The sequence below is a fragment of the Triticum aestivum genome, chromosome 2B, assembly GCF_018294505.1.
Source record: "Triticum aestivum cultivar Chinese Spring chromosome 2B, IWGSC CS RefSeq v2.1, whole genome shotgun sequence".
NCBI classification, from domain to species: domain Eukaryota; kingdom Viridiplantae; phylum Streptophyta; class Magnoliopsida; order Poales; family Poaceae; genus Triticum; species Triticum aestivum.
Genome location: NC_057798.1, coordinates 780,134,334 through 780,206,422, shown reverse-complemented (window position 1 = coordinate 780,206,422; position 72,089 = coordinate 780,134,334).

Genomic DNA, 72,089 nt, shown 5'->3' with positions numbered 1-72,089 from the left:
CTTGCATTCTCATCCATGTACATCGGTGTTCTCTTGTGTTGATGACGCCCAAGTATTTGGTTGCAAAGAGAACTTATTATATGATGGATTCACATTTATTAAACATTGTCTAGCCAATGCCCGCGCATTTCTTTATACTCAACTCCAATTGTGGTGCATGGCCAATGGTTCCGGATCATCATCTGAACACTAGCTAGGTGCGTCATCGAAATCATGCTCATTGTCATCATCATCATGTCCAATCAAAGCATCATCTGGGTCTGTATTATCATCCTGATCATAAGGGCCATCGGCAGTACTTGTTGGTTTCTTGCATTACCATGACTACAAGATGGAACATGTGACATGTCAAAATCACGAGCACATGTACTACAATCCAGAGATGCACAAAATGGGGTTTGTTGCAATGATGAACACATTGCACTTCCGTGCCTTTTCCCTTCCCTTTTAATTCAAGGTATGTTGCTTCCACCGCTGACTTGGCTCAATGTACCTCGATTTGGTGTGAACTTAACACGTAACTCTATCGCTTGCCATGTTTCTCAGGACCTGGTCTTCTCAAGAATCATGTTCCATCCTCTTTCCTCGTATACTGGAATTAATTGAAAATCATGTTCCATGTTGCACGAGACCTGGATATCCATGTTGTTTCGATCACTGCTATTTTCATGTCTAAGTCCTTGACATATCTTCTTGATACCTTGAAAAGTTGTTTCCTCATATGCTGGAAATGTGACTTTGGGAAGAACACTATACTCCATACCCATGGATCCATGTTGCACTTCCCATCCACATACGTTAGAACAATTAACATGTTCTCGGATTCACCTGCAGACATGAACATGTAGGAAGTGAGTTATTTACCCAAAACCATCACACTTGGGGCTAGGGTAACAACTTGGTATCAGATTTTAGCCAGGCCACAAAAACCCACCTAAAATGTGCCTAATCCATAACAGAGAGCACTGATTGTCGGATTTACTCGCGAAAACAGCGATACTGACAAGTTGGGCCCACCTGTCGGGCTGAAGTGGCATGCCTATGTGGACAAATGCGCCGAGGTGGACATGGGTCCCACATGTCAATGACCCAACGTCTCCTTTTTTTCATTTTTCATTTTTATTTCTACCTCCACTTTCGCATGGGCATTTCATCAAACAGGTCCTAGATGTGCCGCTGCCTCCTGGGCAGAACCAGCGATGTCATGGAGGAGCTCCGTACAGGCCGGAGTCGGCGGCCGCGGCGGCGCCACCACGCACGCCACGCCGTTCAAGGTTAGCCGCGCCCATCGGGGTGGCCGACGGTGTCCTAGACTAGGAGGTACTCACTATGTCGTCTCTCGACTAGGTGGATCGGGCCCCCATGGCGGTACACTCGTGGGCCAGTTCGGACAGCCCATGACGAATACAAAAAGGATTCCACAAGACTTGGCGCAAAGACAAGGACTCTTCTAAACCCTAGGCCTACGGTGCATATATAAGCCGAGGCCAGGCTAGTCAATAGACAATCTAATATTCATTAGATAAATCTTGTGGTAGACACATGTACTCTGTACTACACCCCATATGAATACAATCAAAAGCAGGACGTAGGATTTTACCTCCATCAAGAGGGCCCGAACCTGGGTAAGATCCCGTGTCCATGCTACCATCACTCCAAGATGCCTAACTTAGGACCCCTACTACGAGATATGCCGTATTTAATACCAACGTTGGTGCTTTCATTGAGAGCCTGCTGGATGATCATCACGGATTGATGGGATGATCAGGTGATATTTTTCTAATCAAAACTGTTTTGTACAGGTTAGTTTTTGCAAGGATTATTCACGGGTTTGCAAACTTGGTCCGCAGATTAGGTTAAGATCAAGGTCTAAAAAATGTGTTCTACCCCGGTCCCTTGATCGGCTGACGGCGGCGTTTAATAGATTGTCAAACTGGTTCCTGACGTCGCTAAGCACAAATCCATCAATGGGCAGCGATCATATAGAGAGATCCCTTCCCTTATTCTTTTTCTTTGTCCTTATTTAATGGGCGGTGCTAGGCGCCGGTGCACCGGCCGAAAGTTTCGGCAGGTCCTACCCCATCCCTTGGATGCGAGCCCGCATGGCCACTAGATGCAGCAAAAATAAAAAAAACCGATTCGTCCTGGGCTTCTTCTACCTCGGGTTAGATCTCCAGCTCCTGCTCGGTGTCCTCGTCGCCGCGCCTCCAGTCTCCTCTGGTGGCCGTCCTCGTCGCCAGTCCCCACCCTCGCCGTTCATCCTCGTCCGCTAGTCCCCATCCTCCCCAGCTGGCCATCCTAGTCGCCAGTCCCCACCCTCGTCGGTTGTCTTCGTCGACGTTGAAGCTTTTCCCAGATTGGCCTGCCGTTGCAGCTCTTGACGTAGCCATTGCAACTCTCCACGACGACGGGTGTAGCTCCGCCGCCGCCCCTCACCGTTGATGCTCGCTGCAGCCGCCGACGACGGCCACCCAGTCAATCAACACAATTGAAAACCCGTCGCAAACTGTTGGGGAACGTAGCAGAAATTCAAAATTTTCCTACGTGTCACCAAGATCTATCTATGGAGAAACTAGCAACGAGGGAAGGAGAGTGCATCTACATACCCTTATAGATCGCTAAGCGGAAGCGTTCAAGAGAACGGGGTTGAAGGAGTCGTACTCGTCGTGATTCAAATCACCGGAGATCCTAGTGCCGAACGGACGGCACCTCCGCGTTCAACACACGTACAGCCCGGTGACGTCTCCCACGCCTTGATCCAGCAAGGAGAGAGGGAGAGGTTGAGGAAGACTCCATCCAGCAGTAGCACAACGGCGTGGTGGTGGTGGAGGAGCGTGGCAATCCCGCAGGGCTTCGCCAAGCACCATGGGAGAGGAGGAGGAGGGAGAGGCAGGGCTGCACCAAGAGGAGAAGTTCTCATGTCTATGGCAGCCCCAAACCTCAACTATATATAGGGGGAAGGGGGGCTGCGCCCCCTTTAGGGTTTCCCACCCCCAAGGGGTGCGGCCAGCCCTAGATCCCATCTAAGGGGGGCGGCCAAGGGGGGAGGAGTGCCTCCCAAGTCAAGTGGAGGCCTCCCCCTTTAGGGTTTCCCCTTCCCATGCGCATGGGCCTTGGGGGGGCTGGTGCCCCTGGCCCATTAAGGCTAGGGCGCCCCCCTACAGCCCATGCTACTGTATTGGACGTGGTGGAACAATTTCCGGACCTCCGGACCCCTCCGGAATCCTCCGGAACCTTCTGGAAGCTTCCCGGTACAATACCGAAAAAACCCGAACTTTTTCCGGAACCCGAACAACAACTTTCCATATATAAATCTTTACCTCCGGACCATTCCGGAACTCCTCGTGACGTCCGGGATCTCATCCGGGACTCCGAACAACATTCGGTAACCACATACAAACTTCCTTTATAACCCTAGCGTCATCGAACCTTAAGTGTGTAGACCCTACGGGTTCGGGAGACATGTAGACATGACCGAGACGTTCTCCGGTCAATAACCAACAGCGGGATCTGGATACCCATGTTGGCTCCCACATGTTCCACGATGATCTCATCGGATGAACCACGATGTCAAGGACTCAATCAATCCCGTATACAATTCCCTTTGTCTAGCGGTATTGTACTTGCCCGAGATTCGATCGTCGGTATACCGATACCTTGTTCAATCTCGTTACCGGCAAGTCTCTTTACTCGTTCCGTAACACATCATCCCGCGATCAACTCTTTGATCACATTGTGCACATTATGATGATGTCCTACCGAGTGGGCCCAGAGATACCTCTCCGTTTACACGGAGTGACAAATCCCAGTCTCGATTCGTGCCAACCCAACAGACACTTTCGGAGATACCTGTAATGCACCTTTATAGCCACCCAGTTACGTTGTGACGTTTGGTACACCCAAAGCATTCCTACGGTATCCGGGAGTTGCACAATCTCATGGTCTAAGGAAAAGATACTTGACATTAGAAAAGCTTTAGCATACGAACTACACGATCTCTATGCTAGGCTTAGGATTGGGTCTTGTCCATCACATCATTCTCCTAATGATGTGATCCCGTTATCAATGACATCCAATGTCCATGGTCAGGAAACTGTAACCATCTATTGATCAACGAGCTAGTCAACTAGAGGCTTACCAGGGACATAGTGTTGTCTATGTATCCACACATGTATCTGAGTTTCCTATCAATACAATTATAGCATGAATAAAAGACTATTATCATGAACAAAGAAATATAATAATAACACTTTTATTATTGCCTCTAGGGCATATTTCCAACAGTCTCCCACTTGCACTAGAGTCAATAATCTAGTTCACATCGCCATGTGATTAACACTGACAGGTCACATCGCCATGTGACCAACATCCAAAGAGTTTACTAGTATCACTAAACTAGTTCACATCATCATGTGATAAGACTCAATGAGTTCTGGGGTTTGATCATGTTTTGCTTGTAAGAGAGGTTTTAGTCAACGGGTCTGAACCTTTTAGATCCGTGTTTGCTTTACAAATCTCTATGTCATCTCCTAGATGTAGCTACCACGTTCTATTTGGAGCTAATCCAAATAACTGTTCTACTTGGAGCTATTCTAAATTGTTGCTCCATTATACGTATCCGGTATCTCTACTCAGAGCTATCCGGATAGGTGTTAAGCTTGCATCGACGTAACCCTTTATGACGAACTCTTTTACCACCTCCATAATCGAGAAAATTCCTTAGTCCACTAGTTACTAAGGATAACTTTGACCGCTGTCCTGTGATCCATTCATGATCACCTTGTACTCTCTTTCCAGACATGTGGCAAGGCACACATCAGGTGCGGTACTTAGCATAGCATACTTTAGAGCCTACGTCTAAAGCATAGGGGACGACCTTCGTCCTTTCTCTCTTTTCTGCCGAGGTCGAGCTTTAAGTCTTAACTTCGTACCTTACAACTCAGGCAAGAACTTCTTCTTTGACTGATCCATCTTGAACACCTTCAAGATCATGTCAAGGTATGTGCTCATTTGAAAGTATTATTAAGCATTTTGATCTATCCTTATAGATCTTGATGCTCAATGTTCAAGTAGCTTAATCCAGGTTTTCTATTGAAAACACCTTTCAAATAACCCTATATGCTTTCTAGAAAATCATTTCTGATCATCAACATGTCGACAACATATACTCATCAGAAATTCTATAGTGCTCCCACTCACTTCTTTGGAAATACAAGTTTCTCATAAACTTTGTATAAACCCAAAATCTTTGATCATCTTATCAAAGTGCACATTCCAACTCCGAGATGCTTACTCCAGTCCACGGAAGGATCGCTGGAGTTAGCATACCTTTTAGCATCCTTAGGATCGACAAAACCTTTCTGATTGTATCGCATACAACCTTTCCTTACGAAAACTGGTAAGGAAACTCGTTTTGACATCCACCTGCCAGATTTCATAAATGCAGCTAATGCTAACATGATTCCGACGGACTTAAGCATCGCTACTGATGAGAAAATCTCATCGTAGTCAACTCCTTGAACTTGTGAAAAACTCTTTGCCACAAGTCGAGCTTCATAGACGGTGACATTACCGTCCACGTCCGTCTTCTTCTTAAAGATCCATTTATCTCAATGGCTTGCCGATCATCGGGCAAGTCCACCAAAGTCCATGCTTTGTTCTGATACATGGATCATATCTCGGATTTCATGGTTTCTAACCATTTGTCGGAATTTGGGCCCACCATTGCTTCTCCATAACTCGTAGGTTCATTGTTGTCTAGCAACATGACCTTCAAGACAGGATTACTGTACCACTCTGAAGCAGTACACATCCTTGCCACCCTACGAGGTACGGTAATGACTTGATCCGAAGTTTCATGATCACTATCATAAGCTTCTACTTCAATTGGTGTAGGTGCCACAGGAACAACTTCCTGTGCCCTGCTACACACTAGTTGTAGTAATGGTTCAATAACCATATCAAGTCTCCACCATCCTCCCACTCAACTTTTCGAGACAAACTTTTCCTCGAGAAAGGACCCGGTTCAAGAAACAATCCATATTGCTTTCGGATCTGAATTAGGAGGTATACCCAGCTGTTTTGGGTGTCCTATGAAGATGCATTTTATCTGCTTTGGGTTCGAGCTTATCAATCCTGAAACTTTTTCACATAAGCGTCGCAGCCCCAAACCTTTAAGAAACGACAACTTAGGTTTCTCTAAACCATAATTCATACGGTGTCATCTCAACGGAATTACGTGGTGCCCTATTTAAAGTGAATGTGGTTGTCTCTAATGCCTAACCCATGAACAATAGTGGTAATTCGATAAGAGACATCATGGTACGCATCATATCCAATAGGGTGCAGTTATGATGTTCGGACACACCATCACGCTATGGTGTTCCAGGCTGTATTAGTTGTGAAACAATTTCCATAATGTCTTAATTATGTGCCAAACTCGTAATTCAGATATTCATCTCTATGATCATATCATAGATCTTTTATCCTCTTGTCACGATGATCTTTCAACTTCACCCTGAAATTACTTGAACCTTTCAATAATTCAGACTCGTGATTCATCAAGTAAATATACGCAACATCTACTCAAATCATCTGTGAAGTAAGAACATAACGATATCCACTACACGCCTTAGCACTCATTGGACTGCACACATCAAAATGTATTACTTCCAACAAGTTGCTTTCTAGTTCCATTTTACTGAAAACGAGACTTTCAGTCATCTTGCCCATGTGGTATGATTTGCATGTCTCAAGTGATTCAAAAATCAAGTGAGTCCAAACGATCCATCTGCATGGAGTTTCTTCATGTGTATACACCAATAGACATGGTTCGCATGTCTCACACTTTTCAAAAACGAGTGAGTCCAAAGATCCATCAACATGGAGCTTCTTCATGCGTTTTTATACCAATATGACTTACATGGCAGTGCCACAAGTAGGTGGTACTATCATTACTATCTTATATCTTTTGGCATGAAAATGTGTATCACTACGATCGAGATTCAATAAACCATTCCTTTAGGTGAAAGACCATTGAAGGTATTATTCAAATAAATAGAGTAACCATTATTCTCCTTAAATGAATAACCGTATTGCGATAGACATAATCCAATCATGTCTATGCTCAACGCAAAACACCAAATGACAATTATTCAGGTTTAATACTAATCTTGATGGTAGAGGGAGCGTGCGATGTTTGATCACATCAAACTTGGAAACACTTCCAACACATATCGTCAGCTCTCCTTTAGCTAGTCTCCGTTTATTCCGTAGCCTTTTATTTCAAGTTACTAACACTTAGCAACCAAACCGGTATCTAATACCCTGGTGCTACTAGGAGTACTAGTAAAATACACAATAACTTAATGTATATCCAATATACTTCTATCGACCTTGCCAGCCTTCTTATCTACCAAGTATCTAGGGTAATTCTGCTCCAGTGGCTGTTCCCCTTATTGCAGAAGCACTTAGTCTCGGGTTTGGGTTCAACCTTGGGTTTCTTCACTGGAGCAGCAACTGATTTGCCATTTCATGAAGTGTCCCTTCTTGCCCTTGCCCTTCTTGAAACTAGTGGTTTCACCAACCATCAACAATTGATGCTCCTTCTTGATTTTTACTTTGCGATGTCAAACAACGCGAATACCTCAAGGATCATCATATCTATCCTTGATATGTTATAGTTCATCACGAAGCTCTAGTAGCTTGGTGGCAATGACTTTGGAGAAACATCACTATCTCATCTGGAAGATCAACTCCTACTCGATTCAAGTGATTGTTGTACTCAGACAATCTGAGCACAAGCTCAACGATTGAGCTTTTCTCCCTTAGTTTGTAGGCTAAGAAAATTGTCGGAGGTCTCATACCTCTTGACATGGGCACGAGCCTGAAATCCTAATTTCAGCCCTCGAAACATCTCATATGTTCCGCGACATTTCGAAAACGTCTTTCGTGCCTCAACTCTAAACCGTTTAACTGAACTATCACGTAGTTATCAAGACGTGTATGTCTGATGTTCGCAACATCCACAAATGACGTTTGGGGTTCAGCACACTGAGCGGTGCATTAAGGACATAAGCTTTCTACTGTCCGCATAATCGCTACTTTCAACTTTCAACTATATTTTCTCTAGGAACATATCTAAACAGTGGAACTAAAGCGTGAGCTACGACATAATTTGCAAAATCCTTTTGACTATGTTCAGGATAATTAAGTTCATCTTATGAACTCCCACTCAGATAGACATCCCTCTAGTCATCTAAGTGATTACATGATCCGAGTCAACTAAGCCGTGTCCGATCATCACGTGAGACGGACTAGTCATCATCGGTGAACATCTTCATGTTGATCGTATCTACTATACGACTCATGCTCGACCTTTCGGTCTTTGTGTTCCGAGGCCATGTCTGTACATCCTAGGCTCGTCAAGTTAACCCTAAGTGTATTGCATGTGTAAATCTGTCTTACACCCGTTGTATGTGAACGTAAGGATCTATCACACCCGATCATCACGTGGTGCTTCGAAACAACGAACTGTAGCAACGGTGCACAGTTAGGGGAGAATACTTCTTGAAATTGTTGTAAGGGATCATCTTATTTATTACCGTCATTCTAAGTAAACAAGATGCATAAACATGATAAACATCACATGCAATCAAATAGTGACATGATATGGCCAATATCATTTTGCTCCTTTTGATCTCCATCTTCGGGGCTCCATGATCATCATCGTCACCGGCATGACACCATGATCTCCATCATCATGATCTCCATCATCGTGTCTTCATGAAGTTGTCTCGCCAACTATTACTTCTACTACTATGGCTACCGGTTAGCAATAAAGTAAAGTAATTACATGGCGTTGTTCAATGACACGCAGGTCATACAATAAATTTAAGACAACTCCTATGGCTCCTGCCGGTTGTCATACTCATCGACATGCAAGTCGTGAATCCTATTACAAGAACATGATCAATCTCATACATCACATATCATTCATCACATTCTTCTTGGCCATATCACATCACAAAGCATACCCTGCAAAAACAAGTTAGACGTCCTCTAATTGTTGTTTGCATGTTTTACGTGGCTGCTATGGGTTTCTAGCAAGAACGTTTCTTACCTACGCAAAACCACAACGTGATATGCCAATTGCTATTTACCCTTCATAAGGGCCCTTTTCATCGAATCTGTTCCGACTAAAGTGGGAGAGACTGGCACCCGCTAGCCACCTTATGCACCAAGTGCATGTCATTCGGTGAAACCTGTCTCACGTAAGAGTACGTGTAAGGTCGGTCCGGGCCGCTTCATCCCACAATACCGTCGAAACAAGATTGGACTAGTAACGGTAAGCATATTGAGCAACATCAACGCCCACAACTACTTTGTGTTCTACTCGTGCAAAGAATCTACGCAATAGACCTAGCTCATGATGCCACTGTTGGGGAACGTAGCAGAAATTCAAAATTTTCCTACGTGTCACCAAGATCTATCTATGGAGAAACTAGCAACGAGGGAAGGAGAGTGCATCTACATACCCTTGTAGATTGCTAAGCGGAAGCGTTCAAGAGAACGGGGTTGAAGGAGTCGTACTCATCGTGATTCAAATCACCGGAGATCCTAGTGCCGAACGGACGGCACCTCCACGTTCAACACACGTACATCCCAGTGACGTCTCCCACGCCTTGATCCAGCAAGGAGAGAGGGAGAGGTTGAGGAAGACTCCATCCAGCAGCAGCACAACGGCGTGGTGGTGGTGGAGGAGCATGGCAATCCCGCAGGGCTTCGCCAAGCACCATGGGAGAGGAGGAGGAGGGAGAGGCAGGGCTGCACCAAGAGGAGAAGTTCTCATGTCTATGGCAGCCCCAAACCTCAACTATATATAGGGGGAAGGGGGGGCTGCGCCCCCTTTAGGGTTTCCCACCCCCAAGGGGTGCGGCCAGCCCTAGATCCCATCTAAGGGGGTCGGCCAAGGGGGGAGGAGTGCCTCCCAAGTCAAGTGGAGGCCTCCCCCTTTAGGGTTTCCCCTTCCCATGCGCATGGGCCTTGGGGGGGCTGGTGCCCCTGGCCCATTAAGGCTAGGGCGCCCCCCTACAGCCCATGCTTCTGTATTGGACGTGGTGGAACAATTTCCGGACCTCCGGACCCCTCCGGAATCCTCCAGAACCTTCTGGAAGCTTCCCGGTACAATACCGAAAAAACCCGAACTTTTTCCGGAACCCGAACAACAACTTTCCATATATAAATCTTTACCTCCGGACCATTCCGGAACTCCTCGTGACGTCCGGGATCTCATCCGGGACTCCGAACAACATTCGGTAACCACATACAAACTTCCTTTATAACCCTAGCGTCATCGAACCTTAAGTGTGTAGACCCTACGGGTTCGGGAGACATGTAGACATGACCGAGACGTTCTCCGGTCAATAACCAACATCGGGATCTGGATACCCATGTTGGCTCCCACATGTTCCACGATGATCTCATCGGATGAACCACGATGTCAAGGACTCAATCAATCCCGTATACAATTCCCTTTGTCTAGCGGTATTGTACTTGCCCGAGATTTGATCGTCGGTATACCGATACCTTGTTCAATCTCGTTACCGGCAAGTCTCTTTACTCGTTCCGTAACACATCATCCCGCGATCAACTCTTTGATCACATTGTGCACATTATGATGATGTCCTACCGAGTGGGCCCAGAGATACCTCTCCGTTTACACGGAGTGACAAATCCCAGTCTCGATTCGTGCCAACCCAACAGACACTTTCAGAGATACCTGTAATGCACCTTTATAGCCACCCAGTTACGTTGTGACGTTTGGTACACCCAAAGCATTCCTACAGTATCCGGGAGTTGCACAATCTCATGGTCTAAGGAAAAGATACTTGACATTAGAAAAGCTTCAGCATACGAACTACACGATCTCTATGCTAGGCTTAGGATTGGGTCTTGTCCATCACATCATTCTCCTAATGATGTGATCCCGTTATCAATGACATCCAATGTCCATGGTCAGGAAACTGTAACCATCTATTGATCAACGAGCTAGTCAACTAGAGGCTTACCAGGGGCATAGTGTTGTCTATGTATCCACACATGTATCTGAGTTTCCTATCAATACAGTTATAGCATGAATAAAAGACTATTATCATGAACAAAGAAATATAATAATAACACTTTTATTATTGCCTCTAGGGCATATTTCCAACACAAACCCCCTGTGTTGCATACGCTAGAAAAAAAGCTTCAACCCCTGGATGGAAAAGCTTCAACCTCTATATGGAAAAGCTTCAACCGGCACTGTGAATCAAGAGGAGATGCAACCGCTCGCGCAAAATGCTTCAATCTTAGATTGAAAAAGTTTTAGCCAAATGATAGAGAGAGCTTCAATCAAGCGCCTCTCTAGAACGAAAAAAGTTTCAAATCGTTTACAAAAAAGTTTCGATCGTGGATGAAAAAAGCTTCAACCGTGTATGAAAACAGCTTCAACCGTTGGAAAAAAAAGCTCCAACTAGACATTGCAAACCAGAGAAAAGTTGCCAACGTTGACATAAAAAGCTTCAACCGTATATGGGAAAAGCTTCAAACGGCTATCGGCTACAGAAAAGTAACAATATCCAAAGAGGTTGTTGTCATCGTCGCGAGGTCGCAGCTCTGCCTGATGGATGTAGCAAAAAACTTCGATAGTAGTAACAAAATCCAACTGCGGTTGCAGCTTCCCCTTGTTGTGCAGTTCCATTGAAGCTTTTCTATCTATGGTTGAAGCTTTTTTCAACAGCTGTTGACGCTGTTCTAGGTGACGCTTGCAATATTAGTATATGCAGGGTGCATCCAGCCTTGGCGGCAGGCAGCCATGGCGGCTGGCGAGGGAGCGCCTAACCGCCGGCGATGGAGGTCGTGGTCGCCCAGTCGCAGCCCGGGGGGGGGGGGGGGGGGGGGAGATGCGCCCGCGTGAAGGCTCGAGGTAGGGGATGTATCTGGCCATGGCGGCAGGCAGCCATGACAGCCGGTGATGAAGTCATGTACCTAGGGTAGGGTTACGGACCTGTCCAAGGTACCCTCCCCAAGGACATCTCTTAGAAGAAGCCGTCTTTCAGTCGACCAAGAGGAATTCCACTCGACCGGCTAGAAGACACTCGACGAACCTGAAGACACTCGACCATGAAGACTCACTCGACCATGAAGACTCACTCGACCACCAGGAGTTCAAGATCTACTCTATATCCAAACGGTCTGTAATTAAGTAGTCTTAATGGCCATGATGACACTTTATGTAGGGCGTTACCAGTAACGCCAGGTCTTAATGTACTTTAACCCTCTGCTACGTAGCCTGGCTGGGGTCCTGGCGTCCTCTATATAAGCCACCCCCCTCCAGTGGTAGAAGGGTTCGCACCCCTGTAACTCATATACACATAAACCAGTCAACTGCCTCCGGGCTCCGAGACGTAGGGCTGTTACTTCCTCCGAGAAGGGCCTAAACTCGTAAAACACTCGTGTGTACAACTGCTCCATAGCTAGGATCTTGCCTCTCCATACCTACCCCCCATTCTACTGTCAGACTTAGAACCACGACAGTTGGTGCCCACCATGGGGCAGCTGTCTTAGTGACTTGTTGGAGAAGTTGCAATCTTTTCAATTCCCATCATCATGGTTTCGGGCGGATTCTTGGTTGAGGGCCGCGAGATCCGTCTCGGCGCGCTCACGTTCGTCGCCGACGACTCTGCCTGGCTGCAGGAGGCTCCGCTCGACGTGGATGCGCTCCCGGTCCGCGGAGCGACGCATTTTTGAGCATGCGTCCGCGGCGTCCTTCTGCGGCAACCGTCGACTCCGTATCGGTCAATTTTCGTGTCATCCTCCCTCACAGCTTCTCGCCGACGTAGGTGCTCCGGTAGGTCGAGGCTCCAGTGGTGGGTGAGGCACGCGGTGGCTCGCCAGTCGACCACTGCCCAAGTCGCGGCAATCGAGCCCGACGAATCTCTCTACGGCCTGTTCGACCTGTTGACTTGCTCCGCAGAGACTGCATCCGAATGCGACAACAGTGATCCGGCGGCGGAGGTCCTGATGGTCAATGGGCCGCACATTCCTCCCGGCTTTCCTGGCGCCGAGGGAGGCAACGGCGGGGGCGATCCGTCGCGCGACCATGAGGAGTACCGTCCCGAGCCCCTCGACTCGCAGCAGAGGGAAGAGCTTCGCCGCCAGAACATGGATGCGCTTCATACTCCGATCGTTGGAGAAACCCCTTAGACCCGCGCCTTAGAAGACGCGCGCTTGGCCAACCTGGCTGAGCGCACTCGACTAGAGAACCTTCAGCGAGCACTCGACGAGCGCGCGCATCAACGGGTCCCGGACTCCAGTCGACGCCAACTCTTCAAACCTCCGACTCAGGTATACCGCACTCCAATCCAGAATTTGGCAGCTGCAACACGTATAGCGGAGTCGATTCAGCCTTCCCAGTCAGAGGCTGGCAGAGGCTTGATGCAGATCAGAGATTTACTCCAGGCAGCTGGGGATCAGAATTCGGCTGTGTCGCAGTCGCGGAACAGGATTCATAGCAGATCCGTGGCGGCGAATACTGTCCAGTCAGCTCATAGCCCCAGATCGCCCCCGAGGCGTGAAGGGCATGGCGACCGACACGATCAGTACAGGAACTATGAGCGGGATGATCACCGAGTCGATCGCAACGATCGACGTCGAGTGCCCACCCCTCCCCGGAGAGGTGGATCATATATGCCTCGACAGCAAGATGACAGACGCCAGTACAGTGGTGGACGAAGAGTTCCAGTCGACCCTAGAGAACCAGGCTTTGACGCGAGATCCATCATTGTTTAGGGTCTGGTCGACCGGAACAGAGCCCACAGAGAGGGTAATGACAGAGACATACCCACCAGCAGCCGAGTACACGTCTCCGGACCAGAGTGCTTCAGCAGAGCCATCAGAGCCGCGGTGATTCCTCCCAACTTCAGATTGGCGACTGGAGTCAGCAAGTTCAACGGTGAGTCCAAGCCCGACACTTGGCTTGAGGACTACCGAGTGGCTGTTCAGATCGGCGGTGGAAATGACGAGGTGGCCATGAAACATCTGCCCCTCATGTTGGAAGGGTCAGCCAGGGCATGGTTGAATCAGTTGATGCCCAGCAGCATCTACACGTGGGAGGACCTCTCCCGAGTGTTTGTCAGGACATTCGAAGGAACGTGCAAGCGGCCAGCGGGATTGACAGAGCTGCAATCTTGTGTACAGAAGTCGAATGAGACTCTGAGAGATTACATCCAGAGATGGATCACACTGCATCATACAGTAGAAAATGTGTCCGATCACCAGGCAGTCCGCGCCTTCAAAGAGGGCGTAAAGAACAGAGAGCTAAGCCTGAAATTCGGTCGAACCGGAGACATGTCTCTGAGTCGAATGATGGAAATAGCCACCAAATATGCCAATGGTGAGGAAGAGGATCGTCTCCGGAGCGGCAAACACAAGTCAGTCGCCCAGGACACCGGAGGTGGAAATTCCAGTCGGAAGCAAAAGCGTAAAGCTGAGCCAGCCGCACCTGGAGAAGCCTTGGCCCTGAACCAAGGAAAATTCAAAGGGAAACCCAAGGGGCCTTGGAACCCCAAGAAGGTAAAAGATAAGGAAGGAAATGACGTGTTGGATTTGCCATGTCACATCCACACTAAGAAGACGAAGAGGGTAATTTCATCTACCCGAAGCATACCACTCGACAATGTCGACTCCTGATTCAGCAGTTCCAAGGGAAGCAGTCCAAGGACAAAGAAAAAGAGTCGGACAAAGTTGAGGACAAGGAGGATAGTGACGGAGAATACCCGCAGGTCAATTCCACCTTGATGATTTTTGCCGATGTTGAGAGCAAAAACCGACTGAAAGTTATAAACTGAGAGGTGAACATGGCTGCTCCGTCAACACCCAATTACTTGAAGTGGTCTCAGACTGCCATTACATTCGACCAATCTGATCACCCTACACACATAGCCACCCCTGGGAGGCAAGCGTTGGTGGTCGACCCGGTCGTTGAGGGCACTCGACTGACCAAAGTGTTGATGGATGGCGGCAGCAGTTTGAATATACTGTATGCTGAGACACTGAAAGGGATGGGCATTCCGATGTCCAGACTGAGCACGAGCAATATGAGTTTTTATGGAGTCATTCCTGGCAAGAAGGCCGCGTCACTCGGTCAGATTGCTCTTGATGTAGTTTTTGGCGATTCAAAGAATTTCCGCAAAGAGAAGCTGACATTTGAGGTTGTGGATTTCCAGAGTGCCTATCATGCAATTTTGGGCAGACCAGCATATGCACGTTTTATGGCTCGACCTTGTTACGTGTACCTTAAACTAAAGATGCCAGGCCCTAAAGGCGTGATCACTGTCACTGGTAACCGCAAGAAGGCAGAAGAGTGCTTCCAGAAGGGCTCGAAGATCGCCGATGCTCAGATGGTGGCAGAAGAGTGGCAGGAACACCAAAGGAACGCAGACCCGAGTGATTTGTTGCGAGCCAAGAAGCCTGCCACGGAATCAGCGTTTCAGTCGTCCGGTGAGACAAAACCCGTTCACATCCACCCGACCGACCGAAACGCTGCTCCGACTCATATCTCCACAACACTCGACCCCAAATAGGAAGAAGCGCTCATCCAGTTCCTCCGTGAGAATTGGGACATCTTTGCATGGAAACCTTCTGACATGCCGGGTGTACCCAGGGGACTGGCTGAGCATCGTCTACGAGTCGACTTGAAGGCAAAACCTGTGAAGGAACATCTGCGACGGTCCGCCGTCCAGAAAAGGAAGGCCATTGGCGAAGAAGTGGCTCGGCTCCTAGCAGCAGAGTTTATCCGAGAGATTTACCACTCCGAGTGGCTCGCCAATGTCGTCATGGTCCCCAAAAAGGACAACTCTCTTCGCATGTGCATCAATTTCAAGCATATAAATCGGGCCTGCCGAAAGATCATTTTCCTCTTCCCCGCATCGACCAAATAGTCGACTCGACTGCGGGATGTGAGCGACTTTCTTTCTTGGATGCTTATTCCGGGTACCATCAGATCCGTCTGTTTGGACCCGATGAGATCAAAACGGCTTTCATCACCCCATTCGGGTGCTTCTGTTATGTCACCATGCCATTCGGCCTCAAGAACACTGGAGCCACGTTCATGAGGATGATTCAGAAGTGTTTGCTCACTCAAATCAGTCGGAATGTGGAAGCGTACATGGATGACATTGTGGTCAAGTCACGGAAAGGTTCCGACCTGCTGACTGACCTAGCTGAAACATTTGCCAACCTCAGGAGGTACGATATCAAGCTTAATCCATCAAAATGCACATTCGGAGTTCCTGGCGGAAAGTTACTCGGTTTTCTCGTTTCCGAACGGGGAATCGACGCTAACCCAGAAAAAGTTGGCACTATACTCCGAATGAAGCTCCCCGTGCGTGTGCACGACGTCCAGAAACTTACTGGATGCTTGGCCGCATTAAGTCGATTCATCTCTCGCCTCGGTGAAAAGGCATTGCCTCTTTACCGACTGATGAAGAAGTCAGACAAGTTCGAGTGGACTCCAGAAGCTGATGCAGCGTTTGCAGAGTTAAAAACCCTGCTTTCCACCCAGCCGGTGCTTGCTGCCCCAATTAGCAAAGAGCATTTGCTGCTTTACATTGCAGCCACGGGACAAGTTGTCAGTACTGTACTTACGGTCGAGTGGGAAGAGGAAGGAAAACCTTCAAAGTTCAGCGCCCAGTGTATTACATTTCCGAAGTCCTGACCCCGTCCAAGCAACGATACCCTCATTATCAGAAGCTTGTATATGGGATTTACATGACCACAAAGAAAGTTTCCCACTACTTCTGTGACCATATTATCACAGTCGTCACCGACGCCCCCTTATCACAGATTCTTCACGACAGAGACGCAACCGTTCGAGTGGCAAAATGGGCGATTGAACTTCTTCCCCTTGATATCAGATTTGAGGCAAAGAAAGCTATCAAGTCCCAAGCAATAGCAGATTTCCTCGCCGAGTGGACTGAACAGCAGTTACCAACCCAAGTTCACTCGGAGCACTGGACTATGTTCTTCGATGGCTCCAAAATGCTGAATGGTTCCGGTGCCGGGGTGGTCTTGGTTTCCCCCCGAGGAGATAAGCTCAGATATGTACTCCAGATTCACTTTGATTCCTCCAACAATGAAGCAGAATACGAAGCACTCTTGTACGGGTTGCGTATGGCCATTTCACTCGGCGTCCGTCGCCTCATGGTCTACGGCGACTCGGACTTAGTGGTCAATCAAGTGATGAAGGAGTGGGACGTCAGAAGCCCAGCCATGACTGGATACTGCAATGCAGTCAGAAAGCTGGAGAAGAAATTTGAGGGATTAGAGCTCCATCACGTTCCCCGACTGAAAAATCAAGCAGCCGATGACTTGGCCAAGATAGGTTCCAAGAGGGAAGCTATTTCGAGTGGCGTGTTCTTGGAGCATGTTCACACGCCGTCGGTTCAAGAAGATCCTTTCACCGAGGAAGCCCCGCAGCCAAAAAGCGCCACAGATCCGACTGAAGTCGAGGTCCCAGCTGTGGTCGACTTGATCATGGAAGTTCTGGTCATCACTCCCGATTGGACAGTGCCCTATATCGCCTATATTCTGAGAAAAGAGCTCCCCGAGAATGAAGAAGAGGCTCGGGAGATCGTCCGCCGATCCAAAGCCTTCACCGTCATGAGGTGACAGTTATACAGAGAAAGTGCGACTGGAGTCAGCCAGAAATGCATAACACCAGAAGAAGGTCGAATGATTCTCAACGACATCCACTCGGGGACCTGTGGCCATCATGCGTCTTCTCGGACCATCGTGGCTAAAGCATACCGAGCAGGTTTTTATTGGCCCAGAGCAAATGAGATGGCGAAAGAGATAGTCGACAAGTGCGAAGGATGTCGATTTTACTCCAACATGTCACACAAACCCGCCTCAGCCTTGAAGACCATTCCACTCGTCTGGCCTTTTGCTGTGTGGGGACTGGATATGGTTGGACCTCTGAGGGCAGGCAGAAACGGCTACACCCATGTGTTGGTAGCAGTCGACAAATTCACTAAGTGGATCGAGGCTAAACCCATCAAGAATTTAGATGCCAGCACCGCCGTCAGCTTCATCAGGGAGTTGGTGTTCAGATATGGAGTTTCCCATAGTATCATCACGGACAATGGGTCAAACTTCGACTCCGAAGAGTTCAGAGCCTTCTGCGCATCTCAGGGTACACGAGTCGACTATGCTTCAGTCGCTCACCCTCAGTCGAATGGACAAGCAGAACGAGCAAATGGCTTAATTCTCAGAGGACTGAAACCCCGACTGATGCGCGACCTCAAACACGCAGCTGGTGCCTGGGTCGACGAACTTCCGTCGGTGCTTTGGGGGTTAAGGACCACGCCAAATCGGTCGACTGGGAGGACTCCGTTCTTCTTGGTCTATGGAGCTGAAGCAGTCTTGCCGAGTGACCTGCTTCACAACGCGCCCCAAGTCGAACTTTACACTGAAGCTAAAGCAGAGCAAGCCCGACAGGACGCAATCGATCTTCTGGAAGAAGAAATAGAGATGGCCTTGATCCGATCGACCATTTACCAGCAGGACTTACGTCGCTTCCATGCCAGAAATGTGAAGAGTCGAGCTTTCCAAGAGGGAGATTTAGTCCTCCGAGTGGATCAACAGAAACCACACAAGCTTGCTCCTACTTGGGAAGGTCCCTTCATCGTCACCAAGTTCTTCATAATGGGGCGTACCGCCTTTACAATGTCGAGCACCAGATCGACGAGCCCAGAGCATGGAACGCGGACTTACTCCGCCCTCTCTACACTTAAGTTTTCTATTCGGATGAGTTGTAATAAAAGTACTCCTGTAGTGTATTTATCAAAGACAAAAGTTTCATAATTTTCTTAGAAATTGTTATTGCCTTTGCTTCCATAAATCTGTCCCCCAGTGGGTGGCTTAGCTGCGAACCCGTTTCGCCTAAGCTTGTAAAAAATCCTGCCGAGTGGTAAGCCAGCCTTCCACTCGGAGGCTTAGTTGCGAATCCGTTTCGCCTAAGTTTTTGAAAATCCTACCGAGTGGTGAGCCAGCCTTCCACTCGGGGGCTTAGCTGCAGTCCAAGTACTCGCCTAAGTAAAAAAAATCCTACCGAGTGGTAAGCCAGCCTTCCACTCGGGGGCTTAGCTGCAGCCCAGTGCTCGCCTAAGTTTCTAAAAACCTACCGAGTGGAGAGCAACCCTCCCACTCGGGGGCTTAGCTGCAGCCCAGTGCTCGCCTAAGTTTCTAAAAACCTACCGAGTGGAGAGCAACCCTCCCACTCGGGGGCTTAGCTGCAGCCCCGTGCTCGCCTAAGTTTCTAAAAAATCCTACCGAGTGGAGAGCAAACCTCCCACTCGGGGGCTTAGCTGCAGCCCGTGCTCGCCTAAGTTTCTAAAAAATCCTGCCGAGTGGAGAGCAAACCTCCCACTCGGGGGCTTAGCTGCAGCCCAGTGCTCGCCTAAGTTTCTAAAAACCTTCCGAGTGGAGAGCAACCCTCCCACTCAGGGGCTTAGCTGCAGCCCAGTGCTCGCCTAAGTTTCAAAAAATCCTACCAAGTGGAGAGCAACCCTCCCACTCGGGGGCTTAGCTGCAGCCCAGTGCTCGCCTAAGTTTCAAAAAATCCTACCGAGTGGAGAGCAACCCTCCCACTCGGGGGCTTAGCTGCAGCCCAGTGCTCGCTTAAGTTTCTAAAAACCTTCTGATTGGAGAGCAACCCTCCCACTCGGGGGCTTAGCTGCAGCCCAGTGCTCGCCTAAGTTTCAAAAAATCCTACCGAGTGGAGAGCAACCCTCCCACTCGGGGGCTTAGCTGCAGCCCAGTGCTTGCCTAAGTTTCTAATAACCTTCCGAGTGGAGAGCAAACCTCCCACTCGGGGGCTTAGCTGCAGCCCAGTGCTCGCCTAAGTTTCTAAAAATCTATCGAGTGGAGAGCAAACCTCCCACTCGGAGGCTTAGCTGCAAGCCAGCACTTGCCCGAACATGATGAGCATAGGTCGACGACAATTTGTGCTCCACACCTACCTGCAAAAGAGCATTACAGATGCTAGTATATACTCCAACCCAAAGAAGATGGTTGCCCAAAAGAAGCAAACGCATTTCAAACGACAAATCAAATTCGGATAACGTCTTACGGACCTAGGAGTGCTCAGGCATCAAGCCTGTTAAAGTTTGGCGGTTACAAAATCACTCGGTATTCCGAGGCAAATTCAAATCATCAAGTATAACAGTTTTTTACCCCTCCTGCGGAGGGCTGGAAGGCGCAACGAACTCGTCCAGGTCAATCCCATCTGCAATGCGAGTGGCGGCCGCGATGAAGGTCTCCATGAAAGAATGGAAGTCATGCTTCCTAGTATTGGCCACCTTGAGAGACACCAGCTTGTCCTCTCTCGCTTCTTTGCAGTGGACACAGACCAAGGACAGAGCGACGTCAGCACCGCACCGGGCAGAAGACTTCTTCCACTCTTGCACTCGACTCGGAATCTCGTTCAGTCGAGTCATCAGCGACTCAAGGTCATTCTGAAGCGTTTCTTCTGGCCAGAGCGATGTATCGATGCGTGATGTAGCGGCCTTCAGTCTTGCAAGGTAATCGACCACTGCAGCAATGCGGGACTCGAGGCGGAGCACGTTCATAGCAGTTTCATCCTTCACCGGAGAATTGATGGGATCCAAGCCAGTCTCCACTCGACTAGTCTCCTCTTCAAAGTTTTGGCAGAATTCTGTGGACATGATTCAAGGATAAGCTAACACCCTTACAGCAAGTCAGTAACTACCAATCGGAGATAAGAGGTTACCTTCGAGCATGAGGAACAGCTTCTTGGCGAGTCCTCCCAGATAAAGCTCCAAGTCATTTTTCTTTCCTGCCAGTTCACCAGCTTTGTCGTCTAGGACCATATTGGCATTCCTCAGTCGAGTGACTTCTTGGTTGGCCACGTCAAGAGCGGCTTTCAGTCGAGTGTTATCTTCTTCGAGTTTGTTGACGGAAGCCAACTTCTCTTCTGCAAGCCTGGTCTTGTCTGCAGCCCTTTTCTGCGTCTCGGCAAGGTCGAGGTCCTTCTTCTTCAGAGCATCCTTCATTTTTTCTGCGAAAATCACAGTAAGATCAGATTCGGAGACAGGCAAGAAGCAAGGACAGTCATCAAGATTCTCACCAAACATACCTTTTGCCTCCTCCTTCGCCTTCGTGAAGTTCTCTTGAACAAGCTTTTGATCAAGCTCAAGCTGGATATACTTGTTCTCCAATTCGGTGTAACGAGAAACAAGATCACAAGATTTCTGCGAAAGTTCAATCGACAGACATCAATGACAGATCACTTCCGAGTGACTAAAAGGAAAAATCGTACTATTTCTAAGACTACAGGTGAATCTAAAACATTCAACTGTAGTCTCGGGGACTACACCCAGTGGGTGCACTCAGCGTGCCCCCACTAGTTCTGTCAGCTAGACTCAGAGTCGATCAGTCGACAGGAAGCAGTTAACTGTCAGCAAAAAAAATTATTCAGACCATAGCCGATTGCCAGCAATCGACCACGGTCTCGGGGACTACACCCAGTGGGTGCACTCAGCGTGCCCCCACCAGTTTCATTGTTCCACTCGACCATGGTCGAGTGGAACAAGTAAAGTGAGAAATCTCAAGACACAAAAACTATAGTCGACTGCCAGCAGTCCACTGTAGAATCAACACACCCAGTGGGTGCATGACAAAAATCAAGATTTCCAGTCGGTGTTCAACTAACCTGGACATTGCTCTGGAGAGCTGAGCTTGCATCATAAGCTGCTTGACTGGCAGTTCGGATCGCCTTCACCTGCTCCATCATAATCCCGGCCTGGCGTATAGCTTCCTTGGCAGCGCTTGCTTGGTCCTCCGGGACGTGGTAGGTGGAGAAGAGGGAAGGCGGGTCAGCACTCGACGACGAGGGGCGGGCAACCGTCAACGGCTCCGCAAAGGACACGGTAGCCCGAGCAACGTTGCTCCCCTCGGGAATCTGTGGTCCAGGTGCTGACGTAACCTGCGCAGCCTTGCCAACAGTCGCCTTTCTGCTCCTCCTCTGCCTCAGCGGCGCTTCGTCGTCATCGTCAGGAAGATTGATGACAATGTTAGGTGGAGCTGCAGAAGAAGTTCAAAATCAAAAATGGAGATTCAATCGACCAAAAGCGAAACCGCGCAGATCATACCAGGTTGAGAAGTCGCAGCATCTTCCATTTCTTGATCCTCATGCCTGGCTGAAGTCTCAGAAGTAGCAGCACTACGATTTGCAAATATCAGTCGGTCAACGATTGAGTCGACCGAGAGTGGAAAACATGAGTTACGATCATTACCCAGAGACAGTCGAAATCTCCATCCTCATCTTCGGTAGGGCCTTCGCCGGTTTTGACGGGGCCGCTCGGGGTTGCTTCGACGCCTTTTCAGTCGGCGCCGGTGAAGTTGTCCGAGGATGTTTAGTCGACTGCCCAGCAGGCGCGACTCCCTTGCCACGATCAGCCGCAGGGTCGTGGGCGAGCTTGGACCTCCTTTCGGAACGAGGAGGCGCAACTTCCTCCTCCTCTTCCTCCTCGTCAGAACCTGCGTCTTCCTCACCCTCATCGCGATCCGACTCCCACTCCTCTTGGCTTTCGCCTCCGCTTCCTTCCTCCTCTTCGGCCTGCGCCTGCGCCCCGTTGGGCATCGAGTACAGCTCAGTGGTTTCCTGAAAGACAGCAAGCAAGACACAGGTCAATCGACTGATTTACGACGAAACAGAATGGACGGAGCAATCGGAGGAAAATAGTCGTACCTTGTCCAACTCATAAGATTGGTCGAGTGGAACGATCCTCCTAGCTCCACGAGGATTGTCCTTGTTCCCCGTGATGGCAGTCATCCACCTCTCTAGTGTAGCATCGTCAACCTCCTCTGGGTGGACCCGACTGGTGTCTTCAGTACCAGAATACAGCCACATCGGGTGGCCCCGGTACTGGAGTGGTTGGATGCGCCGCCGAAGGAAAACCTCCAGAAGGTCCATGCCGGTCACGCCGTCGCGAATCAACTGAACTACTCGCTCCATCAACATTTTCACCTGAGCCTTCTCCTCCGGAACTACTTTCAGAGATGAGGGCTTGTTCACTCGACTCATAGAGAAGGGGGGGGGGGAGCCCGGTCGACTGCCCTGGCGTCGACCGGTCTTGGCAGTAGAACCAGGTCGACTGCCACCCTCTGACCGACTCGGGAAGGGTCATAGCAGGGAAAGCGCTCTTACTCCTCATCTGGACCCCGAGACCCCCACACATCTGGATCACCTGGGTTCTCTCGTCATTGGGGCTGGCCTTTTTCACCGTCTGGGAACGACAAGTGAATATATGTTTGAAGAGGCCCCAATGCGGCCGACAACCCAAGAAATTCTCACACAAAGATACAAAGGCGGAGAGATAGGCGATGGAATTTGGAGTAAAATGGTGAAGCTGAGCTCCGAAGAAATTCAGAAATCCTCGGAAGAAAAGATGTGGCGGCAGAGAAAACCCTCGATCTACATGAGTCGCCAAGAGGACGCACTCACCCTCCTGAGGTTGCGGTTGACACTCCGCTCCCGGAAGCCTCGCTGCTCCGTGCTCGATCAGCCCCTCATTGGCTAGGTCATCGAGGTCCTTCTGGGTGATGGTCGAGCGGATCCAATCCCCTTGGATCCAACCCTGCGGCAGGCGAGACCGCGACGAAGATCCACCCCGACTGGGCGCTCTCCCCTTCGCTTGTGCCGTCGCCTTCTTCGCCCGCTCCAAAGCCGCCGTCTTCTCCTTCACCATTGTCTCCGACGAAGCCCGAACGGAGCAGCGGCGCTGGGCAGTTCGCGAGCGCAGCAGATGAATCTGGAGACGAGGGAGGAGAAAATGAGGAGGCACTGTTCGGAAAACCTCCGCCGGGTTCCTTATATGGGGTCACTTCCGAGTGGCTGACGGGTAGGCCCAGGCAATCCTGTCAAATCCCGAAACAGTCGCGCACGCGATACGTGGCGAAAAAGGCGGCGCGCAGATCGAGGCGTCCCTGCCTTATCCCGTCCGAGTACCGCGGCGCTCTCCACTTCGCGCGCTTTCCAAAATTCGGATCCCACTAAATCTGCTAACCAACAAGGCAACTTGTCAAACGGAAGATCTCTTGCGATCCTTCGCTCGGAAATCTCCAAGTTCATAAAATTCACTCGACAGATATAAAGAATTGATCAAGGCGACTGAAGAAAGTTGACACCCTCACTTAAAGGTCATTGATCCTGAGCAAAAACGCCTTTACAGTACCAGAAAGCAGGTCGGAAAGATTGCCAACTCCATCCTCACTCAAACCTCGATCCATTCGGGGGCTACTGATGAAGTCATGTACCTAGGGTAGGGTTACGGACCTGTCCAAGGTACCCTCCCCAAGGACATCTCTTAGAAGAAGCCGTCTTTCAGTCGACCAAGAGGAATTCCACTCGACCGGCTAGAAGACACTCGACGAACCTGAAGACACTCGACCATGAAGACTCACTCGACCACCTGGAGTTCAAGATCTACTCTATATCCAAACGGTCTGTAATTAAGTAGTCTTAATGGTCATGATGACACTTTATATAGGGCGTTACCAGTAACGTCAGGTCTTAATGTACTTTAACCCTCTGCTACGTGGGCTGGTTGGGGTCCTGGCGTCCTCTATATAAGCCATCCCCCTCCACTGGTAGAAGGGTTCGCACCCCTGTAACTCATATAGACATAAACCAGTCGACCGCCTCCGGGCTCCGAGACGTAGGACTGTTACTTCCTCCGAGAAGGGCCTGAACTCGTAAAACACTCGTGCGTACAACTGCTCCATAGCTAGGATCTTGCCTCTCCATACCTACCCCCATTCTACTGTCAGACTTAGAACCACGACAACCGGCGAGGGGAGCCTGGCCGTCGGCGATGGAGATCGTGGTGGCCCAGTCGCAGCTCGGGAGGAGGGAGAGGGGGAGGGGAAGGGGACATGCTTCCAGAGGAGGCGCTCGCGAGAGGAAGAAGAAGCACAGAAGAAAAAAACCGTTTCGCTTGAGGCCCACCTAGCGTACCTGCGTTCGGCCTGTTCGCCGATGCCAAACGTCTCCTTTATTTAATTCAGCACCTGGGCGGCCGTCGGTTGCCTACTAGTAGTTTTTTATTGCTAAAGTTGTGCTTAGTACCAAGGCAATTACGTACTAGTTTTGCATCCGGTCTCCACGTATTAGTACTGGTTTAGCTAACTACCTAACACTACATCTTCACGTGGAGTACATGGCCAAGTTTTCCTTTCCTTAAATTGCTATTGTGCACTAAAAGACAGCCAACAGGGAAGAGTCAGTACCAGCCGTTTTACTATGTTTTGTAGATTATTTTTAGACATAATATTTTTTGTTGGACGGTACTGCATCATTTTTGCAGATGTATATTCCACGAATGCTCGTACGTGGCGTTTTTATTGGCGTCAATCCGTCGGCTTCTCGCCGGTCGACTCCTTGTCTGTGGCCTGGCAGACGTCAAAATTCGATTGTGACCGTATCATGTTATCACCTTGCCCGGCCAAATCAGGTGTTATGTTTTCAGTTAAAGTTATAAAAAGTAAACTGAAATACTTTATGAATTACCACTGCTCGTTCATGCTATTCTGTTCACAGATCCTATCCGTAAAGTGGAGAAATAACCAAGCCTCTATTCTAGGCAAGATTTTCGCCGTGAGAATTGGCCACTTGGATGAAAACGACCCAGGATGTATTGCGTATGTGCCGCGTGGTATTAATTTGGTATGTGGCGGTGTACATTTACCTGGTGATAGTAAACTCTCGATGAAAATTTTCTTGCCTTGTGTAGCGATCCTGTTGGTGCATCTAGCGATATGGGGTGTGCGTGGGCCAGCCTGCTCCGTTGACCTACTTCCCTACGGTTCATTCGGTGGTTGTGTACGTGTGCGGGCCTCCTTCCTTCTCTGGGCTGCGCGTGGCCTCTCATCGACGCGTGTTGGGCTGCGTCAGCGTTCACACCTTTCGCAACGCATGCATTTATAAACAGATTCGTGGCTAATCTTAATTATATGGACTCGCCATCGCCCGCTGCTTGTGAGGTCGTGCCTCGACCACGGGGTTACCACCCCAGGAGACCATTCAAAGATCAACTCCGACGCTGCTGTTGCAAGGGCGGGGCGTTATGGTGCTGTTGGGGTGATTTGCCGCGATGAAGATGGACTCTATCAGGGGGCGTCAGCCATGGTGTTCAGGAACATTGAAGACTCTGAGGTGTTGGAGGTACTTGGCATCCGAGAGAGCTTAGCACTAGCTCATGATCTATACATCCAAAAGGTGGCGGTGGCTTCAGATTGCAGAGTTGTAGTGGAGGCAATTGGGAAGGGTACTTCAGCTGAGTACGGAGCAGTGGTGTTGGAGATTCAACAGTTATCTAGAGATATCAATTCTTATATTTTCTCTCATGAGTTTAGAACCTCGAATGTCGAGACCCACAAACTTGCAAAGCATGCCTTAACTCTAGGGACCGATCGCCATGTTTGGTTAGGCCATCCTGGAAAGCTTAGTTTCGTCCCTATAAACATTGTGACGGGTTAATAAAAAGCATTGCGAGTTTGCCTTAAAAAAAAGAGAGAGCGGTGCCGCTTCGATCGTCTCCTGCAGAGACTTCTGGTGTTTTTGAATCGGTGCCACTACGTCGCTGCTAGACTTTACGTGTTCGTTTTCGTTCGATCCACCGCCGTATTGTTCCCATATAAAGGCTCAACCTCTGCCCTGATTCCTCCTCCTCATTGCAACAATCATGCACCATTTTCCGCGGTGGAGGGCGATGGCGAGAGCGGCTGTGGCAGAGATGGGATGCGACTGGTGCTGCTCGCAGATCTTGCTGGGAGGCGTCCGGTGCGGCAGCAGGGCGTGGATCTCCTGGGGTGTGTGCATCAAGCCGCAGTTGGCCATGGAGCTTCGGAGCTGCCCGTCTGTTCTCATGGGGCCAGCGAGCCACGGCGGACACGGTGGCGACAACAGTAGCGAACTAGCGCCGGCCAGTTCAGTTGCGGCGATTCAGCTGCACCGCAGCATTACCGGCGGGAGCGGCGCGGTGAAGGAGGGGACATGCAGGTGTTGTGGTTGTACAAGGAGTCCAACGGCGCCGGCGTGCTGGTGCAGGTCTGGGCTTGGCGACTGACCTCCGCAGTGTTGCACGTGATTCCATCGGCTGCCCGGCTTCTAAGGCAGGTGCGCGGCTCCCAGCGCGGAGGACGTGAAGGCTCTCGGCTCGACGGTGCTCCTCCTGGCGCGCTGCGGCATCGGCTCCGGTGTTGTGCTTCGCCATGGGACGCCCTCCTATTGCTCACGGCCCCATGCCGCGTCGGTGCGCTGACTCCAGCGTCGAGGTGCGTATGGACAGGATGGCACGGCCGGCTGGCCCGCCGACAGGGTGTGGGCAGCCTTCCTGTTCCGCACGCGCTTCAGGCAGCTCAGGTCCTACCGCAGCAGGCTGCTGTCGGCAGCGGTCGCGGGAAGAACAGGTGGAGCGGGCAGATGTGGAACACCCACGTGGCAATGTCATGTCGGAGCCTCACCAGCTCCGGCCGCTCCAGCGCGTCGAGCGTGTTGAGGATGATGCCGCATGTCAGGTGGTGGCGCCTGCCGAGTTGCATCAGGTGGCGCACCCGCTCCGGCGGAAGCTCGCTTGCTCATAAGGTCATACCCTTCTCCATCTCCGACTCAGCAAAACAAACCGTGCGAGACGCATGCATAGGCTAGATGAGTGTGTGTGCTAGCTGATGGGTGCGCGCAGCACAATGTGTATGTGTGTGTGTGTGTGTGACTCTGAGTGCGCGCGTGCTTGGTGCAGGTTGGTGTACGTATTCTAGAGTGGCCAAACTGAGGCGATGTTTTCTCCCTTTTCTCCTCTCCTGCACGTCCCTCCTCAGCTCCTCGATAATCCATTGACGACGCTCTGGCCAGTCTGCTCCTCCCCTAGAATTGACTCTGAGGCGGCAGCCGCGATGGACATGCCCAAGCCCGAGCGGCTATTCTACTGGTGCGTGCGCGGCGTGCTCCATTTTCTCTATTTGATGTGCAGAATATCCCAGAGCATATGAATCCATAGCGTGTCTTCACCGTCCTTTCATGTTGCCGTACCCGGTTGGAGAAAATGTTTAGTTCCTGATTAGTTGAGAGTCGGAGATGTTGTGCTGACATGCACTTGCTTGCAAAAACATAAGAGAAAAGTATACTTTTCGTCCCTCAACTCTTCGCAAAGTTTAGTTTTCGTCCCTCAACTCTAAAACCGGATAAAGTGCACCCCGAACTCTCAAAACCGGTCACTTTTCGTCCCTGCTGCTGAGTCAACCCAATTTTGACCGCGCGTAAACAGTACACCCGATGAACAGTAAATTCGAAAAAAATAGCAAAAAAATTCAAAAAAATCTGAAATTTTATGGCATCGAAAATACTCAGGTGCGCCACGTGCGTGCAAATTTTCATCATGTTTGGAAGTTCGAGAAGCACGCAGCAAAAAAACAAAAGTAAATGTACATTAAAGTGAACAGTAAAATAAAAAAAATAGCAAAAAAATTCAAAAAATTCTGAAATTTTTTGGCATCGAGGACGCTCAGGTGGGCAAGGTGCATGCAAAATTTTGTGGTAAAATGACATCCGAGAAGGTCGTGCAAAAAAAAAACAAAATAGCGTACGTGTGCGTGCCGCTTTGGGTGGTTTCCAAACCCTCGGATCTTATTTTACCACAAAATTTTGCACGCACCTTGCCCACCTGAGCATCCTCGATGCCAAAAAAATTCAGAATTTTTTTTATTTTTTTGCTATTTTTTTATTTTACTGTTCACTTCAGTGTACATTTACTTTTGTGTTTTTTTCCTGCGTGCTCCTCGAACTTCCAAACATGATGAAAATTTGCACGCATGTGGCGCACCTAAGTATCTTCGATGCCATAAAATCTCAGATTTTTTTAAATTTTGTTGCTATTTTTTTCAAATTTACTGTTCATCTGGTGCACTGTTCACGTGTGGTCAAAACCGGGTTGACTCAGCAGCAGGGACGAAAAGTGACCGGTTTCGAGAGTTCGGGGTGCACTCTGTCCGGTTTTAGAGTTGAGGGACGAAAACTAAACTTTGCGAAGAGTTGAGGGACGAAAAGTATACTTTTCTCAAAACATAATGGTGGTAGCAGTAGCCGCCTGGCCTATTGCTATCCGAAAACTTTTGTACTAACTGCTCTTTGGCCCTTTGCTTGATGCTTTCCAGACCAGAGTTTGTACATTGCATGATCATATTGTGAGGAGAGTCTTCATTTACAGTCACAGAGAGCCTATACTCTGATGCTTTAACGACCATACTTTAATTCAGTTCAGTGCTAAATCTGATTATTTGAACATAATCCAATGTTGAACTGAACATGCATACATAGATACACCAACATGTACTGTCCTAAACTAATTATTAAGTTTTATTGGATACACCGACATGTATAGTTCTTAAACTAATTAATTTCTTAAGGTATTAGCAACTTCTCTATTGGACGTAAAGGGTTACTTTTTCTATCTGTTTTTTTGATATATTTTTGGGATTTACGAGCAATTTTTTTAACTTGATTTAGAAGCAGGTTCTATTGGCTCGCTATTTGTAGTTCTTTTTTTTTGAAGTTCAAACCGCACTTTATTAAACTAAGTTAGGAATCTCCTCAGCAACAATACTCAGAATACAATCTGGGGGAGCAGAATCCCAAAAAACCGAAACACTAGAATTCACACCCAACCTAGCAAGGGCATGTGCAGCACCATTTGCCTTCCTCGGAACCCAGTTGAGCTTGAACTGTTCTCTTGATTTAATCATCTCCTTTATTTGTTCAACTACTTGTCCCGCAGGGGACAAATTCCGCTCCTCCCTCGCCAGCATTCCAGCCACCACCTGCGAGTCTGTTTCCAAGTGTAACCATTGTATATTCCGCTGAACTGCCCACTGAAGCGCTTGTTTGCAAGCCAGAAGCTCGGCAATCTCCGGCTTGGAGCACGCTGGGAAGAAGTGGGAAGCTGCACCTCTGAACGCACCGTTTGTATCTCTGAAAATAACACCTCCGCCTCCGGTCTTCTCTGATTTCGCCATGGCACCATCAACGTTCGCTTTGACCCATCCTTGGTCCGGAGGTCTCCATTTCTCCAGAGAGATCTGTCGCTCTTTAGGGGCTCGAGCAGCATGTACGCTCTTCCACTCCTCCAGATGACAAACTACTCTCCTTGCAATTAACACCGGATCTTCGATCTTCTTCCCTTCACGGGTGTCGTTCCTAGCAAGCCACAGCGCATAAAGTCCTTGAATCATCATTGATTTTTCATCATCATTCGCCTCCGTCATCCACTGAAGCATCCACGCTGCTAGTTGGCTCTGGGAACACATCGAGCTGGGTGGGGTGGCCACCCTTGCTCCCAATACTGAGCCTAACTCTTGCCAGAACAAAACAGAGTGATAGCAGGACCAGAAGCTATGGTCTATCGATTCTTCCCGTGCACAGGCCGGACAGAACACCCCTTCCTTAATATGTCTACGCAGCAGCTCTGTACCTACAGCCAAACCATTTCTGATTAACCTCCAAGCATGGATTATTGCCTTGCCCGGCGCACTCGCGCCCCACAGGGCCATCCAGCCTTGGTGCTCCGACACCGAAGACGAGGGCCCCTGCCATCCTGTTTTAGCTCTCTTCTTCGCCATACATAAGTGGTAAGCTGATCTGACCGTGAATTGTCCACTGTTGGTGAAATTCCATGCAAGAAAGTCCACCGCGCCGAGACCTCCGATCGTAATCTGAAGGATATCCTGCACATCATCCTGAGAAAACATCATATCTAACTTGGACCGATCCCAGGCATTTCCTTCCTCGTTCATCAGGTGGCACACACGCGTCACACCCTGAATGTACAACTGACCCAGTGGCCGAAGATATCCCATACGTGGAATCCAATTATCATGGTGTATGCATATACTGGAGCCATCCCCCACTCTCCAAATCAATCCTTCTAGCAGCAAATCCCTTCCATGCAAAATACTCCGAAAAGTGAACGAGGCACCCTTCGGGCAGGTTGCATTTATAATAGAACCGTCCTGGTAGTACCTCGCCTTTAAGATACGAGCACATAGCGAGGCCGGTTGCTGTAATAATCGCCATGCTTGCTTTGCTAAAAGGGCTTGATTAAACGCCTCCATGTCTCTGAAACCCATTCCTCCCTCTTTTTTACTCAAACACATCTTTTTCCAGGCTATCCAATGGACCTTTCTTTCACCATTTGCTTCTCCCCACAAAAAGTTTGAAGAGATCGAAGTCAGGTTCCCGCACAATTTCTTGGTGAGTTGAAAACAACTCATGGTGAAGGTGGGGGTTGATTGTAGCCCGGACTTGACCAGCACCTCACGAGCTTTCTTAGATAACCCTTGCCCTTTCCATCCCGTCACTTTGCCTTTAGCACTTTCTTTAACATATTTGAAAGTTCCTTCTTTTGAACTCCCCACCACAGTAGGAAGGCCCAAATATTTTTCACTTAACGCCTCCGACTAAATTCCAATGACCTCCTTTAGCTGCTCCTTGTTCTCGTCAGTGCTACCCTTTCCAAAAAAGATAGACGATTTTTGCATGTTCACCTTTTGTCCAGAGGCCTTTTCATAATCCAGCAAAATAGTCTTGAGAGTTTCAAGATTATTCTGAGAGCCCTCAAGGAACACTATGCTATCATCCGCAAACAATAGGTGGGTTACCATGGGGCCAGTGCTCCCAAAAGAAACCCCTTTCAAATCACCAACCCGCTGAGCATTTTTCAGAAGTGCTGAGAATCCCTCCACACAAAATAAGAACAGATAAGGTGATAAGGGATCCCCTTGACGGAGACCCCTAGAAGGTAAAAAGGTGTGAGAGATCCCTCCATTAAGCTTTACGGAGAAACTTGCGGACGTAACACAACGCATAATCATCCGTACCCATGCTCCATCAAAACCGAACCTCGTCATCATCCTTTCCAAAAAACTCCACTCAACCCTATCATATGCTTTCATCTTATCCAATTTAACCGCGCAAAGTGGCTTTTTTCGACTTCTCTTTCTTATAGCGTGTACACATTCATATGCAACCAGAATGTTCTCCGTGATAAGTCTCCCGGGGACAAAGGTGCTCCGTTCCTCAGAAATTAACACCGGGAGGATCACTTTTAACCTGTTAGCTAGCACCTTCGTGGATATCTTGTACAAAACATTACACAAACTTATCGGCCGAAATTGTGACATCAACTCCGGTGAGTTAACTTTAGGGATCATGACTATGACCGTATCATTGAAACTATCCGGTGCCGCTACACCATTTAGGAAATCCCTCACCGCATTGCAAACATCATTCTTCACCAGTGGCCAGTGCCGTTGATAGAACAACGTCGGAAAACCACGCGGTCTCTATCTCCACATCCGAAATCACAGCAGTAAGCTTATCATTCATCTCCATTGACACCACTTGATCAATATGCTGCAGAAGTACCTCCGCATCGGCCGATCCCTCAGAGGTGAAAAGTTTTGCATAAAAACTGGCAGCCTCCGCGCGCATCTCCTCATCCGATGAGCATCTAGTCCCGTCCTCCCTGAGAAGGGATTTTACAGTGTTTTTACGCCTCCTGTGTGATGCACGATTTTGGAAATACCTAGTGTTTTGATCTCCCCACTGAAGCCAATCGATTCTCGATCGCTGCCTGTAGTAGATCTCCTCCCTCTCATACAGGCCGTGCAGCTGGCCCTCTATGTCCCGCACCTCTCCAAAGTAGCCAGTTTGCAGCGATATGTCCTTAGCATCCTTCAGTTGAGTTTTGAGTTTTCCAATCTGCCTACGGAGCGAGCCGAAAACCTCCCTACTCCATCTCTGCATGACCTTGGACACTGCGCCTAGTTTCTTACTCATGTCCGTCGCTGCACCAAGCTCGCGGTTGATATCTTCCCAAGCATGCAATACCATATCCTCGTATCCCTCATGGCGGGTCCAGGCCTCCTCAAAACAGAAACTTCTGACCCCCTTGTTGGCTGCCGTGTCCAGTGACACAGCCGCCCGAATCACCAACGCAACATGGTCCGACTCCTCAGTCACCACATGTTCCACCGCCGTCTCTGGAAAGATCTGCAGAAATTCATCGGTGCATGTAGCCCGATCCAGCCTCACCTGCATGTTTCCATCAGCATCTTGCTTATTATTCCATGTAAAAGGATATCCCGTGAAACCCAAGTCCGCCAAGCCACAGTCAGCAAGGCACTCTCGGAAACCCTCCATTTGGTTAAAGTTCCTCAAATTTCCTCCCCGTTGCTCGGTCTGGAAAAGAATTTCATTAAAGTCTCCCGCACAAAGCCATGGGAGATTATCCTGTCTTCGCAAATAACGTAAGGCCTCCCAAGTTTTATTCCGGTGCTCCGTCCGAGGTTCCCCATAGATTCCAGTGAACCTGAAGATTTTCCCCTCCCATTGCATCTCCGCATCAATATAGTACTGACACCACGGCCTCAAAGTTACACTGACATTGTCTCTCCACCATAGAGCTAGCCCCCCACTTCTCCCCACACAATCTACTGCTATACCATTCTGAAACCCCAAACTCCATTGAACCTTCTCCATAGCCCTTGCCCTCTTCTTTGTCTCACTCAGAAACACCACCGCTGGGTTGTATGACCGTATCAGGTCTCGGAGCTCGCCAACCGTCGGGTCCAACCCCAGTCCCCGACAGTTCCAGGCCAAGAAATTCATTGATCCCGGCGGCCCCGGTTGCCGGGGTCCACCGATGAAGTTCCAGTTTCACCTATCCTTTCAAAGACCGACGAAAACTTCTGCCTTTTGTCCCCAAAGTAGCCATCCTCTCCATCTCTTCTTGCCCCTTCACCCTTCGCAACCCAAATCTGCCTGGAGGTACGTTTTTTCTCACGTGGAACATACATATGGTTGGTGTCCCGCTGTCGGTACACCCCTTCATCACACCTTGGTCTGCGAACGAAATGCCCTGGCTTCCTGTAATGACCCCCTTGTGGCCTTTCTCCATGCTCGTGTTGCTTCCCCACATAACCATGCTGTTTCCTAGGGGATATGACACCATCCCTCACTCTTTGGTGAAGCTCGTTGCGTAAATCTTTTTCCCGCTTGCTTTCCAGATCATCCCGTAGGTCTCTTTCCTTGTCACACCCTGCGCCAGTGCGCATTTTGTTTGGACTTTGCACCTCCTCTTGTTCATTCTTGTTTTGCTTAGTCCCACCAGTGTGGGAATCCGCTGAGGGCGTATAGTGTCTGTATAACGGCCGTCATGTTGGTAGATCTCTGACAAACACTCCGCCCTTTGCACCATGCTCTCCAGCACTAGACATAGAGCCCTCTTTGCTTCCCCCATTGCCTGATCCTCCCCAACTTTGCTTCTTCTCATGCGGTCCCGATGATGATCTGCCTAGGGACGCCCGCAACCATTCCCCCCACTGTGACAGTGGGTCGACCGGGGGGTCACAAATACCATCCACATGCACAAGTCTACCGCAGTCAAAACAAAAATGAGGTACTTTTTCATAAGCAAAATCAAACCAGGTTTGTTCCTCCTCTTCAGGTTTCTTAACTCTGAGTTCTTCACCCTCCATCTTCTTCTTCAGGTAAAAACCACGAACTAATGGTTCATGCAGTTGGATCTTTGTCCTTACCCTTAGCTGCGTTCCTCTAGCCATACCATCATCTCCCACATCCACCCTTACTGTTTTCCCAATCCAGTTCCCTAGGGCTTCTCCAAACTCCTTCGATCTCCTGTCCAGAGGTAAATCATCCACTCTAACCCACACATCAATAGAATCAAAAATCATCTCTGATGGTCTAGTCTGACCATCATAATCTTTTAGTGCCACCACATTAAAATCAAACTGCCAAGGACCATTATTCAGAGCGTGCCTCCAGTCTCCCTCACTACCAAATTTGATCATGAAGATGTTGCCACCTAGATCCTTAAACTGCGCTTCCCGATGGAGACCCCAAGCTCTCTGCATCGCCCTCTCAAAAGCATGGCGATTCAACGGCCGCGGGGAGAAAGACTTCCCCACGACAGCCCACTTCGGAACCTGCTTCTTCGATGATCCTGGCTCGCTAAACACAAAACCCGCCGCTTCCTTCTCAGTCAGCGCCAAGCTCCCCATCTTCGCCGATAGGGACACGGCCTCCTCCGACGTCTTGCCATCCGGGGATTCAGAAGATCCCCCCTTCGTCTTACCGATCTGCTCCGCCTTCTCCGGCTGAGCCGCCTTCTTCGGAGTCGCCGCCGATGAGGACATCCTCCCTCCCCTGCTCGAAGCCGATGCCATGGACCCCGCCTTCAAGTGGGAGAAAACACCGTAGCCACCGGAGACCGCAGCGCCGTCGCTGCAGAACCAATGCCCGAGAACTCCACCACCCTACGTTCAAAACCCTAACCCTAGGCGCCGCCTTCCGATCGCCTTGCGATCGCCTCTCGGTCGCCCCTTAGGAAGAGAACGTGGTGGACCCACCCTCCACGGGAAACGCTATGACCCGCTATTTGTAGTTCTGGGTAACTAAGCGGTACACTCCTTGGGGTTGGGGACATGGCGATTTATCTTGGGATTTGTTTTTGTTGTTTTGGTCAAGTTGATTTTTGTTGTGCTGTTTGTTTCCGGTTTGGCCGCTCATAGGTGCTTGCAATGACTAGGTTCGAATTTCGGAAGGATGTGTCCAGTTAGGCCGCTGATATGTGCATGCTGGGCGTGAATTTTGGAAGGATGTGGTTATGTGCATGGCGAGTGATGTGACCACGTGCATGTGAACTATTCGAGTAGCATACTCAAAATTGTATGAATGAAATTATGGGACTTTGTCCTTATATGTCAAGAACTTTATGATTACATTTAAGCAGAATTGGTCTAATGCATGTATGCCACCTTTGTTCTGATGAGGTTAGGTTTGATTTTCTGCCCATCCAGTGAATGATTGGATGTCCATGCTTTTCTTAATATAGTTTTTTATATGGGAGGTGCTCTATTTTTGAAATAATCTACAAATACTACTTTACACACGGAAGGTTACTGCCGAACAATAGAATTATTAAGCTAATGTTGTCGTGGGGAAACATTACTATTTAGCCATAGATTTTACTTTCCTGATATAGGTACTTATTGGTCACTTACCGATGCAACTTTTACCAAATTCATATACCAAAGTGTTGTCACTTGATCATGCTTCTCGTACCAATATGCACTAGTGCAGAACCGGGCAATAGCACCGGTTCGTAAGGCCCTTTAATGCCGGTTCCATAACCGGCACTAAAGTGTGGGCACTAAAGTGTCTTGTCATCCACTCCCACGATGTTTCTCTTCCCAGAAAGAACTATGTGCCACTTTGGCTCATCGTACGATGCATTCACTTCCTTATCTTTTCTTTTTCTTGGCTTGGTAGACATGTCCTTCACATTGAAAACCTGTGCCACATCATTGGCTAGGACGAATGGTTCGTCTGCATACGCAAGATTATTGAGATCCACTGTTGTCATTCCGTACTGCGGGTCTTCCGTTACCCCGCCTCGTGTCATATTGACCCATTTGCACCGAAACAAAGGGACCTTTAAACCACGTCGATAGTCAAGTTCCCATATGTCCTGTATATAACCATAATATGTTTCCTTTCCCGTCTTGGTTTCTGCATCAAAGCGGACACCACTGTTTTGGTTGGTGCTCTTCTTATCTTGGGCGATCGTGTAAAATGTATTACCATTTATCTCGTACCCTTTGAAAGTCATTATATTCGAAGATGGTAACTGGGACAGCAAGTACAGATCATCTTCAATAGAGGTGTCATGCATGGTACGTGTCTGCAACCAGCTGGCGAAACTCCTGGTTTGTTCACGTGTAATCCAGTCATTAGACCGCTCCGGGTGTTTGGAGCGTAGCAAATTCTTGTGTTCATCCATATACGGAGCCACCAAGGCGGAATTCTGTAGAACTGTGTAATGTGCTTCAGTGAGAGAATGTCCGTCCATACATATTATTTGTTCCCCTCCTAGCGTGCCTTTTCCATCCAGTCTGCCCTTATGCCGCGATTCAGGAACACCAATTGGCTTAAGGTCAGGAATAAATTCAATACAAAACTCAATGACCTCCTCATTTTGATGGCCCTTGGAGATGCTTCCTTCTGGCCTAGCACGGTTATGAACATATTTCTTTAATACTCCCATGAACCTCTCAAAGGGGAACATATTGTGTAGAAATACAGGACCCAAAATGTTAATCTCTTCGCATAGGTGAACTAGGATGTGCGTCATGATGTTGAAGAAGGATGGTGAGAACACCAACTCGAAACTGACAAGACATTGCACCAAATCATTCTGTAACCTTGGTATGATTTCTGGATCGATTACCTTCTGAGAGATTGCATTGAGAAATGCACATAGCTTCACAATGGCTAATCGAACATTTTCCGGTAGAAGCCCCCTCAATGCAACCGGAAGCAGTTGCGTCATAATCACGTGGCAGTCATGAGACTTTAGGTTCTGGAATTTTTTCTCTACCATGTTTATTATTCCCTTTATATTCGACGAGAAGCCAGACGGTACCTTAATACTGAGCCGGCATTCAAAGAAGATTTCCTTCTCTTCTTTGGTAAGAGCGTAGCTTGCATGACCCTGATGTATGCCGTCTTCTCCATGCATACGTTGTTGGTCCTCCCATGCCTCAGGTGTATCTTTTGTCTTCCCATACATGAACAAGAAGCCAAGCAGGGTCACGCAAAGATTCTTCATCACGTGCATCACGTCGATTGCGGAGCGGACCTCTAGGTCTTTCCAATATGGCAGGTCCCAAAATATAGATTTCTTCTTCCACATGGGTGCGCGTCCGTCAGCGTCCTTCGGAACAGGTTGTCCGCCAGGACCCTTTCCAAATATCACCTTCAAATCCTTGACCATATCATGTACATCAGCACCGGTACGGTGGCGAGGCTTCGTCCGGTGATCCGCCTCACCTTTGAAATGCTTGCCTTTCTTTCTTACGGGATGCCTGCTCGGAAGAAATCGACGATGTCCCAGGTACACATTCTTCTTACAACTATTCAAATATATACTGTCGGTATCATCCAAACAGTGCGTGCATCCACGGTATCCCTTGTTTGTCTGTCCTGAAAGGTTACTGAGAGCAGGCCAATCATTGATGATCACGAACAGCAACGCCTTTAGGTCAAATTCTCCCCCCATGTGCTCATCCCACGCACGTACACCTGTTCCATTCCACAGTTGTAAGAGTTCTTCAACTAATGGCCTTAGGTACACATCAATGTCGTTGCCGGGTTGCTTAGGGCCTTGGATGAGCACTGGCATCATAATGAACTTTCGCTTCATGCACAACCAAGGAGGAAGGTTATACAAACATAGAGTCACATGCCAGGTGCTATGGTTGCTGCTCTGCTCCCCAAAAGGATTAATGCCATCCGCGCTTAGACCAAACCATACGCTCCTTCCGTCATCTGCAAACTCCTTTCCGTACTTTCTTTCGATTTTTCTCCACTGCGACCCGTCAGCGGGTACTCTCAACTTTCCGTCTTTCTTACGGTCTTCTCTGTGCCATCGCATCGCCTTGGCATGCTCTTTGTTTTGGAACAAACGTTTCAACCGTTGTATTATAGGAGAATACCACATCACCTTGGCAGGAATCTTCTTCCTGAGGCGCTCGCTCTCGACATCACCTTGCTCATCGCGGCTGATCTTATAGCGCAATGCACCACATACCGGGCAAGCGTTCAAATCCTCGTACTCACCGCGGTAGAGGATGCAATCATTAGGGCATGCATGTATCTTTTGCACCTCTAACCCTAGAGGGCAGACAGCCTTCTTTGCTTCGTACGTACTCTCGGGCAATTCATTGTCCTTTGGAAGCATATCCTTTATCATTACCAGCAACTTTCCAAATCCCTTGTCAGATACACCATTCTCTGCCTTCCATTGCAGCAATTCCAGTGTGGTGCCCAACTTTTTCTTGTCACCTACGCAATTCAGGTACAACAATTTTTTGTGATCCTCTAACATGCGCTGCAACTTCTTCTTCTCCAAATCACTTGCGCAGTTTCTCTTTTCATCGGCAATGGACCGACCTAGATCATCAACGGGCTCATTTGATGCCTCTTCTTCAGCTTCTTCCCGCATTGCCGGCTCAGCTTCTTCCCGCATTACCGGCTCAGCTTCTTCCCCCATTGTTGTATCATCGTATTCAGGGAATCCATGGCCAGGATAGCTGTCGTCGTCCTCTTCTTCTTCATTGTCTTCCATCATAACCCCTCTTTCTCCGTGCTTGGTCCAAACATTATAGTGGGGCATGAAACCGTACTCAAACAGGTGGACGTGAATGGTTCTTGACGTAGAGTAATTGCGACCATTCTTACAGCCAGCACATGGACAAGGCATAAAACCATCCGCCCACTTGTTTGCCTCAGCCGCAAGCAGAAAAGTATGCACGCCCTAAACGAACTGGGGAGAGCATCGGTCATCGTACATCCATTGCCGGCTCATCTTCATTACACAACACCGAATAGACCAAATTAATACAAGTTCATACATAAAGTTCATACAACACTTAAATGCAACAAACAAATAACTCTCTAGCTAAAGCATTTAAATGCAACAACAAATGCGATCAAGATCGCAACTAAGGTAACAATTGATCCAACAGCATAATGATACCAAGCCTCACTATCGATGGCATATTTTCTAATCTTTCTAATCTTCAAGCGCATTTTCTCCATCTTGATCTTGTGATCATCGACGACATCGGCAACATGCAACTCCAATTCCATCTTCTCCCCCTCAATTCTTTTCAATTTTTCTTTCAAGTACTCGTTTTCTCTTTCAACTAAATTTAACCTCTCGACAATAGGGTCGGTTGGAATTTCCGGTTCACATACCTCCTAGATAAAAATATCTATGTCAACTTGATGGGCATAATTTGTCATAAACACGAAATGCAACAAATAGTTTTAAAAGAGAATATACCACATCTGAATCATAACAAGGACGAGGGCCGACGGGGACGGATATCAAAACCATGGCACTATGTATAACAAACAACGTACAGGTAAGATAATTATTATACGAGTAACTATATATCCAAATCACACAAACATCAATTTTTTATATAAAATTTCATGAACAAGAGGCTCACCACAAGGTGGTGCCGGCGACGGGATGGTGCGGGCGATCAACGGTGGTTACGACGGAGATTTAGAAGGCACTAAGTAAACCACACCTACATATGCAAACTAAGTGTTATTTTGACCTCAAATCGCATATAAATCAAATACTACCACATATAATTCCTCCCAAATTACTAAAACCCACAATTAATCACTATATAAACCAATGCAAGAGCTAATCTAGCAATGAGAGATGAAAGGACAAAGTTGCTAACCTTGGTGATCATTTGAATGGATGAGGGCCTGCAAATCTTGACAAATTTGGGGCAAATTTTGTGATGAACTCGAGAGGAAGAAGGGAAGAACAGAGGAGAGGGAGAGGGGAAAGGGGGAAGAACAGAGTGCGGGTGGACGAAGGGTTTATATAGGACGACCTTTAATACCAATTCGTGACACAAACCGGTACTAAAGGTGCTGGAAGGGCCCCACCCTGACAACATCATGCCACCACTTCCTTTAGTACCGATTCGTGGCACGAACCGATGCTAAAGGTTCGTCACGAACCGGTACTAAAGAGCTCCTCCCGCCTAGCCGTTGGAACCGGCACTAATGGACACATTAGTGCCGGTTCTGTTACAAACTGGGACTAATGTGTCTCACATTTGACCCTTTTTCTATTAGTGATGATCTCACTGAGGCGAGCATTTTGAAATTTCTTTTGTTAGAATCGAGATAAAATATGGTCTGAATGTTGGACAGCAATACAATGTCATGTTGATAAGGCAATCCGGGCAATATGCTAAACTAACATGACCTCAAAGTAATCAGTGAAGCCTCTCTTTTGTGATTTGTGATCGTTACAATTTCAGCAAGGTGCTAAACTACCAATGTGCCTATGTGTCTTTCGCAATTTTTGTAGTACACATTGACTTATTTGTTTGTTACCGAAAAAATGCATACAAAAAAGATAGCATGTACAAACACCACGTATCAACGACGTGCCCCGTCTATGCGTCATGTTTAAATATGTTGCGTGTTAGCAATGGAGTTTGTAACATATTATGCTCATAATGTTGGGTTGCCATGCGCGCGTCAACACTATTGAAATGGCAACGTATGCTTTCCATCTAGCAAGACGTAGCACTCATGGTGATAATAAATGTATCCTTTTCAAGTTATTTATGTGCACATATAGTTTGTTTTCTTGTGAACAACTTTATAACTACAAACTTGTACACATGAAGCTTCAATTTTTTATTACATGAGCCAAAAATGCTATATATATGCATGTAATGTATCGACAGGGCGCGGCGTGCCGCCGCGCTGGTACGGCTAGTTTCTTCTACGGCGGAGCACGAGGTCGAGCGATCATGCTGATCCGAAGATCTGTCCTCGTGGTACCCGTGTTTTCGGCCAAGATCGAAAAGGGCCCCATCCCATGCCCTTGTGTCAAAACAGGCCGGCGTGGGCACACAGTACGACCTATGTTCGGCGTCCGCTGCTTGGTGATACATCGGATCCGGCCTCAATCTGGCCCACGGGTGATCCGCCCAAAGGGATAGTGCGGAGCAGTGCACCGATCAGAGCTCGGCTCGATGGCAGCACACCACATGGAGATTTGTTTCTTCCCTTCTTTAATTTAGTACCTACCTGGCGACCGTTGTTCCTCCCTACTTTTGCTGACAAGTACGCAAAACAAAAGTGCTACTAATAAGCATATTCAGGACTAAAGTCCCGCAACATGCTTAGCACGGATCAATTCGTCCGTTTGCTTCGGTCCGCTATGGTCGTCGCCGCCGGTGAACAGGTTTTATTTTTCCAAATTATTCGTTTAGCATTATTATCACCAAATATTTTCTGCTGGCTTGTATTGCATTATTTTTGCAGAGATATTCTACCGTCGCTCGTACGTGATGTCGGTCTGGCCACCTTTTCGTCGTCACCTCGGCCAGCCGACCTATGTCGACATCGACCGCACGCCAGATGATCAACCTTGACTACGTCACGACTACGTCACGCCGCCACCTCGGCGATCCGACGTCTTCGTCCTGCCTGCACTGATCAAGCCAGACCGATCTCACTGCAGTCACGGGAGAATTGATCTTTATTTTCTCTATTATTTAATTAAGTTTGGAGGCCGTCTATACTTTTCACTAATGGTCTCACTTTCATGTGCTTCCCTGATGCAATTAGCACTACTAGTTGCTGCACGTTCATCGAGACTGGATTGATGCAACAAGCAACTTTCGTGTTACCTTCCATATGAAAGTTGCATGAGTACTTTGGGGCGGCTCTTTCACAACAATTGCTACATGCGGATCAGGCGGACAGCCATCGTGCCGACCGACATCTTCGCACAATGAGTTCGGATCATACCAGTCTGATGTTGTCGTCCTGCGCATGGCGACCTGCATCGACATCTTCGGGCTGCCACTTCGTCGAACTCTTGGCGTCCAAGCCAAACTTACCTGATTAATTATGCAAAATAATTCTTTCTCAATTTTTATTGTTTCTTACTCGCACTGTTTTATGTGTGCAGGTAAGGAATTTTGACTGTGTCACGTGGTCACTTCGGTGTGCCAATGTCATTGTCCCGCCTCCGATGACCAAATTACTGCGGGTTTCACCTGCTATGTCACCACTTCGGAGTGCCGAGCTACCCGCTCAGCCACCTTGGGACCAACCTGGGGGCTAGAACCTTGTCCCGCATTAAACTCGGATCGCGTCATCAATGCCAACACGTTAATCAGCTAAGTCGCTTTCATGATCAAAGTTTTAAATTTTTAATTTGTGTTCGGTTCGACCGTGCTCACATACGTTGTTTGTTAAAAGAAACTCCTTTTACCCATGTTAACTGGGGGCTCTTAAAATTTATATGAGCCGTTTTATAGTAAATGTGTTTTCTTCTTGGTTGTTGCAAAGTCTTTTTCTACCGCTCCTTTTTCGACTCCAGTGTATGGTCAATAGCTGGATAGCCTGGCTTCTCTCTAAAGTCGCTCGAGTTTAGTTCACTAAACTGGCCTCAGAGAAGCACTCCGCCTTCGGGATAAGGAGATTGAAGCCGATGCTGACCTACTTGCAGTCTAGAGATCGGATATGTCATGTTAAAGCATGACAGAAGCACAAAAAACTTTAGGACCAATTTTCGGATTGGCATCAAAAAACTTGACTTAGTTCGGATGTAAGGATTTTACCGAAGTTTTTTGGTTTTCTAAGCCTATGACACTTTTAACCTATTTGTGTGTTTCCAGCATAGGTCTCGCAGTGCAACGCCAGACATCTTTACAGATTCGGCAATATCAACAGGGGGCTGCAACTAGAGCCGAACCCACCAGAAGCATAGGTAATTCATGGAGTCCTCGCCAGAACATTCCCGGATACTTCTTTATATGCATCGGTTTTGAATTGTGTCTTCGGTCAATAGTTGGGTTTCCCGGCTTCTGTGCTTGCCTCCTACGTTTCGCTTTGTTCGGCTAGGTGTGCATAGGGAGAACCATTGCGATTGTGCTTCCAGCTCGAATGGTTAAGCACCTCAGTGGAGAAAGCCGAAAACTGACTGTCACAATGGGCATAAACTGGTCAGCATCCGATGACGGTGTCACACTATAGATTGATACCGATTACCCTGTGTTAAATGACGGGCCGTTCATAACATTGGCCGAAGTGTTTACGGCTTGACCTCGGCTGTCGCTGAACACTAACCGGGGGCTAGTAACTGGCCTCCCAACTTTAAGCCCCTATGACTAAGTAAAAGTTATAAAGCCCGCATATCTGATTGCCTCGTTTCCGCTAACACAACCGCCTTCGGGCACCAAGACGTCAGCTAAGGGTTGTTTTGTTATTGCGGAAACACCCTGCATAGGATCTACAAAGGGGTGGAAGCCGACAATGGGCCACTTTCAACTGATAAACGATCGCAACAGAGTCAAAATAAACATATCATCAGCATTTTCTTTCAGTATATTAGTGCTGCCTTCCATAATCATCGTTATAAAGCCATAAATATGCATCAAATTTGACTTAAGATTTTGGCCAAGCTGGGTTATCTGGCTCATGTGCTTACCCCTACGTTCCCGATTGTTCGGCTAGGCGATAAAGGGAGCACCTCTGTGATTGTTACTACCGGGTCATCCGAGTTAGTACCTCAGACTAGGTGAAGCCGAAAGCTAGCCATCTTAAAGGATATAATTGGTCGGCAACGACGGAAGTGAAAATTTTGGTTCATCAGACCGTAGAGTTTGGGAGCTTTCCCCGAACTAAATCCTCAATAGTTTTCTCCCACATTGACCGGAGGTGAGGTTTCATGATATGGTCAGCATGACAACCCAAAAAAAAGAACCGATAGCGTGACTATTTTCTTTGGAAGATGTTTCTTACATTAATAGTAATATAACATATCTCTCCGTGTACCTTTGCTTATAAAACCATATGGCCGAATTGCCTTGTTTGCCGTAAATATTTGCCTTTATAAAGGCTTCATAAAGTTGGACAAACACTCCTCGGCTACTGGCCCAAGAGGTTGAAGCCGATGGTCGATCAACAAAGTTGTGTACAATGCGGATCCGAGAATTAATGATGTAAAGTATTTGGATACATAGAATCATTACACATAATTTGTGATTTTACTCCGGATATCGATCCTTAATTTGACCACCCCTGCCCACATTAAGGCTCGGGGGCTACTGGGCTTCGGGCTTATCATTTGTTAATACTAAAGGGGCACATCGATCCCCTGATCTAGCGTTGCCACCCAACCAGTGGCTTGGGGGCCACTACATTATTCAATGCAGAAAAATCAAAGCGCTCAGTGTTCTGCTTGACCGAGCTATGGGAAAATGCGTCTCCAGACAACAATAGGCACCATCTGGAACCTATCCGGCATCAAGCTAATATATTACGGCGACTTCTCAAGACCCTCTCTCAGGGGCCCGTCTATCGATCACTATTTCCTCTAATATATTACACCGCATTTCTATTCCTAAGTATGTTGCAGATCTAGGAGTTGATCCTCAGGCCAATTTTGTGAATCGACCCGAGTCTCAGGGGCTACTGGGATTAGCGTTTTTCCTTTTCCTTCAGGTGCATGCCAGACATTCAACGGACACACACCTTGAGGGCTACTGGCTATATATCTCGGTAGAGAATACATTGCACAAATTGGAATTAAATTCACAAAAATCAGCCCATGGCCGAGGTGGTGTACCACCTCGGAAGCAGTCCGGCATAAAGCTCGGATGCAAGTGGCTGGCTCCATAGAGGGCATTTCTGGCATTAAGCTCGGTTGAACCCCTTCAACTTTTTCAAGAACGAGGTAGTTTATGACACCTTGGATGTAGTCCGACGTTGGAGCTCGGATACAGCCAAGCGTTGGAGCTCGGAAGCAGTCCAACATTGGTGCTCAGCTACAACATTGTAAGACTATTCATCGATTAATCATTCATCTTTATGCCGTCTTTGATGATTTCTTCTTGCGATACGATCATGATGTGTGAGTAATTCAGTAATGAAATAGGTTGAGGCAAGGCCTTGCAACCCTATGTATTTGTGCACAATATCGTTGGATGACTTTGCCTTACTGACGTTATTTGTATGTGTGATTCACAATGGGAGTTATCTTTTATCTTCTTCTCGTTCCAAGGCCCCGCGGGTACTTGGGATCCCGTAGATTGATCAAGAAGGAGATAAAAAGCGAGGATGTCTGGAACACTATTATGAAAATCAATGACATCAGAGATTAGTAAGGTAGCGCAAATAAATTCCTTGGGCATATATGAGGTGTAGTTTTTAAACACCCAATCTCTTGTCTGGAGAAATCCTTAATAAACGAGGTAACCCGCGCGATGGTAAGGGCCATTGGTTGGACAACTGACTCTCGATGTAGGTCATGAATGACTGTTACAAACTTTGGACACATCCCCACTTCACCGTGTTTGAGCACATTAATCATGTTGTAGATCAAGACTAGATCCTACACAGAACTACAAGGTTGTGAGTGTAAGTCCTCATACCCAGGCCCACTTCCATAACATTGTTTACACCTAAAGGTTGTTTAAAGCCTCCGAAAAACTGGAACAATTGTCGAGAATAATAAGTTGCTTGAATATTTTTCATGGAGGACATCTTCCCAGTGGGTTCAATACCCAGGGTCACTCCATGGTTAAAAAGTAGGGACTTTCCGCAGTCCAAAATCAGATCATAAAGGCTCATCACATATCTTGTTGTTTCATACCTTACGAGTTATATTTTTGTACCTTTAATCATTCTCAAAACTGAGTAAAGGTACTCATTGTTCTCAAACGAAATAACAAGATGGTACATCACATGGTTAGGAGATGGATCAGCAAGGCGTGAAAGGAAATGCAACTAATTTTTTTCTTTCTAAAAGCAAGATAGCAACCGAATACAAGGACGATGTTCTTTAAGGCAACAACCAACAGCTGAAATTCATTAACTGTGTGTCATGTCTGTTGGCCAAATATCACACATAAATGATGAGAGAACGCGCGTGTGATGATGCATCGGCAAGGATGAGACATGTGAACATAGACCCAAAAGCCAACATGCTAGATAAGATATGTTGTAATCACTCGGCTCACACAAGAAACATTCAAGCAGGAGTATGTGAAATCCTATACCTAGATCTTCATTGTGCATCTTGCCCCACCAAATCAACAAATCGTGCATATTGCTGCGGAACCCCACAACACTTGTAATGATACCCAAAGATTAGCTGTTAGTGCCTTGAACCTAGGGACTGCGTTATGTAACCTATCCTATTATTAATAGAGTTCACTCGCCGGAGAAAAATCATGTCGCTAATCACCTCGTTTGGCTAGTTGCTCTTCAGGAAGGCTCACTCGTGGAGATGCTTCTACTATTTTCGGTACTCCATGTCTCGTTGTTTTATACCTTACGTTTTATTTTGTACTTTCTCCGTTCGAAATTATTCGTCCAAGAAATGAATGTATCTAGATGTATTTTAGTTGTAGATACTTCATTTTTATCCATTTTTGTGACAAGTAATTCCGAACGGAGGGAGTACCTTTAAACATTCTAAAAATTGAGTAAGGGGACTCATTATTCTCAAACAAAATAATAAGAGGATACATCACATGGTTAGGAGATGGAGCAGCATGGCGTGAAAGGAAATACAACTACTTTTTTCTCAAAGCAAGATAGCAACCGAATACGATTGTTCATGACGGCAACAAGCAACAGCTAAAATTCATTTACTGTGTGTCATGTCTGTTGGCAAAATATCACACGTAACTGATGAGACAACGCGCGTGTGATGATACCTCGACAATGATGAGCCATGTGAACATATAAACTCAGAAGCCAACAGGCTAGATCCGATAAGTTGTAATCAGTTGCTCACATAAGAGAGAAACATTCATGCAGGAGTATGTGAAATCCCACACCTAGATCTTCAATGTGCATCTCCCAAAACAGGTTTTCGCCCCACTTTATATATAAAGCAACACACCAAGGTACACGACCGGATGATACATTGTAATAGGGAAGCCCTCACAAAAACATATCAAAACATAGAACATGAAGCATAAAGCTACTAGCCTAACACCTCGCTGAGGCCCAAACGATACTACCTGGGCCTTTAAGAAGAGAACGACACCCACAGGCGCCGCCGGCGCCAGCACCAAGCGCGAAGTTTTCGCTTGAAGACTCGCTTGCACCACCAGAGACGTCCCGAACAGCACCGCAACGAGGGCCAGCGTAGCTACACCAGATTTGGGCATTGTCGAAGCAAGCTAGAGCCTCCCACCACTACACCCCTTGCCGCCCATACGACCGAGAGGTGCAGTGCCACCACCGCCACCATGGAGCCTGCCGAAGAAGCCAACTGTGTAACCCACCATCCGGGGCCGTCGCCCCGGCATCCTCAGACGAACTCGACACCGATGCCATAACATGTGACCGCCACCCAAACCAAGCCACAAGACACCGCCTCAACATGGACAGAGCGGGACCAGAGCACGCGCGCGGAGCAACGAACCTCCGATAGGGGGGCCAAGTCCAATCCCTGCATCACCGAAGGTCAGCACACGCCGTCGATAATCTACCAGCAAGCGCTACCGTGAGGGAGGGGCATCGCTCCATGAGATCTGGCAACTCCAGATCCAGACAGGAGCTCCGTGGCAGCCGACACCTCCGGCCACCCAGTGGTAGCCGGTACTTCCGGCCGTCAAGCATCCACCTCCGTCGGCTCCCCACGACCCGTTCAGACACCATTGCCGCAAAGTCGAGGACCTCCACGCTACCCTGCAAAGCCCCGTTGCATGCGACCGTGGAGAAGAACATCAACGCCAACCCGGCGCCGCCAGGCCAACACCACAGCCACCACGCAGCTGCCTTCCCCAACCGAACCATGGAGGAAGCTGCCGACCGTAGCTTGTGCCGTCCTGTAGCTCGTGCCGTCAATGGGCAAGGAAGAGTAAATGGCACTGGCGGTCCGAGAACTTACGCTGCGGGTGCACTTAAGTCACGATACTTGCAAACCGGAAAAACCCGTCATAGAACTTGCATTGCGGGTGCAGATAGGTCACATATGCCGTCTGAACCGGCCAACTGCCCTATTTTTGAGAAAAACCCGTCACAGAACTTGCGCTGAGGGTGTAGATAGGTCCGTTTCAAAATTTTCGTTCTTGGACATTTTTTTAAAATCACGATCACAAATATTTTTAATAAATATTTTTTAATTTATTGTTTGAGATCATTTTTTAAAGTCGCGAATCACTTAAATGTTCACAACTTAAGAAAATGTTCGTGAATCACAAAGATTTTTCAAATTTATCATTCGCGAAGATTTTTGAAAGTCGTGGACAAATATTTTTCAAATTAATCGTTCATGAACATTTTCAAATTTTTTGTTCGCAAACGTTTTCAAATTTTTTGTTCATGGATATTTATTAAAAGTCACGAATCACAATTATTTTTAATAAATAATTCTTAATTTATTGTCATGAACTTTTTTAAAGTCGCGAATCACAAATGTATTTTTTTAAAATGTTCACAACTTTAACAAAATGTTCGCGAATCAATATTTTTCAAATTTATCGTTCTCGAACAATTCGTGAACAAATAGTTTTCAAATTAATCATTCACCAACATTTCCAAATTTATCGTTCGCAAGCATTTTCAAATTTTTTGTTCGTGGGCATTTTTCTAAAGTCACAAATCACAAATATTTTTGATAAATATTTTTTAATATATCGTTCGCGAACTTTTTTTAAAGTCGTGAATCACAGTTCTTTTTAATGTTCACAACTTTAAAAAAATGTGCGCGAATCAATATTATTTTCCAAATTTATCATTCTTGACCATTTTTTAAAGTCGTGAACAAATAGTTTTCAAATTAATCATTCACGAACATTTTCGAATTTATCCTTCGAAAATATTTTCAAATTTTTCGTTCCTGGACATTGTTTCAAAGTCACAAATCACAAATATTCTTAATAAATATTTCTTTAATTTATCGTTCGCGAACATTTTTTAAGTCGCAAATCACAAATATATTTTATTAAACATTCGCGAACATTTTTTAAAGTGGTGAACAAATAGTTTTCAAATTTATCGTTCACAAACATTTTTTTAAAGTCACGAATCACATATATTTTTAATTTCGTGAACAAATTTATCGCGCTTGACCGTTAGAGGGAGAAAACCGGGCAGCTGGCCGGTTCAGATGACCCGTGTGACATATATGCACCCATAATGCAAGTTCTATGACCGGTTTTTTCGGTTTGCAAGTACCGTGACTTAAGTGCACCCGCAGCGCAAGTTCTCGGACCGACAGTGCCATTTACTCGGCAAGGAAAGGATCCGCCGATCCGGACACACACCAACCCCGCCACTGCCACGCCGCCCACTCCACCAGTCTAAGGAAGCCATGGCGGAGCCAGCCACCCACAACACTTGCTGCCCGTAGCCCACGCCGCAAGATGACCCGCCGTAGTGAGATCCGGCCAAATCTGGTCAGGCCGTCTCACGCGACACCACCCAAGAAAGGAGAAGCCTCCGCACCACACCAGGTCTCCAGGACGTCGCCGCACCGCCGCCAGCTAGGCGAATCCGCCGCCGTCCCGCAGGCCTGCCATCGCGCTGCCGGGCCCCGTGGTAGCCCGGCGTCCCCACCCGCATGGCCATCCCGAGCCAGCCATCCAAGGGAGGGAGCAGGCCCCGCCGCCACCTACGCTAGCCATGCTTTGCCCATCGGCGACGGGGGAGGAGCCGGGAGGGGAGGGGGAAGAGGCGGCGGCACAAGGGTTTTCCTCGGTCGCTCGCGGGAGCGAGGCGGGGGAAGGTGCTCGAAGAGTTCGGCTCCTTCGAGGACACGAGTCCTCACTCTTCAATGTTCATCTTGCCTCCACCAAATCACCAAATCATACATATTTCTGTGAAATCCTCGCAACACTTGTTATGATACCCGAAGATTAGTTGCTAGTGCCTTGACCTTAGGGACCGCGTTGGGGTTGCTGCACATGGCATGTTACCTTTCGTGCTATCACTCTTAGTTAAATCACCTCATTTGAGTGTTCGCTCTTTAGGGATGCGGACTCGTGGAGATGCTTCTACTAGCTTCGATACTCATGTCTCGTTGTTTTATACCTTTCGAATTTTATTTTTGTACCTCTAAACATTCTCAAAATCGAATAAAGGGACTCATTATTCTCAAAGAAAACTATAAGATGATACATCACATGGTTAGGAGATGGATCAACACGGGGTGAAAGGAAATACAACTACTTTTTTGTCCTAAAAGCAAGATAGCAACAGAATACGATTGTTCTTTAAGGCAACAACCAATAGCTGAAATTCATTAACTGTGTGTCATGTCTGTAGGCCAAATATTTTACCCTCTATTTTGACATTTTTGACAGTAATTATGCCATTTAGCATGATTTCATCTGTTTAACCCCATTTAGCAAAAGTGTTGCCACAATTTGCCCTGCTTAAAATTTTGTGAGTGTTATGACCGATGGGTCCCAATTGTAAGGTCTAGCTAGTATGTCACGTCCGCGGTTTTTTCCTGATGGTTTTTCTGCACGGCGAACCGCATCGCCCTAGTTTCTCCCGACCGTCCAGGCTCGATATGATCGCACCAGAGCAACTCGAGAAACATACACTAGCTCTCTACTGGTCAACATATGTGCTACCATGGGAAAGGAAACTTCTAGAACATCATTTACCTAGTTCATGCTTGACTAGGTATTCGGATATGTACGTGCACCAGAGTTATTGAAGTGGTATATTTACACCACTTTTAATCCGATCCACAGAATCATGCATACTTAAAGTCGTATATGATAATATTGAAGAAAAATATACATGATTTCAGATTATATGAGTAACAGTTTCTGCTATAATTTATTCAACAGGAACATGCCACACTGATCAAGTACAGTCATCTCATCACAACACTTCGTCGAAGTGAAGACGAGTAGCCTAAACCTTTCTAATATACTCCCTCCGTCCGGAAATACTTGTCATCAAAATGAATAGAAGAGGATGTATCTAGATGTATATTAGTTCTAGATACATCCCTTTTTATCCATTTTGATGACAAGTATTTTCGGACGGAGGGAGTACATCTCAGACTGAGAGAAAATCTAGCCACAAAAAACCTAAGCACCATGGGCGAGAAATAGAGGATGCAGCCATGCATGGGAGGGGAGAAGATTGCCGTACTGGCTACCGCCCGCTCCGACAGTCCCCAACGGCCATGCCTTGAAGTCTTGCCTGCCGCTCGTCGCCTATGTCGTCCTACCCCCTCCTAACAAATGAAGTAGTGGTCTTGGGCTTGACTAGGGGCACGATCGTGCGTGCGATTGGAATGCGAGGACGTGTGCTGTGAATAATGGAGGCTAGTTTGGTGCGGCCGACCTGGGCGACTTGGCTATCCGGCCGGCTGCTCCGGTGCGTCATATCAAGCCTGGCCGGTCAGGAGAAGCTAGGTTGTGTTGTTCGGCGTGTAGAAAAACCATCAGGAAAAAACCCTGCCGATGTGGCATGCCAGCTAAACCTTACAATTAGGACCCATCAGTCAAAACACTCTCAAAAATTTAAACATGCTAAATTGTGGTAACACTTTTGCTAAATGAGATAAAACAGATGAAATCCCACTAAATTGGGTAATTAGTGCCAAAAATGTCAAATAGAGGGTAAAAACTGAAATTCACTCTTCTCAAAGAAAACTATAAGATGATACATCACATGGTTAGGAGATGGATCAGCACGGCGTTAAAGGAAACGCAACTATTTTTTTATCCTAAAAGCAAGATAGCAACCGAAATACGATTGTTCTTTAAGGCAACAACCAATAGCTGAAGTTCATTAACTGTGTGTCATGTCTGTTGGCTAAATATCACACATAAATGATGAGACAACGCGCGCGTAATGATGCCTTGGCAATGCTGAGACAGCGCGCAAGCGATCCGATCCGTGATAAAGTAAAAATGCCACACCCACGACATATTGGTACGGACTGTTTTTAAAGCGAGACGTGTTTTTCTCCTAACCACAGTTTCGAGTGCTTGCAAAGTCTGACATGGAATAATATTTGTGAAAGTCGTGATAAAAAATACTGGTCAAAATGTGCTACTTTTGAAAGCAGTTTGAGCATCAATTTTGTTTTTTTAACACAACTTTCACGAATGTCACCATAATGAAACTTTGCAAGCACTAAAAACTTTCACCAATGGTTGCCACAATTTGTTTTTTTTTGAATTTACTGTTCATAATAGGTGCATAGGTGTGGCATTGCTGGAGTTTAAGGGTATCTTTCCATGCATAACCAACTCATGTGATCACCTCGATATGAACCGGCTAAGTGCGATCCGTGCTAGTAATCTTCAACTACGTGGTCGAACAATTGCTCCCAATGACGAAGCAATGTGTGGTAGAACTATTTTCCATGACATGTAGTGACTGAAGTATATTTTAAACCTTGTATTTGTAGTTTTGATCGGAAGCAAACCCTGAATTCCAAATCCCTAAATTCGGCACCATGTATTCAGTGATGTTCAGTGATACCGGCCAATTTTGAACCTAGACCTATTTGTCACGCTGGGAAAAAGACAATACTAACTGGGATAACTAGCTTCTCTCATTGACTATTCGGGCCGCACACATTTTATAATATCAAAAGAGTGGCCTCCCTCTCCGATTTCCTTAAGGAGGTGTTTGGCTTGTGCTTTTGTAACATAATCCGTTAACAGCAATAACAAATAAAGTTGACCTGTTTTGTTTATATCGCTTTGATAACGCCGGTATCAGGTCCCAACCTATTCGAAACTGAATCTGTTAGAACCCCGGTGTAAACAAAAGTCGTACAACCGATGCAACCTTCTTCCTCTTCCCTCCCGGCAACCTTGCTTGCCTCGTCTCTACGTCGAGGGTGCTATATGCAGTGAAGCTTCCCGCTGGGCCTGCATCGAGCACCTCATCAGCCTATGCACCCTACCGGCACTGGTGAACCCTTGCCAGAGAGAAGACAAAACAAGAAAGGACTAGGTTCGATGCCATCGAAGGCCTTGCCATGGTCGGCTTGCCGTACCAGGCCATCAACGCTCCTTTGGCGTGCACCACGAAGACTGGAAGCAACGACGTGGACAAGGACCGCGTGTTTGCCCTTACGCAACCTTGTCGTCAAGCACGCCGACCTTGTTCACCGTCCTCTCCTGCTTCCTCAACCATAAGGAGGTCACTAGCCTCACCGGCAAACATGCCCACATCTCTGAGGTTTGTTTGTACGCCGCTTGCAGGTGAAAGGATTGCGATGGACCTAGAGGAGGGTGAATAGATACAATTAGAAATTTTAATTCTTACTTAGCAATCTTAGGCAATAACGCGGAATATGAAAGTGGGTCTAACAATTGCAATGGGATTCTAGCGCTAAGCAAAGTGACTAACTACAACAAGTAGGAAGGTAAGCAAGTAGTACAATATTAAGTAAGTAAACACAACGAGACAAATAACCACAAGTAGGGAGTTAGGGTTAGAAATAACCGCAACTCCGAGAGACGAGGATGTATGCTGATGTTCACTTCCTTTGAGGGAAGCTAGTCACCATTAGAGAGGTGGATGTGACTGAGGGAGTCCGGGATTAAGGGGTCCTCGGACAGCCGGACTATATACTTTGGCCGGACTGTTGGACTATGAAGATACAAGATTGAAGACTTCGTCCCGTGTCCGGATGGGACTCTCCTTTGCGTGGAAGGCAAGCTTGGCAATTCGGATATGTAGATCTCCTTCTCTGTAACCGACTCTGTGTAACCCTAGCCCCTCCGGTGTCTATATAAACCAGATGGTTTAGTCCGTAGGACAACGACAATCACAATCATAGGCTAGCTTCTAGGGTTTAGCCTCTACGATCTCGTGGTAGATCAACTCTTGTAATACTCATATCATCAAGATCAATCAAGCAGGAAGTAGGGTATTACCTCCATTGAGAGGGCCCGAACCTGGGTAAACATCGTGTCCCCCGCCTCCTGTTACCATTAGCCTTAGACACACAGTTCGGGACCCCCTACCCGAGATCCGCCGGTTTTGACACCGACATTGGTGCTTTCATTGAGAGTTTCACGGTGTCGTCGCGATAAGGCTTGATGGCTCCTTCAATCATCTTCAACGACGCGGTCCAGGGGGAGGTTTTCCTCCTCGGACAGATCTTCATATTCGGCGGCTTCGTACTGCGGGTCAATTCGCTTAGCCATCTGGAGCAGATCGACAGCTACGCCCCTGGCCACCAGGTCAGGTTTGGAAGCTTGAACTATACTGCTGACATCCGCGGAGACTTGATCTCCAATGGGCTCGAGCCCATGTCAGGTGCGCCGAGCAGTCATGACGAGCATGACCTAGATCTACCATTGGACAAAGTTCGGGAGATCGCGCTTGCGGCGGCCCCGGGAATCAATCCGGAGCAGATTGCGCCATCCGAGGACGGGTGGATGGACCCCGCCACGGAGGCCGCACACCCATCGGCGTTGGAGCCGAACACTGACCCCGTCTCCTATGAGACCGGTGTCATCGGACCCTCGGACTCGTCTCCGGCAATAGGCTTCGAACCGCGTACATCTGCGCCTATCGAATCTGATTGGGCACCGATCATGGAGTTCACCTCCGCGGATATCTTTCAACACTCGCCCCTGGGTGACGTGCTAAATTCATTAAAGTCTCTCTCTCTCTTTCAGGGGACTCTTGACCGAACTATGTCCGGCTCGAGTGGGAATCGAACGACGAAGAAATTCGTTCGCCACCCACCACCCACTTCATAACCATTGTCGATGACTTTACCGACATGCTAGATTTCGACTCCGAAGACGTCGACGATATTTACGATGATGCAGGTGAAGAACAGGAACCACCGCCCATTGGGCGCTGGACTGCCACCTCATCATATGATATATATATGGTGGACATGCCAAAAGAAGGCGATGCCAATGATGCAACGAAGGATAATCCCCTCGATAAGCCACCAAAGCGATGCCGTATGCGCTACTCTAAATCTCGCCACAGTAAAAACAACGACAACAGCGCAAGAAAGAATAATACCCCGGTCGACTCCAAAGGAAACGATGACCCCATGGACCCAACGATGGAGCAGGATGAGCCAGGGGACAGTGAACATAGTCCGGAGCCGATGTCAGGTGACACCGATCCCGAGGGTAAAATTCATCAACCTGTCTTCGAAGAGGAGAACAGTCCGGGCGATGATGCACTCATCATCCCAGAAAAACACTTGGAACAAGAGAACCTCCACAGAAGACTTATTGCCACTGCGAGGAGCTTAAAGAAGCAGAAGCAAAGGCTTAAGGCCGCGCAGGATACGCTCAACCGCAGATGGAACAAGGTGCTTGACACTGAAGAGAAATACGATGGCGATCGCCACACAAAGAGCTATCCAAAGCGCAAGCTGCTGCCCGAATTCGACGACGAGGCCATAGAACCCATTCAGCCGAAAACGGCCGATCAGCCGGACTGACCACCCCGCGGCCGCGACAGGACGGCTAATGATGCCGCACACAAGCCAGCACACGATTTACGTGAGCTCCTGGACAAAAAATCCGGTATGGCCAGGTCCATCTATGGATCCAGGAAGCGCGCTTCGGCACAGGATCAGAGCTACCAAAACGATCACATTGATCGAATACCAGCTAGGAATCAACACCGAACACAATAACCGTCGACAACATGCCACGACACGTCCAAATACAGGGGTGTCGCGCACCCCGTGTGCTTCACCGATGAGGTGCTGGACCATGAATTTCCGGAAGGATTTAAACCCGTGAATATAGAGGCATACGACGAAACGACAGACCCTGGAGTCTGGATTGAGGACTTTATCCTTCACATCCATATGGCCCGCGGAGACGATCTCCACGCCATTAAATAGCTACCCCTCAAGTTGAAAGGACCAGCTCGGCACTGGTTGAAAAGCCTCCCCGAAAACTCAATTGGAAGTTGGGAAGAACTTGAGGATGCTTTTAGGGCCAATTTTCAAGGGACCTATGTCCGACCTCCGGATGCAGACGACTTAAGTCACATAATTCAAGTCAGGGATGGCAACGGGAAGCCACAACGCAATAAAAACAAGCGTCGAAACAATGAAGACAGCCCAGATAACACGACGGTCAACGCCGGATTCAGGGGCTCTCGACCCGGTCAACGGAAGAAGCCATTTAAAGGCAGTAGAGATGGACCGTCCAATCTAAATAAGATTCTTGGCAGCCCCGAAAAGCTGCAAATCACACCCATAGAGCTGGGTTTTCAAGCAGGCCGGCAAGCTCAATGCCGAACACAAGGGGAGGGAGACGCCAAGTGAAGACGAGGATGAACCTTGCCAGCCGAACACTGGGGGACAGAAAAAATTCCCACCAGAAGTCAAAACAACGAATATGATTTACGCAACTCACATTCCATAGAGAAGGCGCAAACACGCACTCCGAGACATATACGCTGTAGAGCCCGTCGCCCCCAAATTCAATCCCTGGTCGGCCTGCCGATCACCTTTGATCGCAGCGATCATCCGACTAGTATCCGACACGGAGGATCAGCTACCTTGGTGCTCGACCCAGTAATTGATGGATACCATCTCACTCGAGTCCTTATGGACGGCGACAGTAGTCTTAACCTGATATATCAGGACACTGTCCACAAAATAGGGATAGACCCATCAAGAATCAGCCAAAGCAATACTACCTTTAAAGGAGTGATACCAGGCGTCGAGGCCCGCTACACGGGCTCTCTAGTACTAGAGGTTGTATTCGGTTCTCCCGACAACTTCAGAAGCGAAGAACTAATCTTCGACATCGCTCCATTCCGAAGCGGCTATCACACACTACTCGGGAGAACGGCCTTCGCTCGTTTTAATGCAGTACCGCACTACGCCTATCTTAAACTTAAGATGCCAGGTCCACGTGGCGTCATTACAGTTAGCAGAAATACAGAGCGTTCCTTACGTGCGGAAGAATATGTGGCGGCTCTAGCAGCCGAACACTAAGCAGCCCCTCCAACCAGATTAAACGGTCGGTCGTCAAGACCACGGACACGGTTAGACGTGTCCGGTGGTCCACCAGATGTAACAGCCCAGATGAACCTGATCTTGGGTTGATAGATATACCCCCATAAGTGGTGCTAGGGGCTGCTCGCAAAAAAGAAGCCCATAGTTCGGCTCGACCCTATTAATACAATAACATATTGCATTTTCATGGTCCGTTCAGATTAACCAACTCTTCGCACGAAGTCCTTCACCCGAGTTTTTCCTTTTTTACAGATGATCATCGTGCTACACCCTTCCAGGATATGGCACAACGGAGATAAAGGCGCAGACGTGCAGCAGGGCCCCGCTCGAAGGTTTCTTTTTAGATTAAGACCCTGCGTAAACCTTTTTTAATGTCTCTTGTTGCTTCATACCCTCCGGACACTTAACACAACTGGGAGGGATACTGGAGTTCTTGATACTTTGTCAGGCCAGACTAATGCATGTATCTGGAAACACAGGGCTTATTATCGAGGGCGTTACTCAGCTTAGTATATGTCGTAAAGCCCGAATACCTTGGGGAGTGTTCGGCGTCGTGAGTTTGGCCTTATATGCATCAACTCCGAATCATGTCTTTGGTCAACTGTTGGGTTTGCCCGGCTCCCGTGTTTTGCTACCATATGTTCCGCTCTATTGGCTAAGGGGGCACTAGGAGAACTACTGTGATTGTGCCCTGGTTCATCTGGGTGAGCACCTTAGTAGAGAAAGCCAAAAACTGACTGTGATGATATAGTGCAAGACTGGTCAACCACTCGAGGACTCAGCGGAATCTTCGCGATTCCTACGCATTAACGAAGGACTGGTTTCCCGGTCATGTACGTATGCGCACCACATTCGGGTGAACGCGGAAGTATCAGGGGCTATATAGTAGCCCCACCGTCAAACTCCTAAGGCTAAGTGAAAGTGTTAAAGCTATATAGTCCGATTGCCTAGTTCGCCGCGCTATCACCTCCTTAATGGACCAAGACGTTGGATCAAGTGTGATTACGCGCTTTTTCAAACACCCCCGCATTGAAGCCGATGACTGCAAACTTTCAGGTTATATACTTACATACATAAACGGCCGCACAGGAGGCACTATAATACTTTCAGGCAAAAGTATAAACACAGCCTTTATAATCAAAATCGCATTGTTTTTACAATTCAGATACATGTCACTCGAACATGGTACTCTTCGAGCACTGAGCCTCTATTAAACGGGCACCTTCTAGGACTTCTTCAAAATAGTGCTCGGCCGGGTCCTGGCCTCCCGCCGGACCCAGTGTTGCAATAGCGGTGGCCTCCATCCCTACCTAGTACATCTTAACACGGGCAAGAGCCATCCTCGCACCCTCCATGCACGCCGACCTCTTCACAGCGTCGATATGCAACACAACACCAAGGAATTGTTGCACCAAACCAAAATAACTGTCCAACCTTGGTCCCTTCGGCCAAAGATGATCCACGACAAACCTCATAGCAAGCTCGGACAACCTATGGAGCTCGGCCCATGTGGCCATTCTCTCACTCAACGGCAGCGGACGCGTCGGGGCACTAAACTGCGACCAGAACAACCTTTCTACCTCATGGTCTTTCCGATCTTTGTAAAACTCAGTCGCATCAGCAACACTCTTTGCCAGGTCCGCATACGCGTCTACAACACTCCACAACTGATCAAGAGGGGCATACTTTGGATCTCCGAACTTCATCCGCAACAAATAGGGCCTCCCAGCCGTGATATCTCCGGCTTCATGAAGCTCCTCCCTTATCCCTCCCATTTCAGAGCGGGTTTCCTTGGCTGCCTCCAAGGCCTTCTTTAGGTCAGCCACTTTCGCTTGGCTTTCCTTTTCAAGGAGCTCACAGTGGCCAGCAACATCTTTCAGCTCAACAGCCATCTTGGCCATCCTTTCTTTGCTTTGGCGATGAGCAGCCTGTTCGACTCTTAACTCTTTGACCGCCTTCAGGGCGGCCGCATCCCTTATTCAGGCTTGTTCCTTGGCTCGGGCAAGCTCCTCCCGAAGGGTCTCTACGGCAGCAGCTCCATCTGCAGTCACAGCATATTATAGATACTAGCATCATTCTCCTCTTAATTTTTGCTGACAAGCTGAAAATACATACCCTGGTCCTCGTCAAGCCGCTTGTTAACAAGCGCGATGTCGACATCCGCCACGTCAAGCTGCCGCTTCAGTTCGGCAAAATCAGCAGTCCGGTCAGCCGCCGGACCCTCAGCCGCCTGCACATAAAAGCAGCGCGATCATTACCTGGGATTATGATCCTCTGTTTGCCACCTCTAGATGACAACCAGAGTCTTAGGGGCTACTATCTATACAGAGCACACCTAGCATGTGCGTACCGTCAAAAATACATACATTATTTTTTGCGTACCTCAAAGCCTCTCAGCAGACTCGTAAAAGCTTCATTCAAACCACTTTTGGCGGATTAAATCCTCTCAACCACCGTACCCATTAAGGTACGATGCGTCTCTGAGATAACCGCTCGCTCCAGAAGATCCATCAGTGTGTCCGGTCGTGTGCCGAACAATCCCGGACTCTTTCTATTGCTCTCTTTGGGAGCCGAATACTCCGGACTTCGGCAGCCGAAGTGTTGACTTCTGGCCTTGGCGGATCAGGAGAAATCCTCCGTGACGACACCTTGGGGTCATTCGCCCCATGTGGCAGGGAGGCGAAGGAGGTGTTTCGCTCTCGATCATCTCCGGAAGAAAATCCCCCGAAGATGAACTCCGTGGAGAAGGGCTACGAGCCGGACTACAACAAATATGTCTCGGTTATTATTCTCAGAGACAAAACATGATATATTTACCAAAGTACATTTTTTCACTTACAGCTCGGTTGAGGGCTGGCCCCCTTGCGGGCGCTGTGCTGTAAGGACGCCCTCTGGGACAGCCCCCCCTGGCGAGGGTTTCTTCCCTCGTCTGGAAACTTCCATTTCCAAATCTTCAGAGGCGGTCCTTTTCTTCCCGCGAGGGTAGGAGGTTTTAGATTCACGTCCCCGATTATCCTCCTTCGCCAAGGCACTTACTCCCACGATTCGGATGTGTAAAGTATGAAGCCCGCCTGTGGCTTCTCTATCCCTCCCCTCATCTTCTCCTGATGGCACCTGACATGGTGTGCGCTCAAGCATCCTGGTTAATAAGGGATCCGGCGAGCCTTCGGGAAGGGGGGCCGAACACCTGACCCTCTACGCCTTTCTCATCCAATCCTGGTAGAGAGCAATTTTTCAGAATGATGTTGTAACAAACATAAAGGGCGGCATGTTTGGCAGCGGGATTACTTACTTGGGTATCCGGACGATTGCAGTTGAGACCCACATCCTCAGTGGTGTCCAGACACTTTATTCGTGATCCGAAGAACGATCCATACATCTCTTTGAGCGTCACGCCAAAGAATTGTTGAATGGTTCGTGGTCCTTCCGGGTTGAACTCCCACATACGGATAGGTCGACGTTGGCATGGCAGGACCCGACAAACCAACATTACTTGCATTACCTTGAAAAGACTGACATCCTTCTTAAGGAGGCCCCGGATGCGGCTTTGCAGTGTCAGCACGTCGTTAATTGGCCCCCAGTCCAGCCCCTTGTTGACCCATGACGCCAGTTGCGGCGGAGGGCCCGAGCGGAACGCTGGAGCGGCCGCCTGCTTTGTACCTCGGGGAGCTGTGATGTAAAACCACTCCCGTTGCCATAAGTCAGAAGTTCCCGTGAAGGAACCCTTTGGCCATGGGGTGTCGGCGCCTTTGCTTAATAGAACATGAGCCCTCTCGCAAAGGGATCAAGACTAAAATCTAGCCCTCGAAGGAAGTGGGAAATAAATACGACACTCTCGTTGGGTTCGGGAGTGGGGATGACCTGCCCTTGAGCAGGCAGCCTGTGCGGGATTTCAGCGGTGAGATACCTAGCCTCCCTAAGCTTCTTGATGTCCTCCTCTGTGACCGAGGAGGCCATCCACCGGCCTTGAAGGTTGGATCCGGACATGGTTGAAGGTCCAAAGCACTTAGCTTGAGCCTTGGGTGTTGGGACTCGAGGTGCGAGAGGGGAAGGATCGAGCGTGGGAAGAAAAGGACAGGCCTTGGCCCCCTTATAAAGAGGACGAATATCAAGCGTCCCCCGCATGGCCGTTTGGGACTTGCCTAAATATCGAGGATTCATATTAAACAAGCGCGGTTGGGTTACCCACACCTGTATTGATGAGAATCCCGTGATAAGGGGAACACGATCTCTGCTTCGACAAGACGTGCCAATAAAACTGCCTCGCAACGCGTGTAGTGGCTGGTTGTGAAAAACGGTTCAAATAATGACCGGGCCATGGCGTGATGTCACGCTATGAAAAGCTGTCAGCAGATTAGATTTGTGGAATATTGTTCTCTCTACGGTGGTATGTGGAATTTGTTTTGCAGAGCCGGACACGACTCTTGTGTTCAAAATCTTCTATGGAGTATTTGGAGAAGAACCTGCCTTGCAATGCCGAAGACAATCTGTGCGCCGGACTCATCGTCATTGAAGCCTGGTCTAGGGGCTACTGAGGGAGTCCGGGATTAAGGGGTCCTTGGACAGCCGTACTATATACATTGGCCGGACTGTTGGACTATGAAGATACAAGGTTGAAGACTTTGTCCTGTGCCCGGATGGGACTCTCCTTTGCGTGGAAAGCAAGCTTGGCAATTCGGATATGTAGATCTCCTTCTCTGTAACCGACTCTGTATAACCCTAGCCCCTCCAGTGTCTATATAAACCAGAGGGTTTAGTCCGTAGGACAACGGCAATCATAATCATAGCCTAGCTTCTAGGGTTTAGCCTGTATGATCTAGTGGTAGATCAACTCCTATAATACTCATATCATCAAGATCAATCAAGCAGGAAGTAGGGTATTACCTCCATCGAGAGGGCCCGAACCTGGGTAAACATCGTGTCCCCCGCCTCCTGTTACCATTAGCCTTAGGCACACAGTTCGGGACCCCATACCCGAGATCCGCCGGTTTTGACACCGACAGTGACCACGAAGGCACACCAAAGTCATGAAGGTTCACTCTATTCTCCCCTTGAGACAACACCACGAAGGCGTTTCTCAACCACTAGTGGTAGACATTGGGGTGTGGTCTCCAAACCCTCACAAACTTTTCGGGGGTAATCACAATGAATGATTCCTCTCCGAAGAACACCTACCGTCTAGGAGTCTCCAACCTCCAGGAGTAACAAGATCCAAGGGGAAACACACAAGACTTGCTCAGATCACATGAATTGCTTCGATGAAAAGACGGAGGGGGAGTGGGTCTATATTTTGATTGGAACAACTCTCAAGAACACTCACGAATCAACTCAGGATCTTGGATTTGGTGTGAGAGAGAGTGAGTGGGAGCACTAGGGTTCTTGGGTAACTTTGAATGTAGTGGTCAAACCTCTCCCAGAGTGGGAGAGGGATATTTATACCCCCAAGAGAAATAGAGCCATTTTCAGCACTTGTTAACCTGTTCGGATGATCCGTATGCCAACCCGGATGATTCAGTTGTGGATCCGGTTGATCTGGCCTAGTCGAAGTTGTGTACCACTCCAGGGAGTCCGGATGTTTGGGAGGGACACCAGATGATTCTGGGAAGGTAAAGTGCAGTGGGGAGGCCGACTATCCGGAAGGACAATCAGACTATCCGGGTATAATCCGAAAGCCCGTCCGGTTGATCTGGCTCTAGGGAGGAGGCTTTTGTTGGTTCCTGGACACTTAGACGGATTATTCGGGACGTGGTCTGGATGATCCGGGACCTGGTCTGTTTGATTCGGCTCCAGAGGGTGAGTTTCTGTTGGTTTCTGATGCTCTAGCCGGATGATATGGGACAAGGTTTGGATGATCTGGGCAACACCCGGACGACCTAGGACTAGGTCCGGATGATCCGGCAGAGAATGCAGAGTGAAGTCATTTTTCACAATAGGTTTTGGCTAAGGAGTTTTTGAAGGTGCGGGGTATTTCCAAAACCTAGTTTGTGTCAATGTACATGTAGGAAGATGGTGACAATAAGATGAACTTGAGCATACCACATGGACCCCTCTTAATAATGTGGGATCCTTATAACTGAACTTATATATATATATATATATATATATATATATATATATATATATATATATATATATATATATATATAAAATCTACGCCTGTTCGCTTGTTGTCATCTTCTTGACTCATAACTCGTTTGATGTGTCCATGATCCCTACACAACCATGCCAGGGAGACTAATAACTTGTGTATTCACTTAGCAAACATAATTACACACACACACACACACACACACAGATATATATATATATATATATATATATATATATATATATAGAGGGCTGGACTATTCTGTTACCCGTAACAGAATATTATTCTGTTACCCTCCCGCCCTATATAGGCGTGACGCGCAGACTACCGTAGAAGCCCCCCGACCCCAACCTGCCTTCTTCCTCTGGGGGCAACCATCATGGGAGAGCGAGCGACGACGATAGCCAGAGCGAGGGAGCCCGCGGCACCGTGACTGGTCGGCGACGTATCCGCCTCCGCCTCCTGCATCCTTGAGTCGCTGGATCGAGTGACGGGGTCGTGATCCCCACCTCCTGCCTCCCTCCGTCGCCAGATCCATCGACAGGGCCGTGATCCCCGCCTCCTGCATCCTTCCATCACCGGATCCATTGACGGGGTCGTGATCCCCGCCTCCTGCCTCCCTTCGCTGCAGGATCCATCGACAGGGCCGTGATCCCCGCCTCCCGCCTCCCTCCGTCGCTGGATCCAACGACGGGGCCGTCATCCCCGCCTCCTGCCTCCCTCTGTTGCCGGGGCTCCTTCTCCAGGGCAGTGATCCCCGCAAGGTGCCGTCTCCTCGGACCTCTTCGCCAGACGTCCACCACAAGCTGGAGCGGCATCAATGGCGCCGCCTCCCAAGAACATGCCAGTACGCCGCCCACGAGAGGTAGAAGAAGAAGTCAGTCCACTGGAGGTAATGTCTGCTTCCCATGTTTGTGTCAGTCCATCAGTTCATCAGTCCTGCTATGAAGAAGAACCCGATAGTACATTGCAAATGCTTGATGAGTTCATTACACCCCTGCCACTTGATGCACAATTTGGATGTAGAGGTTACTGTCAGTACCTCTAATATGCTAGCTTCAGTTCAAGCCAAAAAACATAAAGTTATGCATCAGCCCAAGGAGCTAGTAGGCTTTATATAAGGTTCAGCTACCACTGCAAGTTGTATGATGTTATTTATAATAGTACATGCCATGTAGTTGCGTCAGTTCGAACTAGTGAAAGAATGTTGTTGAAAAACAATTAGGAGTACTTCTAGTGTAGTTGCATAAGTTATAGATGAACAAAAGAGAAGACATGCATCAGTTCAAATGTTCAGTTTACAAGCAGTGCTAAAACAGTACATCAGTACATCTGTGTTGAACATGTACGTTCATCAGTTCGACTGAAAACGAAACCAGATACAAAATAGAGAACAAAGTTTAAATAACGGCCAGCGATGCAAGTTCAACTTGTACATTGCCTTCAGTGCATGACATGTTACCCATAGCATGTATACAAGAAAAATGCAGAAAATATTAATCCCAAAACTGTTGAATGTCATTGCAGAAGCATGCAAGGCGGCACATGCAGCGAGCGTTTGATGAGCCAAGCAGATATGGGGCACCACCTGGTTGGGTAACACCAGAAATACCACCTGGATACATCAACAATACATGCAGATTTCAAGATACACCTGAATCATCAGAAGCACGAACAAGTTCTTCTATGCAGCAAACACCAATATTTGGGAATACAAGCTTTGCCGCTGCTGGGTTCCAAGAAGGCCAACAACATCACCAACAACAAATGTTTTCCTTCCCTAGAGCATGCAAAAAGCCAAGGACAGGAAGCCGTGGATGGTTTGCAACAAGGCTTCCACCAGTCGCTCCGTCAACATCAATCATCCGTGCTGCAAAAGCAGTTGCAACGGGAAGACCAGGCCAAAGAGACAAAAAGTTTGGCCACTCTAGCAGGTTCAAAAGTACAAGATATGAGCCATATAGACAGGAGCAACCTCACAATGAATCTGAGGGGAGACGGCCGTACAATGAGAGACGGAGATCTTCGTAAACATTGCTCCCTCCAAGAGATGCATTGCTGCATGTGCCAAGGGTGACACCACCCGCGCCCATACACTAGGGTGAACAGCAAACACCGGAGGCAGCGCAGAGCTATACACATGTAAGTATCCATATAGAAAAAACATACAAGCACAGTCCATACCATGGTAATGTGACCACCCCATCTAAAACTTTCATAAATACGTTTTTGTTTGCTCACTGTTGCGTGCATCCACCTAACATTGAAGCTTACGTTCTGCCTGCTAGAGATGCGCTTTGAAACTTTTGAAGAAACAAAGAACTTCTACAACGTATATGCAAAGCACACGGGTTTTGCTGTCAGGGAAGGCCCCAAGTTTAAGACCAGAGCCTACCTTTATTGCACGTGCTATGGAGTTTATGAATCAAAGGTGTCTGAAGCAAATAGACAGCGTAACAAGACGACATCCAGAACTAACTGCGGGGCTAAAATGAGGCTGAAGAAGGAAAATGATGGAACATTTGTCGTAAAAGAGATAGTCTGGGAACACAACCACATGCTGCAGCTCACCATAGAAATGCTTGTCTTCTTGCACTCCCACAAAAACTTTGACAAAACAATCTTGGAGTACGTCAAGTACCTGCAGTTCAAAGGCATTGAACACGCGCAAATCATGAGCATACTGGGCGGTGATGACCTTGGTAGCTACTTCCTCGAAATGAATGCCAAAGACCTGATTAACCTGTAAGTACAAACTTGTTCTCCTCCCATAAACCGCCTCTGTCTTTTTTCCTCTGTTAGTACAAACATATTACGCAACGCATGACCTAACGCTAGTTCAACATGCATTTTGGAATGAACTTTTAATATGTAGGAAAGCAAAGAATTCAAGGATGTATGATGTGGACGATGTCCTAAAGACTGTCAACTTCTTTAGGGAGATGAAAGCTATAAACAGGGAATTCTTCGATGACATGCAACTCGATGAGTCCGACAGAGTTAAGAACATATTCTGGGTGAATGCAGGCTACCGAGGGGTGTATCAGGACTTTGGGGACTGCGTAACGTTTGACACAACATATAAGACCAACAAGTACCATATGCCACTTGGGGTGTTTGTCGGAACTAACAACCACTTACAGACTACATTCTTTGGTTTCGCCCTGATAAGAGATGAGGATGCAGATTCATTCAAGTGGCTGTTCAAGACATTTTTAAGGTGCATGAGAGGGAAGGCTCAACAAGTTCAAATGGACTGAGGAGTGTGAGGCCAGTTTCTAGGAGTTGAAGGAACGTTTGGTTACCTCACCAGTGTTGATTCTGCCAGATCAGACCAAGGATTATGAGGTGTATTGTGATGCTTCACGTCGAGGACTGGGAGCAGTGCTTATGCAGGAGGGGAGAGTTGTTTCGTATGCTTCACGATAGCTGAAACCTCATGAGTGGAACTATGACACACATGATTTGGAGTTAGCAGCCGTAGTGCATGCTTTGAAAACATGGAGACATTTTCTAATCGGAAATCATTGTGAAGTGTACACCGATCACAAGAGTTTGAAGTACATTTTCACGCAGAAGGAGTTGAACCTCAGACAAAGGAGATGGTTGGAGCTCATCAAAGATTATGATATGAGATTGCAGTATCACCCTGGGAAGGCTAATGTAGTAGCCGACGCGTTGAGCTGTAAGTGTCAATACACTCATGACCGCAGGACTGCCAAAGGAGTTAGCCGAGGACTTTTACGGACTATGTTTGGAGATAGTTCCAAGAGGCTATGTAGCAGCGTTGGAGATTCAGTCGACCCTGATGGATAAGATCAGAGTATCTCAAAAGACCGATAAGGAGATTGCAAAAATAAAGGAGATGTTGAACAAGGGAAAAACCAAGGGATTTCGTGAGGATGAGCACGATACCCTCTGGTTTGAGGACCGCGTTTATGTACCCAATGACCCTGAGATCAGGAAGTTGATTTTGCAAGAGGCCCATGATTCGCCGTATTCAATTCACCCAGGGAATACCAAGATGTATTTGGATTTGAAGGATATTTTTCTGCTGGACCAGAATGAAGAAGGATATTACAGAGTATGTAGTAGTTTGTGATGTATGTCAGAGAGTAAAGGCAGAGCATCAGAAGCCAGCATGATTGTTGCAACCACTGCCGATACCCGAATGGAAGTGGGATAAGTTAGGCATGGATTTTATCACAGGATTACCCATGACTCGTTCAGGCTATGACTCGATTTGGGTTGTAGTCGATCGTTTGACAAAGGTAGCACATTTCATTCCAGTGAAGACCACTTACACCAGTGCTAAGTTGGCCAAGATATATATGACCAGGATCGTATGTCTGCATGGAGTTCCAAGGAGCATTGTATCAGATAGAGGAACCCAGTTTACCTCAAAGTTCTGGAATCAGTTGCACAAAACCTTGGGTACCAGATTAGAGTTCAACACAACTTTTCATCCGCAGACAGATGGACAGACGGAGAGAGTTAATCAGATTCTGGAAGATATGCTAAGAGCTTGCGCCCTAGACTATGGATCAAGTTGGGACGACAATTTGCCATATGCAGAGTTTTCTTATAACAATAGTTATCAATCCAGTTTCAAGATGGCCCCTTTCGAAGCCTTATACGGAAGGAGGTGCAGAACCCCGTTGTCTTGGGATGAAGTTGGAGACCGTCAGTTGTTTGGACCAAATTTAATTAAGGAGTCTGAACGGAAAGTGAAGTTGATTCGCGACAGGCTCAAGGTAGCTCAGTCCAGGCAGAAAAGCTACACAGATGCAAAACGCAAGGAGACAGTTTATGAAGTCGGAGATAGAGTCTATCTACGAGTATCGCCATTACGAGGAGTTAAGCGTTTTGGTGTTAAGGGAAAGTTAGCGCCACGTTTTGTTGGACCATACAAAGTTTTGGAACGTATGGGAGAAGTTGCCTACAAGTTGGAATTGCCTGAGGGATTGTCAGGATTTCATGATGTGTTCCATGTTTCCCAATTGAAGAAGTGCCACGCTGAGATGGCTGATATACCGCTGAGAGATACAGTGACACTGGAGGCGATTCAGTTGGACAGTGATTTGACATATGAGGAGAAACCAGTTAAAATTCTTGAATATGCCAGCCGAGTCACCCACAGCAAAGTTATCAAGTTCTGTAAAGTTCAGTGGAGCCACCACACCGAGGATGAAGCCACCTCGGAGCGAGAGGAAGATTTGCTAAAAGACCACCCTCACCTATTTTCTAGCCAACCCGAATCTCGAGGGAGAGATTCATCTTAAGGGGGGTAGGTTTGTAACATCCCAAATTTTCAATTTGGAATGTTATACAAATAGATCATCTTGCATATCATATTTATTTCATTTTTGCCTCGATCCTAGAAATTCTACGCAACTCAAGCACCCACGGAGAGAGTTGGGGATTTCGTTATTTTCATATTTGAGTTTCTCAACTTTTGAAAAATAGGATCAATTGATTTTATTTATTTTATCTTCAGTTATTTCAATCACAAAAAGAAAGGAGAGGGAATAAAATGAAGAAATAATGAGGATTTAATAAAAAAATCAAATAAGCTTTATTTTGGTGTTTTTGCTATTTTATTTGAATTTAGGAAAAATTGCACGATTTTCAAAAATGCATTTAAGGGCCAAAAAAATGTTCATCGTGCTCTAAATATTTTATTTGGGCGATGAAAATTTATTCTGGTATTTTTAGATTTTTATTTAATTTTCTAGAATTTTTTTCGGTTCGGCGAAATTATTTAAAAAAAACTCCCGCGCCCGACTGGGACGAAGCCCAGCCGAGCCAGGCCGGCCCGCCCGCACCACCGCCTTCCCCGCCGTGCCGCCGCCGGACTCGGCAGAGTCTGAGCCGCCGTCGCCCGACCCCCTCCCCAAGTCGGAGCCGCCGCCGCCTTTCCCCCCTTTAAATACCCACCCGGGGCCCCCCTTGGGACCCCAAGCCACAGCCGCCGCCGCCGCACACCCCGCCGCTGGAGCCAACCCGCCCCGCCGCCCGTGTCGCCGCCGCCGACGCCTGCAGCTGCCGTCGCCGGAGCCCCACCGCCCCTAGCCAACCCCGCCGGAGCCGCCCCGCCTCGCCGGAGGACCCCGCCGGAGGTACCGCCGCCGCCGCCGACGCTGTTTTTTTTGAAAAAAAACCACTCCGTTTTTTAAGATAACCCTAGATTTTTTTATTTTATTTGGTCGTTTTTTCTTTCGGTTTATTTATTTAGCGAGCGTTCACTCGTTCGTTCGTTTTAACGAACATGTTCATCGTTTAGATTCAGATAATGAACGTTCGTTCGTTAATCTGTTCATCGTTTTCTTTTTTCTCGGATTTATTCTGTGATTTTTCTGATCGCGATTTCTGATCCGATTTTTGTTTTAGTTTAACTTTTCGCTCGTTTATCGGAATCAGGCGATTCAAACGCCTGGAGTTTTGTCTCGAAACCCTCTTTCTGTTTAATCCACTCAAACCAGTTTTTGCTTCTGCAAAATTTGACTTAGGTATAGATTAGTAAACGAAGCTTGTTTCTTTCGCAGTTTGAGTTTTGCTTCTTCATTTGATTTGATTCTTTTTGCAAACCGGAGTTCTTTAGTTGAACTTTCTGGTTAGATCTTTTATTTGAGTTTTACCTGTGCATTAGATGAGTACTTATTGTATGCTTGTTTGTTTGATTGCTTGCGATAGAGTACCCGGATTGTGCCGCTTGCTACTTCAAATCCCTAGGTTTCACGGATCATCAGCAAGGCAAGTAACACTTTGATCATACCCCTTTACTACCCAGTTTTATGCATTAGATCAATCCCCAAACAATTGCATGATTAGGATCTGATTAACATGTGGGTTTTGGGAAGTAGATGAGGTAGTACCTATTACCTGTTTTATTATCAAACCCTTGGGAGTTACTTCTACGTTTGCTTATTTTGCCGTGCTATGCAAGTAGACGTGGATTGGGTGAGTGATTTTCCATGACAGATGTGAGATTTTTAATTAATGGTTTATTTAAGGTGGCAACATTAATACACATCTGGGAGGATTGAGGTACCTGGTTATTCCAGGATTGCATGTCTAGGCACCTGGGTAGATCAGGATTGCCTGTTTTTTTTATGGACCGCCACCCAGGCTCAAAGGGATCATAAGATTATTCATTCTAGAAACTTCCGTGTGCATCCATATGCTATTATGGGCTCTAGCATAGTTGACTAAGTCGTGCGAACTCTTACAGTGGTAGACTAGCAGATGTAGGGGAAAGTAGGTGTACCGGTCTACCCAATTGTAAGGTGCTAGCGCTTCTGAAAGACTATGTCTTGGTCATCCGTTTCTCAAACACCATGTAGTGCAAGAAAACCAACGGAGGAGATCGAGTCATGTGGGGAAAAGTGCTAAACCTCTGCAGAGTGTACAAACTAATCATGATTAGCCGTGTCCCCGGTTATGGACGTTTTGAGTATCTAGTACTTGGATTATCGTGTGAATCTCATCATGTTACTTTAATTAATATTGCTGGGTTTTAATGATGATGTTAATTGGGATTGAGAATGCTGTCAACCATTCTCAATGTTTAACAACTACCATGATAGTTAAATAAATTTATTCCTTTGCAGTAGGGAAAAACTGGCTTTATGCAAAAACTGTAACCATAGAGCTTTCCACCAGCCATATATGCATGTAGAATAGCTTTATTCTTTATAACTCTATATGTGTTACTTTGCCAGCATATTCCATGTGCTGACCCGTTTTCGGGCTGCAACGTTCATGTTGCAGACTTTTCAGACGACGAGTAAGATTGCCTTAGGATCGTGGTCCTATACTCAATGATGCCGTTGGAGTTGATGGACTCGCTTATCTTCCAAGCCTTCCGCTGTTATTGTTATTAGATGGCCTTAAGCCATATTTATTGTAATAAGCTGTCTTTGGAGACATTCGATGTAATAAGTGTGTGATTGCTACTCTGTTATAAATCCTTCAAGTACTGTGCGTGTCAGCATTACTGAACCAGGGATGACACTGATGCACAGATATCAGACCGTCTGAGGTCTGGTCGCTACAAAACCGGATTTGAAAGCTTCAAAAATTTGTGAGGGACAAATTTACCTTGAGCCGGACTTTGAACCGGATTTGAGAGCTTCAAAAATTTGTGAGGGACAAATTTACCCTGGGCCGGCTTTTGAACCGGATTTGAGAGCTTCAGTGCTTTGTGGGAGAAAGATGTCTCTTGAACCAGATTTTAAACCAGAGTCCTTATTTTGAGCCGGAAATCTTCTGACGGCTTT